The sequence below is a fragment of the Carcharodon carcharias genome, chromosome 29 (genome assembly GCF_017639515.1).
Source record: "Carcharodon carcharias isolate sCarCar2 chromosome 29, sCarCar2.pri, whole genome shotgun sequence".
In the NCBI taxonomy this organism is placed as follows: domain Eukaryota; kingdom Metazoa; phylum Chordata; class Chondrichthyes; order Lamniformes; family Lamnidae; genus Carcharodon; species Carcharodon carcharias.
The window spans coordinates 2,933,526-3,003,872 of record NC_054495.1 but is presented as its reverse complement, the minus strand read 5'-3'; the positions used below and the strand labels follow the sequence as shown (position 1 = coordinate 3,003,872).

At 49.8% G+C, this 70,347-nt stretch overlaps 3 protein-coding genes across 4 annotated transcripts; all 3 read left to right on the top strand.

The window, feature by feature from the left end:
- Positions 1-4,145: 4,145 nt before the first annotated feature.
- Positions 4,146-9,189, top strand: LOC121271034 (trypsin-like). The gene is made up of 5 exons (XM_041176727.1): positions 4,146-4,185; positions 4,513-4,669; positions 6,277-6,527; positions 7,933-8,069; positions 9,040-9,189. The coding sequence occupies exons 1-5, from the start codon at positions 4,146-4,148 to the stop codon at positions 9,187-9,189; spliced, it is 735 nt and encodes a 244-aa protein (XP_041032661.1).
- Positions 9,190-35,742: 26,553 nt separating this feature from the next.
- Positions 35,743-40,760, top strand: LOC121270964 (trypsin-like). The gene is made up of 5 exons (XM_041176639.1): positions 35,743-35,780; positions 36,101-36,253; positions 37,863-38,113; positions 39,504-39,640; positions 40,611-40,760. Exons 1-5 carry the CDS (start codon positions 35,743-35,745, stop codon positions 40,758-40,760), a joined length of 729 nt encoding a protein of 242 aa, XP_041032573.1.
- Positions 40,761-58,906: 18,146 nt separating this feature from the next.
- LOC121270966 (trypsin-like) lies at positions 58,907-63,296 on the top strand. 2 transcript variants are annotated; one of them, XM_041176643.1, is made up of 6 exons: positions 58,907-58,946; positions 59,155-59,311; positions 61,290-61,540; positions 61,951-61,960; positions 62,323-62,452; positions 63,147-63,296. In XM_041176643.1, exons 1-6 carry the CDS (start codon positions 58,907-58,909, stop codon positions 63,294-63,296), a joined length of 738 nt encoding a protein of 245 aa, XP_041032577.1. The 2 variants fall into 2 exon arrangements, with proteins under 2 accessions (XP_041032577.1, XP_041032576.1); XM_041176642.1 differs by lacking the exon at positions 61,951-61,960 and having other exon boundaries at positions 62,316-62,452.
- Positions 63,297-70,347: the final 7,051 nt, after the last annotated feature.

Genomic DNA, 70,347 nt, shown 5'->3' with positions numbered 1-70,347 from the left:
GGAGATTGTCTCCCATTAATAAACTGGAGAAATACGGAATCTGAAATAGTTGCTGATTGTATTCCTGATAACTGCCAAGAGGTATGATGCCACAATGGGTCCAAGTAGGGAAATCACAGCAATACAGTCCAACAAATCACAGACACCCACTGCAACCTGTCAAATCACACACACACACCGCAATCTGTCAAATCATACACACATCGCATTCTGTCAAATCACACTCACACTGCAATCTGTTAAATCACACTCACACGGCAATCTGTCAAATCACACAGACACAGCAATCTGTCAAGTCACACACACACACGCCACAATCTGTCAAATCACACACACTGAACTCTGTCAAATCACACACATGCAAACACACTACACTCTTTCAAATCGCACACACTTTGCAATCCGTCAAATCACACACACACTGCACTCTGTCGCATCACACACATTGCAGTCCAACAAATCACGCACACACACACTGCACTCTGTCAAATCACAGGCATGAAGCAGAGCTGGGTTTACTCCCAGTGTCCAAAGCTAAAATTGCTCTTCCAACTTGCACCAGCCAAAGGCGACATAAAATCTGTACTGAGTTATTTACTTCACTGTTGACTGCGGTATTTGCCCTGCATCGAATGGTTTACAATAATTGCAGCAGATATGTGAAGCAAGAGTTGGCATTTGTATAGCAACATCCACAACCTCCGGGCAACCCAAATGTGTTTCACAGACAGTGAACCATTTTTTAGTGTGTGGTCACTGTCGGGATGTGGACAATAAAAGTTGTTAGCTTGGCAGAGAGTACGATGCCTCAAACAGCCAGTGAGTTTACTGAGCAGACAAGCTGTCCTTTCTGTGAGTTTAGGTGGAATACTGACCAGGAGTCCTGTCCTCTCTGTGAGTTTAGGTGGGATACTGAACAGCAGTCCTGTCCTCTCTGTAAGTTTAGGTGGGATACTGACCAGGAGTCCTGTCCTCTCTGTGAGTTTAGGTGGGATGCTGACCAGGAGTCCTGTCCTCTCTGTGAGTTTAGAATTCTTGCCCTAGTTGTACAGGGTTTTGTTGAGACCACACCTGGAGTAGTGTGTGCAATTTTGGCAATCTGAAATGAAATCAGTAAGTGCTGGAAATATTCAGCAGATACAGAAGCATCTGTGCAGAGAAACACATTAACGTTTCGAGTCCATTGAAACTAGGAGCAAGAGAAGGCAGTTCGGCCCTTCGAGGCTGCTCTGTCATTCATTATGATCCACTTGAACCTCTCGCAAACCCTCATCCCAGAAACACATCCTTCAAGATCACGGAGGCTGGATTACAGCATGATGGATTAGTCGAGCTTGTGCTCCTTGAACAGTGGGATCTTGCCTCTTTCAACATCAATATTTCTACGTTTCAAGATATTCAACTTTTCTAAATTCACTTATCAAAGTGAAGAACCTCACACTTCCGCACATTATATTTCAGCTATTGTTGTTCTGTTGTGCAGTGTGTCTTTTCAAGAACGCTTTCATTGAATCAGAATGAGAGAGACAATCCAGGGCACTGAGTGCCTCGCACACTCATAACCACCAACAATCTTGTCGTCATCGCGAGGGGCAGCAGTTGTGGTACCAATAGAAGAGAGATCAGCGTTAAATACTGGAGTAAACTGAGAGACAAGTAGCAGAAACAGAGAGACAGAGACAGAGGGAGAGGGAGAGAAAGAGAGAGAGAGAGAGAGACAGCGAGTTAAAGAGAGTGAGGCGGTGAAACGGCAAGTGAGAGAGACACAGAGAGAAGAGTGAGAGAGACATAGAGAAAGGGAGAGACAGCGATTAGGAGAGACAGGCTGGGAAAGACTTCGAGAGGAGGAGCAGAAAGAGTGAGAGGAAACTCGAAAGAGCCATGGGAAGAAAGGAAGTGGGACACGTTTATCAGCAAAGCCCAGTGACACGGCGAGCAGAAGGATCTTCATCGTTGCTTCAGGTTTCACGATGGCTGACTGCAGACAGCAGGGCTGTTTTAGAGGCTGTAGGAGCTCTGCTATCAGAGAATAACATGAACACAAGATTCATTAATGATCACAAGTGGGGTATACGTCCTTGGGAACATGAGGGGCAGGTGTGTGTTTCTCAGTTCTGTTCCCTGGGTTGTTTCAGAGGTCAATCAGTACAGTTCATGAGTGTAAATCTTCGGGTGTGACTCAGTTTACAATTTAGGTAGATTTAGAACTACAGTTGGGTTAAAAAATTTTCGTATCCCGGACCGCGAAACGAGAGACTTTAACAATAAGAATGGGATCCTTCCATGCACTGTGTGACACTGATTCAGCAAAATTATACTGGGACACAAAGAGTTAAATTATAAGGATTGTTTACTGGTCTCCTTTTGAGTTATCATGATTAAGGGGGTGATCGGATTCAGGAATTTTTCACTGATATGAAAGAATTCTCAATAGAGAGAAGCTATTTCCTCAGGTTGGTGTTGGGGCAACTCTTTCGAGTACAAACACGTTTCCATCTGTTCCTATTCAGATGAAGTTACATTGTTTCATAGTTTGCCATTGTGAGATTTGAACTCTTGATAATCTTTTAAATCTTTTAAGTGATGTAACTCTTTTGAGTACAAACCCATTTCCATCTGTTTCAGATGAAGTTACATTGTTTCATAGTTTGCCATTGTGAGATTTGAACTCTTGATCTTGGGGTTACAAACCCAGTACCATAACCACTTGGCTATTTAGGCCAAGCCTGGTGTTGGGGCAAAGGGGAGTCCAGAACAAGGGGGCAGAATCTTAAAATTGGAGCCAGGCTGTTCAGGAGGTGATGTGGGGAAGCACATTCTTCACACAAAGGGGGTGGAAATCTGGAACTCTCCCCACACACCCCACTCCCACAAAAAAGCATTGAGGCTGGAAGTAGTCAATTGAAAGTTTCAAAACTGAGAGTAAGGGGGAGAGGGTCCAGGATACAAGGGAGAGCTCCCCTGCTCTGATTCAAAATACTCATTGGAATTTGTACGGCAACTTGAGAGGGAAAATGCTTTAATACCCAAGTGACTGCACCCCTGATAGGGCAGCATGTAGTACAAGGGTATCTGCTACAGCAAGGTTTAATGTGGGACTGGGAACAGTCCTGCTCACAGTGTGAAGTAAGGAGTTACATGATCAAAGTCTGGCAAGTGTCGTGTGCTGGACAGAGACTAGTGTAGAAGGCAGCATTGATTTAGCGCCTAGCTTGGACCATACCCTGTATAAATGTACATTGCTATGCGTTATCAGTAAACACAATGTGCAGTCCCACATTAACCCTTGCTGTAGCAGATACCCTTGTACTACATGCTGCCCGGTCAGGGGGGGAGTCACTTGGGTATTAAAGCATTTCCCTCTCAAGTGGACGTACAAATGCCAACGAGTATTTTGAATCAGAGCAGGGGAGCTCTCCCTTGTATCCTGGACCCTCTCCCCCTTACTCTCAGTTTTGAAACTTTCAATTGACCCCTTCCAGACTCAATGCTTTTCTGTGGGAGTGGGGTGGGTGGGGAGAGTTCCAGATTCCCACCCGCCTTTGTGTGAAGAATGTTCTTCCTGACATCACCCCCTGAACAGCCTGTCTCCAATTTTAAGATTCTGCCCCCTTGTTCTGGACTCCACCCTCCCCCAACACCAACCTGAGAAAATAACTCTATCGAGAATTCTTTCATATCAGTGAAAAAGTCCTGAATCCGATCACCCCCTTAACCATCGTAACTCAAAAGGAGACCAGAAAACAATCCTTGTAATTTAACTCTTTGTGTCCCAGTATAATTTTGCTGAATCAGCATAGTCACACAGTGCATGGAAGGATCCCATTCTTATTGTTAAAGTCTCTCGTTTCAGGGTCCGGGATACGAAAATTATTTAACCCAACTCCAGTTCTAAACCTACCTAAATTGTAAAACGTCTCGCACCCTAAGATTTACACTCATGAACTGTACTTATTGAACTCTGAAACAACCCAGGGAACAGAACTGAGAAACACACACCTGCCCCTCATGTTCCCAAGGACGTATCCCCCAGTTGTGATCATTAATGAATCTAGTTTTCGTGTTATTCTCTGATAGCAGAGCTCCTACAGCCTATAAAACAGCCCTGCTGTCTGCAGTCAGCCATCGTAAAACCTGAAGCAACAATGAAGATCCTTCTGCTCGCCGTGTCACTGGGCTTTGCTGGTAAACGTGTCCCACTTCCTTTCTTCCCATGGCTCTTTCGACTTTCCTCTCACTCTTTCTGCTCCTCCTCTCGAAGTCTTTCCCAGCCTGTCTCTCCTAATCTCTGTCTCTCCCTCTCTCACCCTTTGTCTCCGTGTCTCTCACTCGCTGTCTCTCTGCCTCTCTCTCTTTCACTCGCTGTCTCTCCCTCACACTCGCTATCTCCCTCTGCCTCTCCCTCTGCCTCTCCCTCTGTCTCTCTCTCTGTCTCTCCATCTGTCTCTCTGCTGTTTGTCTCTCAGCTTACTCCAGTGTTTAATGGTGATCTCTCTTCTATTGGTTACACAGCTGCTGCCCCTCGCGATGACGACAAGATTGTTGGTGGTTACGAGTGTGTGAAGCACTCAGTGCCCTGGATTGTCTCTCTCAACGTGGGAAGGCACATGTGTGGGGGATCTCTGATCCACCCCGAATGGGTGGTCTCCGCCGCTCACTGCTATCGGGGGCAAGTACCGAGGGCTCTGCGTGAAAAGAGGTTAAAAGGTCAAAGGGAGAGTTTACGCTTCGAACCGACAGCTTGGTTCTTGAATTTTGCAGGCTTCTCAATGAGGGTCCCAAGATTGTGTTTCCATCGTGTGGGGAAGGTTGGGACGACTGAAGCCATTGCCTTCGGTCCCCGTGACCAACTCCGTTCCCCAGTCATCGATTCCCCCCCTTCCCTTCCCTGGTCACTATCTGACCAGACCATTCTCACCCTCATTGTCCAGTTAACCCTGAGCTGAGCATCCATCCCCCTATCATCTCCATCACCAAGACAGCCCATTTCAACCTCCGTAACATCACCCCACTACGCCCTTGCCTCAGCTTATCGACTGCTGAAACCCTCATCCACCTCGAGCTCGACTACTCCAGCACGCTGTAGGCCAGCCTCCGTGATCTTGAAGGCTGTTAGAGGGATGAGGGTGTACGAGCGGCTCGAGTGGAGTGTAAAACAGTGGCACAGCGCAGTTGGTCCAAATGACCAGTTTCTGTGGTAAATTCTGATTCAATGAAAGCGTTCTCGAAAAGACACTGCACAACGGAATAACAATAGCTGAAATATAATGTGTGGAAGTGTGAGGTTCTTCACTTTGATAAGCGAATTTAGAAAAGTCGAATATCTTGAAACGTAGAAATGTTGATGTTGAAAGAGGCAAGATCCCACTGTTCAAGGAGCACAAAGAAAGCAAACAACATGTTGTCCTTTATTGCAAGGGGATTGAAGTACAGGAATAAACAGGACTTGCTGCAATTGTACAAGGCTTTGCGGAGACTGTATCCATAACACAGCGCCTACTTCTGGTCTCCGAAACCTCACTGCCCCATACCTAAGCTCATAGCAACTCCTGTTCCCTCATCAGCCTCTGTTGCTCGCTGATTACCGTTGGCTCCCAGTCTGCAACTCATTGACTCTAAAATTCTCATCCTTACTTTCAAACCATTATATGATCACTTGCCCGCTCCGTACGTACCCCTCTCCATACCCTATAACCCTCCCTACCTCTGTAACCTCCTCCAGTCCCTACAACCCTCCCTACCTCAGGAACATCCTCGAGCCTCTACAACCCTCCCTGCCTCTGTACCCTCCTCCATTTGTGGCCTCTCGAGCAGCCTCATATTTTGCTGGCTCCTGTGTGGGATTCAGGAATACAGGGGGAAAGAAAATAACTTTTTCTCTAAACAGTAGTGGAGTGGAATTATGAGACCCACACACAAATACCCCTCCACCCCGAAGACCTTCAGATGATAGACTGTTGGACGTATTGACACTGAATTGGGAGTTAAGGGACTGAGGGATATTCAGAAAGGGCTGTGAACTGGGACTTAACATTTACCATTGGCAACAAAAATGGAGGATGGGCCCAAGAGACCTCTCTTCCTGTCTTCCCAAGTGGTCACGAGCCCTTATCATTGCCCTGTGGAAAACAGACTAGCATTCCCTTTACTGTCATTCCAAGCCCAGGAAGCTGACAGGGAACAGCTGAGTTAGCGCTGCGCGCCAATGGGCTGAAGCAAGTTGGCCACCGATCAAGCACAGTCACGCTCTAAGCTGGTTCTCTATCTTATTCCTAGTGGTATCCAGGTGCGTCTGGGGGAGCACGACATCACGGCCAGAGAGGGCACCGAGCAATTCATTAGAGCCGCCAGAGTCATCAGACACCCCGGGTTTAACTACCGCACCCTGGACAACGACATCATGCTGATCAAACTGTCAAAACCTGCCGCACTCAACAGCAACGTGGGGACCATCGCCCTGCCGAGAAGCTGTGCCTCTACCGGGGAATATTGCCTGGTAGCCGGCTGGGGAGACACCGAGTCCAACGGTAAGGGGCAGAGAGGGAGCTGACTCGACCAGAGTCTCTGCGAGTGCTCGCTGGGGGAGGGTGGGATGGAGGTCAGGGTTTAGCAATGGGCCGGAAGATGAAGCTCTTACACTGAGCTGTACCGATAGCAATAATCCCACAGGGTCTTCAGTAAACAGGCCGACATTTATCAGCAAAGAACGTTCCTCACCTTGAATGCGGCCGGCGTCTCTTCCTGTTGATGTAGCGCAAACTCCCGTCTCTCTCTTGCGCCTCGTCCCTTCACCCGACCCATTACCCTGACACCCAGCGCATGTCGACCTCCAGCTAAATGCCGCAGCTGCTTGGCTGTGCACAGAATGATCCCACAAATAGCGCTGAGAGTCACGGCTGGTCGAACTGCTCTCAGTCGTGTTGGGGTGGTGTGGTGGGGTGGGTGTGGGGTGGGGTGGGGTGGTGGGGTGGGTGTGGGGTGAGGTGAGGTGGGGTGGGGGTGGTGGGTGCTAATGATGGTCCAGCGAGGGCACCCTGCTCTCCCTCAACCATCCCACAGGTCCTTCCACATCCAGCCGAGCTCATGGCTGAAGGTCTCGGTTTAGAGCCTCGTGGAAGGTGCTGACCAGTCATAGTACGGTGCCCCTCCACCCCCGCCTCCTGAACCCTCCCCCCACCCAGCCCCCCGCCTCCTGCACGCTCACCCCCACCCCCCCCCCAGACCCCCCCCCCCCCCCCCCCCGCATCACCTTGAAATGTGAGCAGAGATTACGATGCATTGAGGGTTGGAAGCTGTGATGCTCTGACCCTGAGATAAGACTATGAAGCTTTCCCCTATGGATCTCAGGCAGCCGCTAAGTGTTGTGTCATCCAGTGCGAAGGCCCCTCTGCTTGGAACCGGGGGAACTTGGATTTGAACCTTCACTCCAGAAACCTGAGCCCTCCTGGTGTCCGCACCAAGGGAGTGCTGCACACCCAGCGGTGCCGTCTTTTTCAGGTGAGACGCTTCCTCGCCCAGTCCCTCGCCTGGTCTTCTCAGGCTGGTGTGAAAGATGTCCCAGCCCCTTCGTTTTGGAGAAGAGAGGGAGGGAGCTGCGCCCTGTGACCTGGACCAATGGGCATCCCCCACCCCCCCAGCACCCAACCCCCACCCCCACCACCACCACCAACACCGAAACAGATCTTCAAGTAATTATGTCTTTGCGGTTCGCGGGATCTTGCTGTGCACAAACCAGCTGCTCTGTCTCCTGCAATCCAAGACTTTGAAAAGTGCGTCACTGGCTGTGAGGTGTTGTGAGAAGGGCTGAGGTTGTTTTGGAAATGCGCGGTCATTCGTTGGAAGTGAGAATGTGCAGCATCGAATGTTTTGACCCCCACGTAGGTGTGGATAAGATCGCGCACCCTCTAACCTCTGACCTTTGTTTTGATTTAGTGGTCAGCGGGGACCGGCTGCAGTGCCTGGATGCGCCGGTTCTCAGCAATGCCGCTTGTGAAGGTTCCTACCCTGGGTTGATCACCAACAACATGATGTGCGTCGGTTATCTGGGTGGCGGGATGGATTCTTGCCAGGTACAGGCCCTTGGACAATACGAGACAGCCCAGAGAGACCCCCCCTCCCTATCACGGGGGGGAGGGGAGCTGGGGTAAAGGCGGTAAGAGCGGGGCTCAACTGGATTGCTCCCTGCGAGAGCCAGCATGCACAGGATGGACCGAATGGCCCTCCCTCCTGAACCGTGTACTTAACGTCCTCCAGACCCTACAACCCTCTTTATCTCTGTAACCTCCACCAGCCTCTACAACCCTCCCTATATCTGTAACCTCTTCCAGTCCCTACAACACTGCCTATCTCTGTAAATTCCTCCAGCACCTACAGCCCTCCCTATCACTGTAAACTTCTCCAACCCCTACAACCCTCCCTATCTCTGTAACCTCCTTCAGCCCCTAAAGCCCTCCCTATCTCTGTAACCCCCTCTAGACCTTACAACCCTCACTATCTCTTTTACCCCACTCCAGTCCGTACAACACTCCCTATCCCTGTAACCTCCTCCAGCCCCTATAACCCTCCAAGATCTCTGTGCTCCTCCAATTCCGGCCTTGTAACCATTCCCCGATTCCCATCGCTCCACCATTGTGGCCGTGCCTTCAGTTGCCTGGGGCCTAAAGTTGTTGAATTCTGTCCCTAACCCTCTCCACCTCTCTCTGTCTCTCTCTTGTTCATGTGCTCTCTCTCTCTCCTCCTTTAAGACTCTCCAGCCTTTCTGACTGAGCTTTTGATCACCCATCCCTGATATTTCCTTTCGGGTCTCCATGTCAAATGTTGTCTGATTAACATAGCTGTGAAGATTCTTGGGGACGTTTTATTATGATACAGTCTCTATACAAAAGCAAGGTGAACCAGGGGGAAGATGTGCCACGTGAGGTTGGCCAATATTCGGCGTGGTTGACTGTTTGCGATGAGCACGCGGGTTTCAAACTCTCTTTAAGCACTGACCTCACCATGCGGAGCTGCTGATGGATTTGATGTGCTGTTCTTCCACAGGGAGACTCCGGTGGTCCCGTCGTGTGTAATGGAGTGCTCCAGGGCATCGTGTCCTGGGGGTATGGCTGTGCGGACAGAGGCTACCCCGGAGTCTACACCAAGGTCTGCAATTACATGTCCTGGATCCAGGACACCATCGCTGCAAACTGAGGTCATCACTTGGTAGGGAAGAACCCTCCAATCTAATATGGTGCTGAACAATTCTCTGCTCCGCGTCCTTGGCCTGACCTTTCCGTGCCAGCTCATGTAAAAAATCAATAAAATAAATTGCAAAAATACAACACACTTTGTCTTTTCCAGTCTGAGGAACGCTCACCCTCAATGTTCTCCCCTCCACTTGATCACATCAACTTGGCTCCTGTTCGCCTGAGTTTACTAACCGAGTGGTTGAAGATGATCAAAGGATTCGATAGGGTCGATAGAGAGAAGCTATTTCCTCTGGTGGTGGGGGGGTGGTGGGAGGGGGAAAGAGTCCAGAACAAGGGGGCAGAACCTTAAAATTTGAGCCAGACCGTTCAGGGGGTGATGTCACTTCTTTACACAAAAATCTGGAACTCTCTCTGCCAGCCCCTGTCCCCCAAAACCCCATTCCTCCCGCCCTGCTCAAAGGCTCTGTGGGTGCTGGGTGCCACCAATGATAATGCAATTGAATGGCAAGGAGCGATAGTTGGATTCTGTCTATTGGAGATGGTCATTGCCTGACACTTGTGTGGCATGAATGTTACTTGCCACTTGTCAGCTGAAGCCTGGATATTGTCCAGGTCTTGCAGCATTTGGACATGGGCTGCTTCAGTATCTGAGGAGTCGCGAATGGTGCTGAACATTGTGCAATCATCAGCGAACATCCCCACTTCTGACCTTTTGATGGAAGGAAGGTCATTGATGAAGCAGCTGAAGATGGTTGGGCCGAGGACACTACACTGGGGAACTCCTGCAGTGATGTCCTAGACCGCTGATGACCTACCTCCAACGACCACAACCATCTTCCTTTGTGCTCGGTATGATTCCAGCCAAGTGGTTATGGTACTGGGTTTATGACCTCAAGATCAAGAGTTCATTTTCTTAACGATCTCGTGGAGGTAATTGTGGATTCAGTTGGTTTCCTGATACTGAGGAGAGAAGGTGTGTGGTGTTGGTGTTGCTCCTCCTCAGTGTTTCAACTGTTTCTGCTGCTGCCTTTGGGGTTTTTGCTTCTGCTGTGTGCTGCTGCTGCTTCTGCTGCTGCTCCTCCAGTGCTGCTGCTGCTGCCTTGCCCCTGTGGTGCCAAAGGAGAGAGAGGGAGAGAAGAGAACAGTTGCTGCTGTTGTTACAGGACAGGAAGGCAAGGAGGCCAGGACTGAGTTGAAAAACAACATCCTAGGTGGGTGTCTGAACTGTGTATTTTTGTTTAAGGTGGGGGCAATTAAGGACTGTGTTTTGTAGGGGGAGGCAAGAAGACTGCCAGAGGAGTTGGGGAAGGAAGAGAGGGAGGGTGTGTGTGTGTGCTGAAACCATCTTTCTGCCACCCCTCCCCCCAACCCAGCCCTTTTCCCAGTAAGACCAGCAATAGCTGGTGAAGACATCGCCTCCCCCTGCCTGAAGAACATCAGGCCCCCACCCACCGTCCATCCACCATCGAGGACACCCACCTGGACATTTACCTCTTTCCCTCCTGTGCCTCCCTGTCTTTTACTCCTCTCCCTCCTCTCCTCTCCTGCCTAAAAGAGGGGAGGTTGTTTCTACCTCTCTCCCCCACCCCCTTTCCTCAAACAAAATGGCCAATCCTTCCCAGGGTGGGCGTGGCTCTGGCCCTAAGGCCAATTCACCATCGCCTGTGGCCGGGCCCTCGAGGGCTAATGTGGAGGCAGTTTTGTCACCGGTGGCAGGGCCTCAAAAAAAGAAAACCTATGCGGGGGTGGTTGCTTCTGCAGCTCCAGCTGCTCCCGCTGCCCTGTCACCATTCCGCCTCCTCACCAGGGCCCTTGGGGTAAAGAGCTATGCTCACCCTGAAATGACAATAGAGGCCTGCGTAAAGGCTATGGCTGGGGTCGTCGGCCCCTCAGCCATTGTCGCGGCCTCTAAAATGTATGGGAAGGCCATATTCTTCTTGAGGTCCGAGCGGGCGGTGCACCTCGCCCTGCAAAAAGGACTCACTGTGGGCGGGACTTTTCTGGCAGTGGACCCCCTTGAGGCCACCGCCCAGAGAATTATTATTTCGAACGTCCCGCCTATTCTATCCAGTGAGCTCCTCCTCCCCCACCTTAATAAATTGGGGGAGGTCAGGTCGGGGGTTGCACCAATCCCGCTCGGCCTCAAAGACTCGGCCCTCCGCCATGTGTACTCCTTCCGGCGCCTGGTATTTGTCCGCTTGGCCCAGGAGGAGTGCCTGGAGGGGGCCTTCATTATCAATTTTGAGGGGACCGCCTATCGGGTCTTCTGGACCGTGGAGGGCGTGCGGTGCCATGCTTGTAAGGAGGCGGGGCACGTGAGGAAGAACTGCCCCGCCTCCAAGGCCACGAGCCCCACCCAAGCGGCCACGGCTGGCACCGCCCCTCCTCCCCCCGCCACCACTCCATCTCCCTCCCCGCAAGGGGAAGCGACGCCGGCGGCCACTGCCATCTCGGCTGCCGGTGAGGCGGGGGGAGAGCCCCCGCGCTGTAAGAAGGCGCGGAGGAAGACCCGCAACCTGGATGCGGCCCCTGAAACGCCCCAAAACCCCCAAACACCTGCAAGCACCGGCTCGGGGGAAAAGACATCATCCGGCCTCGGCGTCGTGTCCGCGTGTGCTCCCGGGCCCGTGGGTGCTAAGGCGCCGAGTGCTGGGCCCGGTGTCGTCCCTGCACGTGGTCCCGGGGCCGGTGGGGAAAAGACGCGGGACCCCGAGCCGGGGAATCTAACACCCAAAACCCAGAGGGTGGAGTGTCCGGGAGGGCTGGACAAGGAGGAGGGGGCCTCGGAAATGGAGGTCTCCCTAGCCCCCAGCCTGACCCGGAAGAGACGTCACGCTTCGGAGGAGGAGGTGGGTGATGCCCAAACTGAAGAAGTTGGGTGTGTCCCTTCCCCCGATGAAGAGGTGGTGGCGTTTCCACCAAGTAAAATCTCACCCTGTCCTCTGGGGGAACTCAAAACCCCTGCACCGACTCCCACCACTGTTACCCCCGTCAACCTGCTGCAGTCCCCTGAACAGGGCCCCTCGGGGGTCACTGAAGGCACCTCCCTTGAGGTGGTGCCCGACTCAGGAACCCTCGATACCCCCGAGGTACCTTCTGGCTCGTCGGGGGACTGTAGCTTTCAAAATTTAAAAAATGTTAACGGGTCATTGGGTGGCGGCGAAAAGGAAGGCCTTCCCGCTCCCTCCCAAACCTTAGCACCGGGCGTCCTAGTTTTGGGTCAGGAGCTTGTCCTGAGCTCCCCGGACGACCCGGTGCCGGGAGGAGAGCGGGCATCAGAACTGCCACTGCCCTCTGACCCAAAACGTTTAGAGGAGACCAGAGAGGACCCCTCTGGCCTTGATCCTGGGGGTGGGATCGAGGTACAGGTGGGGCCAGCTGGCAGCTCTGAATCAGCCCCCGTACTCAATGCAGGGGAGGGGTCGGAAGCTGGAGGCGACGACCTGGAGGAGGACGGGGTGTCCGTGGTGAGCGCTGGAGATTACGCTGAGTCGCTCTCAAGCGAGGCGGTGGATCCCCTGGTGCCCTCCACTGACTCCCCCCTCATCCCCCCAAGGGAACTCCGGGACTTTTTGGCGAGTCATCGCGGTCGCCGAGACAGGGTTCAGTTGGCCTTGGACTGGTGGCATTCTTTTCCGCTGGTGTTCTGGTCCACTCGTGAGGCTCTCAAGTCTCCTGAGTTGGATAGGAACGCGCGGCGGAGGGTCCAAACGTTTCTCGCTGGGCTCCTGAAGGAGAGGAAGGACTAAAAAGTCCTCTTCTTCTTTTTAATGACTTAAGGTGAAGGTTTGATGTACCTTTGACAATGAAGACGACTATAGCCAGCCTCAACATCCGCGGCAGCAGGGACGCACGGCGTAGGTTCCAGAACTTCTCGGTCCTCAGGGACGGGAAGTATGCGTTGTGCTTCCTGCAAGAAACCCATACCGTTCCGGGAGACGAAGACACGTGTCTCCTGGAGTGGCGAGGGGGGGTCCACATGAGTCACCTAGACTCCAATTCTGGCGGGGTGGCTATCTTGTTGGCCCCGCATTTTCAGCCGGAGATCTTGGGGGTCAAGGAGCCGGTGCCAGGCCGGTTGCTGCACCTGACTGTGCGTCTGGGGGGGGGGCGGTGTTTCACTTTGTGAATGTGTACGCTCCCCTGGGCACGCAGCAGCAAGCGAGCTTCTTTGAAGAAGTGTCCACTCATCTCGGCTCCATCGACGCTGGCGAGTGCATCGTCCTCGGGGGGGATTTCAATTGCACCCTCGGGGTCCGGGACCGTCACGGTACCCCGCACTGCACACGAGGTGTGAGTAAGTTGCGGGACCTGGTCAGGTCCTTCGACTTAGTGGACATCTGGCGAAATCTCCATCCTGACTCCAGCGTGTTCACCTTTGTGTCACCTGGAGTCGGAGCGTCCAGACTCGACCGCCTTTACGTTTCGAAGGCGTACGTGTCCTGCGTTCCGGCTGCTTCTATACAGCAGGTTCCGTGCATGGACCACCGTCTGGTGTGGGCGGAGCTCACTTCGTTCTGCGCTCGGACGGGGTCCGCGTACTGGCATTTTAATAACCTGTTGTTGGAAGACCAGCGGTTCCTGGACTCGTTCCGTCGCTTCTGGGCCGGCTGGAGAAGGAAGCGGGGAGGCTTCCCCTCCTTGAGGCTATGGTGGGACGTGGGCAAGACTCACGTCCGAGTTTTCTGTCAAGAGTACGCGAAGGGGTCGACAAAGAGACGCAAATCCAGGGTCGAGGAGTTGGAGAAGGAGGTGCTCGACCTGGAGGCACGTCTCCGTCAGCCCGACGCGGACCCGGCCCTGCGGTCGGTGTACGATGAGAAGAAGGGCGCGCTGCGGGACCTGCAACTGGTCGGGTCTCGGGGCGCGTTCGTGAGGTCGCGGATCTGTTTCCTTAAGGAGATGGACCGTGGCTCTCCCTTCTTCTACTCACTGGAGAAAAGGCACGGGGTCCGTAAGCAGCTCTTTACGCTGCTGGCCGACGACGGATCCCTTGTCTCGGATCCGGAGGGCATCAGGGCCATTGCCCGAGATTACTACACTGCCCTGTTCTCTCCGGATCCGTCCAGTGAGGAAGCTTGCAGAGTTTTGTGGGAGGACCTGCCGCAGGTCGGCCCGGAGTGCGCCGGAAAGCTCGACTCCCCTATAAGTCTGGGGGAGCTGACCGGCGCACTCAACGGTCTTTCTAGGGGCAAAACCCCGGGACTGGATGGGCTGACCGTGGAGTTCTTCAGGGCGTTCTGGGACGTCTTGGGGAGCGACTTCACGGGGGTCCTGGGGGAGAGCATTGCTACCGGGGAGATGCCCCTTTCGTGGCGCAGGGCCGTGATTGCCCTGCTGCCGAAGAAGGGGGATCTCCGCCTTCTTAAAAACTGGCGCCCGGTCTCCCTCCTCAGCACGGACTACAAAATCTTCACCCGAGCCACGTCTTCTCGGCTCGGCACCATGCTGGACCACATGATCCACCCTGACCAGTCCTACACCGTCCCAGACCGAACCATTTATGATAACATCCATCTGGTCCGGGACATCATCCACCATTCCCAGAGGGCTGGTCTGTCGAGCGCCTTCCTGTCTCTCGATCAGGAGAAAGCGTTCGACAGGGTGGATCACGAATACTTACTCAGAACTCTGTGAGCTTTCGGGTTCAGGACGCATTTTGTCACCTGGATCCGACTTCTGTACACCGCCGCGGAGTGTCTAGTGAAGGTTAACGGGTCCCTGACGGCGCCCCTTCGCTTTGGGAGAGGGGTACGTCAGGGCTGCCCCCTGTCTGGCCCGTTGTATTCTATTTGCGTGGAGCCTTTCCTGCGCCTCTTGCGGAGGAGGTTGTCGGGATTGGTTCTGCGCGGGCCGGGCATCGGGGTGGTCCTTTCGGCTTACGCTGATGACGTGCTCCTTATGTTTAGTGACCCGGCTGACCTGCGGAGGATGCGCGAGTGCCAGGAGGTCTACTCTGCCGCTTCTTCTGCCAGGATCAACTGGGGTAAATGTTCTGGACTCCTGGTCGGTCAGTGGCAGATGGATCCCCTACCCGAGGAGCTCAGGCCTTTCATCTGGAGCAGGACCAGCCTCCTCTACCTGGGGGTCCATCTCTGCCCCGCTGAGGAATCCTGGCCGGCAAACTGGCAGGAACTGGAGACGAAAGTCACCGCTCGCCTGCGGCGCTGGACAGGACTGCTCCAAGTGCTATCTTACCGAGGTCGAGATCTGGTCATAAACCAGCTGATCGCTGCCATGTTGTGGTATTGGCTGGTCACTTTGACCCCTCCCCCGGACTTTGTCACAAGAATCCAGAGATTGTTAGTCGACTTCTTCTGGGACAAAAGATTGCACTGGGTCGCTGCCGAGGTTCTGAGTCTCCCGCTTAGGGAGGGTGGTCAGGCGCTAGTGTGCCTACGCACACAGGTGGCGACTTTCCGCCTTCAGACCCTGCAGCGATACCTCTACGTCGAGCCTCCTCCTAGATGGTGTGCCCTGATGACGTATTTCTTCCGTCAGGTGCACGGCCTGAATTATGACGTGCAGCTCCTGTTTATAGAACAGCTGGGCCTCGGTGGCTCCTTGCAGGTGTTGCCCGTCTTTTACCAGGACCTGATCAAAGTCTGGAAAGTGGTCGCCTCGCGACGCAGCTCTCCCCCGTCAGGAGTAGCGGCTATCGTCAGAGAGCCGCTGCTCAGGAATCCGCCCCTCCGTCCTTTTCAGTGGTTGGCGGAGAGGAGGGCTGTGGCCGCAGGGATGACCAGGATCGGGGACGTGCTGGGTGGCGGAGGACTGGGCTGGATGCTCCCGCAGGAGTTGGCGCGACGCGCGTCTGTGAGTGTCCAGGTCGCAGCCGATGCCATCCAAGACCTGAGAACGGTCGTGCTCGGACCCGACGTTATTTTGGGTCTTGAGGTGGCCCAGGTGCGCGGTGGTCTTCCGTCTGAGCGTTCCCCTGTTCGGACGGAATTCCAAATTGGCCCCAAGCCCCGAACCCTCCCTCGGGTGCTGGTGCCCCGCAATATGAGCCGCCTCGGGGACAAGCCCTCTGTGCCTTTTGGCACGGCAAAGAGGGGCTTTTTGTACGGCCTGCTGCTGCACACCTTCCATTTTCTCGCCCTTGTCCGTCGACCGGACACGCCCTGGCGTGCCTTGTTGCCGTCCGGCGGCGGAGGCCCCCGATGTGAGGCCCTCTATGGAGGTGTCCTCCCCCTTTCTATCGGGGACCTGGGTTGGAGGGTGTTGCATGCAGCAGTCCCTTATAATAAGAGGATGCATAGGTTCACGGACTCTCAGGACACATGCCCTTTTTGCGGTCTTGTGGAGTCCGTGGACCATGTATAAATAGGGTGTTGTAGGCTGCACTCCCTTTTTAGTTATTTGAAAAACATTTTATTGATGTTTTGTTTGCACTTCAGCCCCACGCTCCTGATCTATGGGCACCCGGTGCGGAAGGGGGTCGGGAAGGAGGAGGACCTCCTCGTGAACCTGCTCCTGGGCCTGGCCAAGTTGGCAATTAACAGGTCCAGGCAGCGGGCGATCGACGGGGGAGTCCCGCCCGATTGTTTGTCCCTCTTCCGTGGCTACGTTCGCTGCCGGATGTCCCTGGAGAAGGAGCACGCGGTGTCTGCTGGCACTCTCGAGGCCTTCCATGCTCGGTGGGCACCGCGGGGACTGGGGTGTTTTGTTGACCCCTTTAATCACATTTTGATTTAAAGTTTGTAAGTTTCCTTTAAACTTTGTTCTTGGTTTTACAGCTGACCTGAATTAGGAGCTGTGCCTGATTTATCCCAATTTTGTTGATTTGGTTTTCATTTAAAAGATTATCAAGAGTTCAAATCTCACAATGGTAAACTATCAAACAATGTAACTTCATCTGAAACAGATGGAAATGGGTTTATACTCGAAAGAGTTACATGGACTCATTGAGCTGATTGGCCTCCTTCTGTGCTGTAATTACTTGATTGACCCTATATCACCATCTATAGTATGATTCCAACCAGTGGTGAGTTTTCCCCTTTATTCCCAACTGACTCCAGTTTTGCTAGGGCTCCTTGATGCCACACTCAGTCAAATGCTGCCTTGATGTCAAGGGCAGTCACTCTCGCCTCTCCTCAGCAATTCAGCTCTTTTGTCCGTCTTTGCGCCAAGGCTATAATGAGGTCAGAGTTTGAGTAACACTGGACTGCAAAGGGACTTGGGAGCCCTAGTCATGGATTCTCTTAAGGTTAACTTGCAGCTTGAGTCGGTAATTAGGAAGGCAAATGTAATGTTGGCATTTATTTCGAAAGGACCAGAATATGAAAGCAGGGATGTGCTGCTGAGACTTTATAAGGCTCTGGTCAGACCACATTTAGAATATTGTGAGCAATTTTGGGTCCCGTATCGCAGGAAGGATGTGCTGGCCCTGGAGACGGTCCAGAGGAGGTTTACGAGAATGATCCCAGGAATGAAAGGCTTAACATATGAGGAACGTTTGAGGACTCTGAGTCTATACTCAATGGAGTTTAGAAGGATGAGGGGGGATCTGATTGACAATTACAGAATACTGAAAGGCCTGGATAGAGTGGACGTGGGGAAGATGTTTCCATTAGTAGGAGAGACTAGAACCCGAGGGCACAGCCTCAGAGTAAAGAGAAGACTTTTTAGACCAGAGATGTGGAGAAACTTCTTTAGCCTGAGAGTGGTGAATCTATGGAATTAATTGCCACAGAAGGCTGTGGAGGCCAGGTCATCGAGTATATTTAAGACCGAGATAGATAGGTTTTTGATTAGTAAGGGGAACATAGGTTACGGGGAGAAAGCGTGAGAATGGGGTTGAGAAACTTATCAGCATGACTGATTGGAGGAGCAGACTCGATGGGCTGAATGGCCTAATTTCTGCTCCTATGTCTTATGGTCTTAAGGGTTCATGCCAGTGTTGTATGGGCCTACACTGCCTTGGGTTTAGCAGAATGAGATCTGAGCTCATTGATGCACAGAAAATTTTCAGCGGGTGAGGCAGGGTCGATGCTGAGAGGCTGTTTGCCCTCCGCACACACCCCCACCCCAGATCCCTCAAACCACACCACCGGCCGGAGAATCTCAAATTCGGGAGCGGGCACAGTCTCAGGATAAGTGGACTGAAATGAGGAGAAATTTCTTCAATTGGAGGGTTTGTGAACTTTGGAATTCTCTCCTCCCCTGAGAGCTGTGGATGCTCCGTCGTTGAGTCTATTCAACACTTGAGGTCGAGAGATTTTTGGACACTAGTGGAGAGGGTGGGAAAGAGGAACAGAGGGAGAAGATCAGCCCTGATCTGACTGAATGGGGAAGCAGGCTTGAGGCACTTTGGGAGATGCTGAGGTCAAGAAAGGTGACATAAAAGTCCTTCAATCTTTCCTGCAGCCCCAATGCGTTTTGGTTAAAATGCTGGTTATAACTATTTACATGCAGTTAATATTCATATTCTATAGTCCACTGCTGTCCAGACCATTACCTTGGGCGCTCACAATCGGCTGATCCCTTCCTACTGAGGCGAAACCTGATGTCCAGACAGCAGGTTGAGATGGACAATCCGACAAACACATCTCCTTCAACCTCAAAACTCAAGTTGCAGATCTAACTATTCATAAGCGCCCCTGGACCAACCTCACAAATTTCATCCTCTCTCAATGCCCGGGGAAACAAAACTCTGTTGTATCCCGTGTCCTAACGGACACCAACTTCCCCTATAACCCTCCCTCTCTCTGTAACCTCCTCCAGCCTCTATAACCTTCCATATCTCTGTAAACTCCTCCAGCTCCTAGAAGCCTCCCTATTTCTGTAACATCCTCGGGCCCATACAAACCTCCCTATCTCTGTAACCACCACCGGCGCCTACAGCCCTCCCTATCTCTGTAACTGCTTCCAGACCCTAAAGCCTTCTGAGATCTCTGCGCTCCTCCAATTCCGGCCTCTCGACCAACCCCCGATTCCCATCGCTCCACCATTGGTGGCCGTGCCTTCAGCTGCCTGGGGCCCTAAGGTATTGAATTCACTCCTTAAATCTCTCCACTTCTCTCTGTCTCTCTCTTGTTCACGTGCTCCCTCTCTCTCTCCTCCTTTAAGACGCACCAGCCTTTTTGATCGAGCTTTTGATCACCCATCCCTAATATTTCCTTTCCGGTCTCCATGTCAAATGCCGTCTGATTAACGTTGCTGTGAAGCTTCTTGGGGACGTTTTACTACAATACAGGCACTATATAAATGCAAGGTGAACCGGGGGGAAGCTGTGCCATGTGAGGTTGGTCAATATTCGGTGTGGTTGAATGTTTGCGCTGAGCACGCGGGTTTCGAACTCTCTTTAAGCACTGACCTCACCATGCGGAGCTGCTGATGGATTTGATGTGCTGTTCTTCCACAGGGAGACTCCGGTGGTCCCGTCGTGTGTAATGGAGTGCTCCAGGGCATCGTGTCCTGGGGGTACCTCTGTGCAGACAGAGGCTACCCTGGAGTCTACACCAAGGTCTGCAATTACATGTCCTGGATCCAGGACACCATCGCCGCAAACTGAGGTCATCACTTGGTGGGGGTGGGCCCTCTGAGCTAATATGGTGCTGAATAATTCTCTGCTCCACGTCCTAGGCCTGACCTTTCTGTACCAGCTCATGGAAAGTATCAATAAAAAACATTGCAAAAATACACCACACTTTGTCTTTTCCAGTCTGAGGAGCTCCCACCCTCAATGTTCTCCCCTCCCCTTGATCGCATCAACTTGGCTCCTGTTCGCTTGAGTTTACTAACCGAGCGGTTGAAGATGATCAAAGGATCGATAGAGAGAAACTATTTCCTCTGGTGGGGGGTGCGGAGGGTGTTGGGGGCGGTGGTGGTGGGAGGGGGGAAAGAGTCCAGAACAAGGGGGCAGAACGTTAAAATTAGTTCCAGACCGTTCAGGGGGTGATATCACTTCTTCACACAAAAATCTGGAACTCTCTCTCCCCGACCCTGTCCCCCAAAATCCCATTCCTCCCGCCCTGCTCCAAGGGCCTGTGGGTACTGGGTGCCAGCAATGGTAAAGCCATTGAACGGCGAGGGGAAATAGTTGGATTCCATCTATTGGAGATGGTCATTGCCTGGAACTCGTGTGTTGTAAATGTTACTTCCCACTTGTCAGCCCAAGGCTGGATATTGTCTAGGTCTTGCTGCATTTGGACATGGACTGCATCAGTATCTGAGGAGTCGTGAATGGTGCTGAACATTGTGCAATCATCAGCGAACATCCCCACTTCTGACCTTATGAGGAAGGAAGATCATTGATGAAGCAGCAGAAGATGGTTGGGCCGAGGACACTACCCTTGGGAGCTCCTGCAGTGATGTTCTGCAACTGAGATGACTGACCTCCAACGACCACATCCATCTTCCTTTGTGCTCGTTATGACTCCAACCAGTGGAGAGTTTTCCCCTTTATTCCAAACTGACTCCAGTTTTGCTGGGGCTCCTTGATGCCACACTCATTCAAATGCTGCCTTGATGTTAAGGGCAGTCACTCTCGCTTCACTTCAGGAGTTCAGCTCTTTTGTCCATGTTTGGACCAAGGCTCTTATGAGGTCAGACGTTGAGTAACCCTGGCGGACCCAAGCTGAGCATCAGTGAGCAGGTAATAGCTGGTTGGTATTTGTCCTGCTTTTAGAGTATAGGACATACCAGGGCAATTTTTCACATAGCCAGGTAGATGCCAGTGTTGTATGGGCCTATACTGCCTTGGATTTAGGAGAATGAGATCTGAGCTCTTTGATACACACAAAATTCACAGGTGGTTAAGCAGGGTCGATGCTGAGAGGCTGTTTCTCCTCTGCACCTCCCCCAACCCGTCCACCACCCCAGTTCCCTCAAACCACACCACCAGCCGGAGAATCTCAAATTTGCGAGCAGGCACAGTCTCAGCATAAGTGGACTGAGATGAGGAGAAATTTCTTCAATTGGAGGGTTGTGAAGCTTTGAAATTCTCTCACTCCCCCCGCCCCCTCAGAGTGATGTGGGTGCTCAGTCGTTGAGTCTATTCAACACTTGAGGTCGATAGTATTTTGGAAACCAGGGTAGAGGGTGGGAAAGGGGAACTGAGGGAGAAGATCAGCCCTGATCTGACTGAATGGGGAAGCAGGCTTGAGGGGCTGAATGGCCTTTCCCTTTGCAAAGCACCTTGGGAGATGCTGAGGTCAAGAAAGGTTACATAAAAGTCCTTTCATCTTTCTTGCAGCCCCTATGCGTTTTGGTTAAAATGCTGGTTATAACTGTTTACATGCAGTTTATATTCATATTCAGTAGTCCACTGCTGTCCAGACCATTATCTGGGGCACTCACAATCGGCTGATCCCTTCCTACTGAGGCTAAACCTGATGCCCAGTCAAAAGGTTGAGATGGACAATCCTACAAACACATGTCCTTCAACCTCAAAACTCAAGTTGCAGATTTGACTATTTATAAGCCCCCATGGACCGGCCTCCCTAATTCCATCCTCCCTCAATGTACGGGGAAACAAAACTCTGTTGGATCGCGTGTCCTAAGGGACACCAAGTTCCCCTATAACCCTACATCACTGTGCAAACTCCTCCAGCCCCTATAACCCTCCCTATCTCTGCAACTGCCTCCAGCCTCTGAAACCATCACTAACTATGTAACACCCTCCAGCCCCTACAATCCTCCCTAAATCTGTAACCTCTTCCAGCTCCTAAAACCCTCCCTGTCTCTGTATGCCCCCTCCAATCCCTACAACCCGCCCTCTCTCTGTAACCTCCTACATCCTTTTCACCCCTCCCTATCTCTGTAACCTCCTCCATCCCCTATAACCCTCCAAGGAATCTGCTCTCCTCCAATTCCAGCCTCTTGAACATCCCCTGATTCCCATCACTCCAACATTGACAGCTGTGCCTTCACCTGCCTTGGACGTCAACTCTGGAACTCCCTCCCTGAACCTCTCCTCCTCTCACTCTCTCTTTTTCTCTCCCCTGCTCTAGAGAGCCTCCTTAAAAACAGAACTCTTTGACCAAGCTTTTGATCACCTGTCCCTAAAGTCTTTTATGTGGCTCCAGGGCGAAAGACAGACATATTGAGTTAGGATACAGGTTGGACACGATCTCTTTGAATGGCGGAACCAGCTTGAGGGGCTGATTGGCCTCCTGCTGTTCCTGTATTCCTGATGATTTATTATGTGCGAATCTCAGTCCAAGGTTATAATATTCCACCAATATCTCACTGGATAGATTATGGGATTTGGAAAGCCAGTTAAGCATTTGGAGTAGGGAGGAAGATTAATAATCAAATTCTATTATCTGTGACCTTTTGTAAGCTCTATCTCAGCTTCCGAAAGCAGAGCCATAAAACAGCATTGGGAGAGAAAGGGATAAATGGATTCAGGTGATGGGCCAATGTTGTATCAATTGGACGTGAGTGGGGAAGCTGAATATGCATCCAGGAAAAATTATGTTGAGGAAAATGAAGTAGGATAACTCTGTCCTGGATAATGGGACTCAAACTACCTGAATATGCATCCTCGGGGTCACACTCCTGTATCTGCAGGTCCTGACCTGTGTGCTTTACTTTTCTACCTCTTTGACAACACTTTAAAACTATCTCCAGCCACTTTGAAGAGGAAGACGATTGTCACACCTCTGGGTCCCTCCACGTGCTGCCTCAGACCTTTAGGTGGCTGCATCCCTTTAAATTTCCTCTAAAGGGATCAAAGAACCTGTCTTAATGCATTGGTCCCACATTCCTTAATCACCCCCAAACCCGCAACCTTTACCATCTGGAAGGACAAGGGCAGCAGATGCATGGGAATGACATCACCTGCAAGTCCCTTTCCAAGCCACTCACCATCCTGACTTGGAACTTTATCGGCTGCCCCTTCCCTGTCGCTGGGTCAAAATCCTGGAACTCTCTCCCTAAGAGCACTGTGGGTGTACCTACACCACAAGGACCGCAGCGGCTCAAGAAGGCGGCTCACCACCACCCTCTTATCACCGCTTTTTATTCATAACCTTGAAAGTTCCTCAAATACCTGTCAGACTCCCTCTTGAAAATACTTACGAGGGTATATCTTATGGAGAACATATTACTCGCCACTTCCCCACTGGTCAAAAAGTCACTCGGCACCTTGGCATCTTTAAATCAAGCTACCCTGTGCAGCAAGACGACATAACTAGTTCTCCCAGCTAGGGGGTGTTATATGACATGACTCACACCTCTCCGATTTGGCTTTGACCAAGGGTGTATACTTCTTTCTCTAAGTTCCAAGCATTAAGAATTTGAAAACTAGGTTACAGGTCTATTTGTCCTAGCAGACTGCGGAGGGAGGGGCCTGGCTTATGAAATGTTGATGGTCTTTATATAATTCCCTTTTAAGTTGGTCTCTGCAGCCCACAGGAGTCATTAGTGTCTCTTCAGAGATAAAGAGATGCAAAGTGCTGCCAGACAGCTTCTATTGGTCAAGGGTCACAGCCCAACATAGCTTCAGTCATTTGAAAAGGTCATTGTCCAGTTTTAAAAGTTTAGGAAGTAATTACACGTAAAATATATATGTGTTATAAAATTATGGAGTGTGTGGTCTTAGGCCTATTACAAGACCGAAACCAGTTACAGGAAGACTTTCCTGCTTTTATATTCCACCTGACGGGACAGGAAGTCCTAGATTTTCGATAGCCCAGGGTCCACCTTCGACCACACTAGTAGCCACCTGATCCTATAATAATGAAGTTATTGACTAATCAGAGTGATCAGTCTCTATTGATGACACCACAGCAAATCCACACGTGAGGTGGGGGAGAAACTCCTCCAGTGATGAAGAGCTTTGTGAAACATTAGAGCTAAACTTCCCTATTTCACCCGCTTTATGGAATTCCTGGTTCAATACTCCTTCTCTCATCTCCTGGCGTCGGCGGTGATGATGGGAACCCGTTGTCGTGCTGGACAGCGTTTAAATTCTTCCTTAACCAGGGGTGTAGAGCTGCAGGAGCGCACCTCCTATACCACCTCATGTCACAGTAGGAGCAAGTCTGACTTCAGACTCGCATTAAAGAGGTCGGCAACCAGGCGCGTTAAGAGGTCGAGGCCTGAGGCTTGATTTGACAGGATTGTGAGTTGAGATTGGTTGATACGGATGGATATTGCCTTAATTCGAGCCGCGTGTCTGAGTTGAAGTACAGCGGCGGTTGATTCTTTGGCAGTGAATTGTATTTGTTGACTAAGGCTTTATCGTATGTCAGCCACATAGCCAAAAGACAGCATTTTGTCAATACACACGAATACAATTACACAATAAGGATGAACAGGACTAATACATGGACCTTGAAGTGAGAAAGAAGGCTTATTTTTTATTGCGGGGAATTAGTGAGATTTTTTAACCAGAATACGTTTCCGGGAGAAGGAAGGATTAATAACATTCGAGGCACTTTGTGTGCTGCGCAGAGACATCTCCGATTTCCACTTTCCCTCTTGTAATAATGATGTACAGATCCAATAGACAGTCGAGGACTCAGAGTAGTAAATCGTGGCTGGGATTGACAGCTCAGTCCTACACAATCCAACGTTTACTCATCAGCACACGCTGTGTCCGGGTTTTGCCAATGGTCATTGCTGTCTGACCAACTATTTCTTATAAGAAGCAGCTCAACCCCTAAATTTCTAAGCTGCTCCTGGATTTCTGCACATTCGCGGACCAGCGTGCATGGACAGATAGGCATTGGCGGCCATCTGGCGTGGTCCTGTTGCGTGGGCAGGAGGAGGCACAGTGAAACTTAAAAAAAAAGAGGAAAATAAACTCATCAGGCAAGAAGGAGGCCGAAGTGCTGGGTATTTCCGGCATTTTCTGTTTTTATTTCAGGTTTCCAGCATCTGCAAGTGTTTTGCTTTTGTGTTGAAATAAAAAAGACGATTGTTTGTTGGGAGGAATCTATGTCACTAAGTGGCTCACCCGCATAGCTACATGCAAGGGGAGGTGGCAGAAAGCGTCAATGTGAGTCTCATTTTTGTATTTTGCAAGATTTTCAGCGCCAAACAAATTTCCTCTTCCGTGCAACACCTGCAGCATCACTGACTGAAAATTTGTGGATTTTAGTGGAGGCTTCCACAAAAAAAGACACTTTAGAAAGAAGCAGGTGCTCCAGCAGTAAAAAGACATTCACTCAATGCCACTGGTTTTAAACCTAGACACTGTACGTCATTATCTTATATGGATATAGTACGCGAGTTACTGTGCTGGTTGACTAGAGAGACCTGGAGGTGTTTGGGCTGGAGAGAACTGGAGGTGTTTGGTCTAGAGAGAACTGGAGGTGTTTGGACTAGAGAGTACTGGAGGTGTCTGGATTAGAGAGAACGGGATGTGTTTGGACTAGAGAGAACGGGCGGTGTTTGGGCTAGAGAGATTTGGAGGTGTTTAGACAAGACAGTCCTGGAGTGACCTGTAGTGGTTTGGACTAGAGAGACCTGTAGTGGTTTGGACTAGAGAGACCTGGAGGGGTTTGGACTAGGGAGACATGGAGGGGTTTGGACTAGGGAGACATGGAGGTGTTTGGACGAGGGAGACATGGAGGGGTTTGGACTAGGGAGACATGGAGGGGTTTGGACTGGAGAGACTGGAGGGGTTTGGACTGGAGAGACATGGAGGGGTTTGGACTAGGGAGACATGGAGGGGTTTGGACTAGAGAGACATGGAGGGATTTGGACTGGAGACAACTGGAGGTGTTTGGGCAGGAGAGACATGGAGGTGTTTGGACTAGAAGAACTGGAGGTGCTTGGACTAGATAGGACTGGAGGTGTTTGGGATAGAGAGAACTGGAGGTGTTTGGACGAGGTAGGACTGGAGGTGTTTGGACTAGAGAGAACTGGAGGTGTTTGGACTAGATAGGACTGGAGGTGTTTGGACTAGAGAGAACTGGAGGTGTTTGGCATAGAGGGAACTGGAGGTGTTTGGGCTAGAGAGAACTGGAGGTGTTTGCACTAGAGAGTACTGGATGGGTATGGACAAGAGAGAACTGGATGTGTTTGGAGTAGAGAGACCGGGCGGTGTTTGGGCTAGAGATAATTGGAGGTGTTTAGACAAGACAGAACTGGAGGAGCTTCGACCAGAGAGACCTGGAGTGGTTTGGACTAGAGAGACGTGGCGTGGTTTGGACTAGAGACACCTGGAGGTGTTTGGACTAGGGAGACATGAAGAGATTTGGACTAGGGAGACATGGAGTGGTTTGGACTAGGGAGACATGGAGGGGTTTGGACTAGGGAGACATGGAGGGGTTTGGACTAGGGAGACATGGAGGGGTTTGGACTAGAGAGACCTGGAGAGATTTGGACTAGAGACAACTGGAGGTGTTTGGGCAGGAGAGACATGGGGGTGTTTGGACTAGAGAGACCTGGATGTGTTTGGACTAGAGAGAACTGGAGGTGTTTGGACTAGATAGGACTGGAGGTGTTTGGGCTAGAGAGAACTGGAGGTGTTTGGACTAGATAGGACTGCAGGTGTTTGGACTAGAGAGAACTGGAGGTGTTTGGAATAGATTGGACTGGAGGTGTTTGGACTAGAGAGAACTGGAGGTGTTCGGCAGACAGGGAACTGGAGGTGCTTGGGCTAGAGGGAACTGGAGGTGCTTTGGCTGGAGGGAAGTGGAGGTGCTTTGGCTAGAGAGAACTGGAGGTGCTTTGTCTACAGAGAACTGGAGGTGCTTTGGCTAGAAGGAATTGGAGGTGCTTTGGCTAGAGGGAAGTGGAGGTCCTTTGGCTAGAGAGAACTGGAGGTGCTTTGGCTAGAGGGAACTGGAGGTGCTTTGGTTAGAGGGAACTGGAGGTGCTTTGGCTAGAGGGAACTGCAGCTGCTTGGCTAGAGGGAACTGGAGGTGCTTTGGCTGGAGGCACCTGAAGGTGCTTTGGCTAGAGGCACCTGGAGCTGCTTGGGCTAGAGGCACCTGGAGGTGCTTGGGCTAGAGGCACCTGGAGGTGGTGGGCTACAGGCACCTGGAGGTAGTTAGGCTAGTGAGATCTGGATGTGTTTGTACTGGAGAGTCATTTCATGGATTTTGTCATCGTTGGCTAGGCCAGCATTTGTTACCCATTCCCAATTGCCCTTGAGAAAATGATGGTGTTTTGCCATAGGAACAGGAGAGTAGAAGGAGGCCATTCAGCCCTTTGAGTCTGCTTCACTCTTCAATAGGATCATGGCTGATCAGCTTGTGGACTCTACACTACTTTCCTATCTACCACCCCCCACCCAACGACCCACCCGAACCAAACACCCCCCTCCGACTCCCCCTTTTGCCCTCTGCCATAAAAGTTGACTCCCTTGTCTATGGAAGACCTATCTAACTCTGCCTGGAATATGAATCTTCTAAACCGCTGCAGGCCACAAGTGGTGTATGTACACCATAAGCCGACGCCAGGTGGACCACCTTTTTGGTGTAGCAGTGTGCAGCTTTGCTCAGCCATTTCAGGAGGTAGTTAAGAGTCAACCCCATTACTGTGGGCCTGGAGTCACGTTTGGCCAGACCAGGTAAGGAGGGCAGATTTCCCTCCCTAAGGGGTGTTTGTGAAGCAGTTGGAGTTTTATGATCATTGATGATCTGTTTATTGTCCCCATTGCTTGGACTGGCTTTATAACTACTGGCTCATTTAACTTCTACCAATTGATTTAGTGTCATTAGAACTTGTGTCCCCAGGGGACTAGCTTCGGCCTCTTAGTGGTTTAGTAACCCTACCTCTAGGCCACCACCTCTCCAGAGGAGAAAGAAGGCTAACATGTGACGCTAACTGTGTTTTGCCGAGATGTTCAGAGGTGTTGATAGAGTGTTGTTCACCCTCTGGAGACTGGTTCAACAGGGAGCGTGGAGTTGAAAAAGTGGTGCAAGCTTATTTGATAAATAATTTGGAAAGGGAGTTGGACAGACACTTCAGGGTACGGAAGTTACAGGACTGCGGACAATAAGCAGAATTTAAGACACAATGGATCTACCCATTCAAAGAGAGAATCGTGCACGATGGACTGAATGGCCTCTTTCTGTGCTGTCACTTTCTTTGGTTATTTTTCATTCATTTACAGGATGTGGGCAACACTGGTTAGACCAGCATTTATTGCCCATCATTAATTGCCCCTGGAGAAGGTGGTTTGAGCTGCTTTCTTGAACCACTGCAGTCCCTGTTATGTACATATACCCACAGTGCTGTTAAGGAGGGAGTTCAGGGATTTGACCTGCGACAGTGATGGAACGGCCGATATATTTTCAAGTTAGGATGGTGAGTGGCTTGGAGGGGAACTTCCACGTGGAGATGGTCCCATGTGTCTGCTACCCTTGTCCTTCCAGATGGTGGTGGTCATGGGTTTGGGTTTGGAAGGTGCTATTGAAAGAGCCTTGGTGAGTTCCTGCAGTGCATTTTGTAGATGGTACACACGGCGGCCACTGTGCAGTGGTGGAGTGAGTGAATGTTTGTGGATGTGGTGCCAATCAAGGAGGGCTGCTTTGTCCTGGATGGTGTCGAGCTTCTTTAGTGTTGTGGGAGCTGCACTCACCCAGGCAAGTGGGGAGTATTCTATATCCTGCCTTGGAGATGGTGGACTGGCTTTGGGGAGTCAGGAGGTAAGTTACTCACCGCAGGATTCTCAGCCTCTGACCTGCTCTTATAGTGACAGTATTAGAGAGATCGGGAAGGTTGTAGTGATTGAATTGAAGAGGAGTTTTTCATGCTTTCAGATGCACCTGGGAGATGTAGTATAATGAGATGAATGCAGATTATCAAAATATTGCGAACAGGAAAATAGGAATTGCTTCATCGGTGTTTATTTAATCATTTTATTTAATTGACCATTGGGTTCACACAGTTAGGAACCAATGCGGTGTGCAGGTATCTAGTTGTTCTCCATTGTTTCCCTAATCCAGGAGATATAGTTGTAGACTTTTATGTAGACTCCAGGGTAATTTCTCTCTGCACAGACTATTCCCCACGAGACAATTACTTCCAACTTACCATTGCAAACCAGGGGACCCCCTGAATCCCCCTTTATGTGAGGAGAACAGCATCAGGTCAGAACACAATAATAGCAACTTATATTTATATAGCTCCATTAACATCATAGAACAGCCCAAGCTACTGCACAGCAGCAGTTATCAAATAATTTGTGACCCCGAGTCACATAAAGGAGATATTAGGGACTGGTGACCAAAAGCTTGGTTATGGAGGGAGGTTTTAAGGAGCGTCTTAAAACAGGAAACAGATGGAGAGACAGAGAGGTGGAGAGGTATAGGGAGGGAATTCAACAGCTTAGGGCCCCAGGCAGCTGAAGGCACGGCAGTCAATGGTGGAGCGATGGGACTCCGGGGATGGTCAAGAGGTTGGAATTGTTGGAGTGCAGAGATCTCGGAGGGTTTTAGGGGATGCAGGAGGATACAGAGATGGGGATGGTTGTTGGTGTTGGAGGAGATTATAGAAATAGGGAGGGTTGTAGGGGCTGAAGTAGGTTACACAGAGAGGGAGGTTTGTAGGGGTTGGAGCAGGTTACAGAGATAGGGAGGGTTGTAAATGCTGGAGGAGGTTACAGAGATAGGGAGGAGTGTAGGGGCTGGGGGAGGTTAAAGAGATACGGAGGAGTGTAGGGGCTGGGGGAGGTTACAGAGATAGGGAGGAGTGTAGGGGCTGGGGGAGGTTAGAGAGATAGGGAGGGTTGTAGGGGCTGGGGGAGGTTACAGAGATAGGGAGGGTTGTAGGGGCTGGAGCAGATTACAGACATAGGGAGATTTGTTGGGGCTGGAGGAGGATATAGAACTAGGGAGAAGTGTAGGGGCTGGAGGATGTTACAGAGATAGGGAGGGATGTAGGGGCTGGACGACATTATAGACATTGTGTTGTAGGGGCTGGAGGAGGTTACGGGCATGGGGAGGGTTGTAGGGGCTGGAGGAGGTTACGGAGATAGGGAGGGTTGTAAGGGCTGGAGGACCTTACAGAGATACGGAGGATTGCAGGGACAGAAGGAGGTTACAGAGATAGGGAGTGTTGTAGGGGCTGGCGGAGGTTACAGATATCGGGAGGGTTGTAGGGACTGGAGGTGGTTACAGAGATAGGGATTGTTGTAGGGGCTGGAGGAGGTTACAGAGATAGGGAGGATTGTAGGGGCTGGAGGAGATTACAGAGATAGGGAGGATTATAGGGGCTGGAGGAGGTTGGACCTATACCCATTGATGTTTAGAGGAATGAGTGGTGACCTTATTGAAACATAAATGAGTCTGAGGGTTGTGGATGGGGCGGACACTGAGATGATGTTTCCTCTTGGACAAATCTAAGGGGCACAGCCTCAATCGAATGGATCTTCTGCTTACTGTGCAGATCCATTGTTTCTCTCTGAGGGTCATTATTGTTTGGAATTCTCAGAGGAATTCCCAGAGAACAGAGGAAGCTGGGTCTTTGAATATTTTCAATGCTGAGATCGATTCTGATTAAAGAGAGGGATTCAAGTATTACGGACAATTGGCAAGAACCTGGAATCAAGGCCACAGTCAGGTCATTCAACCTCACTGAATGGTTGAGCAGGTTTGAGGGACTGAATGGTCACCTCTTGCTCCTATTTCTTAAGTTCTCCTCTAGGAGAGGGGGTACCCCTCCCCAATACGACACCCTGGAGCTCAGAGAATAAGGCCCCATTTATTAATGCATTTTTTATTCATTCATGGGATGCGGGCATCGCTGGCTGTGCCAGCATTTATTGCCCATCTCTAATTGCCCCTCAGATAGTGGTGGTGAGCTGCCTCCTTGAACTGCTGCAGCCAATGACGTGTAGGTACACCCACAGTGCTGTTAGGGAGGGAGTTCCATCACCATGGTAACAGTGTTGGGGGAAATACATACACAGGTGTCTCACGCTTGGGGTGTTCAATTTGGACCATGAGTCAGGGGGAATCCAGTTACTGCTCTGGAAGAATTAGGATTATGTTTCCATCTGAATCTTTCTGCATTCAGTGAAACTGGGGAGGTGACAGATTTGGGGAGATTCAACAGAATGCAGAGTAGAATCTCTCGCTGTCCTGTGTTTACCAGCATGTTGCATCCTTACCTGACAGCTATCCTTCCCAGCCTCCATGAATCCAGCACAGAACATGCTACTCGTGATGCTACCAGGATAAGCCTTCTGGCAGGTGCTCGGAGGCAGCACAGGGACATCGAGGCACTGGAGATCAGCAGGGTACAGAACTGGGAAAGGAACACATTTCACAAAGTTTACTCAATCTGGGATTGGCCACAAAGCCAGGGATATGCAGTCACACAAGTGGTCGCTGCAAAAGTCACAACTGACTGTGGGAAGGTACAGAGTGGGGGATCAGGGAGAATGTCTCCCATTAATAAACTGGAGAAATACGGAATCTGGAATAGTTGCCGATTGTATTCCTGATAACTGCCAAGAGGTATGATGCCACAATGGGTCCAAGTAGGGAAATCACAGCAATACAATCCAACAAATCACAGACACCCACTGCAACCTGTCAAATCACACACACACACCGCAATCTGTCTAATCATACACACATCGCATTCTGTCAAATCACACTCACACTGAAATCTGTTAAATCACACTCAGACGGCAATCTGTCAAATCACACAAACACAGCAATCTGTCAAGTCACACACACAGAAGCCACAATCTGTCAAATCACACACACTGCACTCTGTCAAATCACACACATGCACACACACTACACTCTTTCAAATCGCACACACTTTGCAATCCGTCAAATCACACACACACTGCACTCTGTCGCATCACACACATTGCAATCCAACAAATCACGCGCACACACACTGCACTCTGTCAAATCACAGGCATGAAGCAGAGCTGGGTTTACTCCCAGTGTCCAAAGCTAACATTGCTCTTCCAACTTGCACCAGCCAAAGGCGACATAAAATCTTTACTGAGTTATTTACTTCACTGTTGACTGCGGTATTTGCCCTGCATCGAATGGTTTACAATAATTGCAGCAGATATGTGAAGCAAGAGTTTGCATTTGTATAGCAACATCCACATCCTCCGGGCAACCCAAATGTGTTTCACAGACAGTGAACAATTTTTTAGTGTGTGGTCACTGTCGGGATGTGGACAATAAAAGCTTGGCAGAGAGAACGATGCGTCAAACAGCCAGTGAGTTTACTGAGCAGACAAGCTATCCTTTCATTGAGTATAGGTGGGATACTGACCAGGAGTCCTGTTCCTCTCTGTGAGTTTAGGTGGGATACTGACCAGGAGTCCTGTCCTCTCTGTGATTCTGGGTGGGTTACTGACCAGGAGTCCTGTCCTCTGAGAATTTAGGTGGGATACTGACCAGGAGTCCTGTCCTCTCTGTGAGTTTAGGTGGGAGACTGACCAGGAGTCCTGTCCTCTGAGAATTTAGGTGGGATACTGACCAGGAGTCCTGTCCTCTCTGTGAGTTTAGGTAGGATACTGACCAGGAGTCCTGTCCTCTCTATGAGTTTAGGTGGGATACTGACCAGGAGTCCTGTCCTCTGTGAGTTTAGTTGCGGGTGGGATAATAACCAGGCGTCCTGTCCACTCTGTAAGTTTAGGTGGGATACTGACCAGGAGTCCTGTCCTCTCTGTGAGTTTAGAATTCTTGCTCTAGTTGTACAGGGCTTTGTTGAGACCACACCTGGAGTAGTGTGTGCAATTTTGGCAATCTGAAATGAAATCAGTAAGTGCTGGAAATATTCAGCAGATCCAGCAGCATCTGTGCAGAGAAACACATTAACGTTTTGAGTCCATTGAATCTAGGAGCAAGAGAAGGCAGTTCGGCCCTTCGAGCCTGCTCTGCCATTCATTATGATCCACTTGAACCTCTCGCACACCCTCATCCCAGAAACACATCCTTCAAGATCACGGAGGCTGGATTACAGCATGATGGATTAGTCGAGCTTGTGCTCCTTGAACAGTGGGATCTTGCCTCTTTCAACATCAATATTTCTACCTTTCAAGATATTCGACTTTTCTAAATTCACTTATCAAAGTGAGGAACCTCACACTTCCGCACATTATATTTCAGCTATTGTTATTCCGTTGTGCAGTGTGTCTTTTCAAGAACGCTTTCATTGAATCAGAATGAGAGAGACAATCCAGGGCACTGAGTGCCTCGCACACTCGTAACCACCAACAATCTTGTCGTCATCGCGAGGGGCAGCAGCTGTGGTACCAATAGAAGAGAGATCAGTGTTAAACACTGGAGTAAACTGAGAGACAAGTAGCAGAAACAGAGAGACAGAGACAGAGGGAGAGGGAGAGAAAGAGAGAGGGAGACAGTGAGTTAAAGAGACAGTGGCAGTGAAACAGCAAGTGAGAGAGACACAGAGAGAAGAGTGAGAGAGACATAGAGAAAGGGAGAGACAGCGATTAGGAGAGACAGGCTGGGAAAGACTTCGAGTGGAGGAGCAGAAAGAGTGAGAGGAAACTCGAAAGAGCCATGGGAAAGAAAGGAAGTGGGACACGTTTATCAGCAAAGCCCAGTGACACGGCGAGCAGAAGGATGTTCATCGTTGCTTCAGGTTTCACGATGGCTGACTGCAGACAGCAGGGCTGTTTTAGAGGCTGTAGGAGCTCTGCTATCAGAGAATAACATGAACACAAGATTCATTAATGATCACAAGTCGGGGATACGTCCTTGGGAACATGAGGGGCAGGTGTGTGTTTCTCAGTTCTGTTCCCTGGGTTGTTTCAGAGGTCATTCAGTACAGTTCATGAGTGTAAATCTTCGGGTGTGACTCAGTTTACAATTTAGGTAGATTTAGAACTACAGTTGGGTTAAATAATTTTCGTATCCCGGACCGCGAAACGAGAGGCTTTAACAATAAGAATGGGATCCTTCCATGCACTGTGTGACACTGATTCAGCAAAATTATACTGGGACACAAAGAGTTAAATTATAAGGATTGTTTACTGGTCTCCTTTTGAGTTATCATGATTAAGGGGGTGATCGGATTCAGGAATTTTTCACTGATATGAAAGAATTCTCAATAGAGAGAAGCTATTTCCTCAGGTTGGTGTTGGGGCAACTCTTTCGAGTACAAACACATTTCCATCTGTTCCTATTCAGATGAAGTTACATTGTTTCATAGTTTGCCATTGTGAGATTTGAACTCTTGGGGTTACAAGCCCAGTACCATAACCATGTGGCTATTTAGGCCAAGCCTGGTGTTGGGGCAAAGGGGAGTCCAGAACAAGGGGGCAGAATCTTAAAATTGGAGCCAGGCTGTTCAGGGGGTGATGTGGGGAAGCACATTCTTCACACAAAGGGAGTGGAAATCTGGAACTCTCCCCACCCACCCCACTCCCACAAAAAAGCATTGAGGCTGGAAGTGGTCAATTGAAAGTTTCAAAACTGAGAGTAAGGGGGAGAGGGTCCAGGATATAAGGGAGAGCTCCCCTGCTCTGATTCAAAATACTCATTGGAATTTGTACGGCAAATTGAGAGGGAAAATGCTTTAATACCCAAGTGACTGCACCCCTGATAGGGCAGCATGTAGTACAAGGGTATCTGCTACAGCAAGGGTTAATGTGGGACTGGGAACAGTCCTGCTCACAGTGTGAAGTAAGGAGTTACATGATCAGAGTCTGGCAAGTGTTGTGTGCTGGACAGAGACTAGTGTAGAAGCCAGCATTGATTTAGCGCCTAGCTTGGACCATACCCTGTATAAATGTACATTGCTATGCGTTATCAGTAAACACAATGTGCAGTCCCACATTAACCCTTGCTGTAGCAGATTCCCTTGTAGTACATGCTGCCCTGTCAGGGGGGGGAGTCACTTGGGTATTAAAGCATTTCCCTCTCAAGTGGACGTACAAATGCCAACGAGTATTTTGAATGAGAGCAGGGGAGCTCTCCCTTGTATCCTGGACCCTCTCCCCCTTACTCTCAGTTTTGAAACTTTCAATTGACCCCTTCCAGACTCAATACTTTTCTGTGGGAGTGGGTGGGAAGAGTTCCAGATTCCCACCCGCCTTTGTGTGAAGAATGTTCTTCCTGACATCACCCCCTGAACAGCCTGGCTCCAATTTTAAGATTCTGCCCCCTTGTTCTGGACTCCACCCTCCCCCAACACCAACCTGAGAAAATAAACTCTCTCTATCGAGAATTCTTTCATATCAGTGAAAAAGTCTTGAATCCGATCACCCCCTTAACCATCATAACTCAAAAGGAGACCAGAAAACAATCCTTGTAATTTAACTCTTTGTGTCCCAGTATAATTTTGCTGAATCAGCATAGTCACACAGTGCATGGAAGGATCCCATTCTTATTGTTAAAGTCTCTCGTTTCGCAGTCCAGAAAAGGAATAGTTTTTACCCAACTGTAGTTCTAAACCTACCTAAATTGTAAAACGTCTCGCACCCTAAGATTTACACTCATGAACTGTACTTATTGAACTGTGAAACAACCCAGGGAACAGAACTGAGAAACACACACCTGCCCCTCATGTTCCCAAGGACGTATCCCCCAATTGTGATCATTAATGAATCTAGTGTTCGTGTTATTCTCTGATAGCAGAGCTCCTACAGCCTATAAAACAGCCCTGCTGTCTGCAGTCAGCCATCGTGAAACCTGAAGCAACGATGAAGATCCTTCTGCTCGCAGTGTCACTGGGCTTTGCTGATAAACGTGTCCCACTTCCTTTCTTCCCATGGCTCTTTCGAGTTTCCTCTCATTCTTTCTGCTCCTCCTCTCGAAGTCTTTCCCAGCCTGTCTCTCCTAATCTCTGTCTCTCCCTCTCTCACCCTTTGTCTCCGTGTCTCTCACTCGCTGTCTCTCTGCCTCTCTCTCTTTCACTCGCTGTCTCTCCCTCACACTCGCTATCTCCCTCTGTCTCTCCCTCTGTCTCTTTCTCTGTCTCTCCATCTGTATCTCTGCTGTTTGTCTCTCAGCTTACTCCAGTGTTTAATGGTGATCTCTCTTCTATTGGTTACACAGCTGCTGCCCCTGCGATGACGACAAGATTGTTGGTGGTTACGAGTGTGTGAAGCACTCAGTGCCCTGGATTGTCTCTCTCAACGTGGGAAGGCACATGTGTGGGGGATCTCTGATCCACCCCGAATGGGTGGTCTCCGCCGCTCACTGCTATCGGGGGCAAGTACCGAGGGCTCTGCGTGAAAAGAGGTTAAAAGGTCAAAGGGAGAGTTTACGCTTCGAACCGACAGCTTGGTTCTTGAATTTTGGAGGCTTCTCAATGAGGGTCCCAAAGTTGTGTTTCCATCGTGTGGGGAAGGTTGGGACGACTGAATCCATTGCCTTCGGTCCCCGTGACCAACTCCGTTTCCCAGTCATCGATTCCCCCCCTTCCCTTCCCTGGTCACTATCTGACCAGACCATTCTCACCCTCATTGTCCAGTTAACCCTGAGCTGAGCATCCATCCCCCTATCATCTCCATCACCAAGACAGCCCATTTCAACCTCCGTAACATCACCCCACTACGCCCTTGCCTCAGCTTATCGACTGCTGAAACCCTCATCCACCTCAAGCTCGACTACTCCAGCATGCTGTAGACCAGCCTCCGTGATCTTGAAGGCTGTTAGAGGGATGAGGGTGTACGAGCGGCTCGAGTGGAGTGTAAAACAGTGGCACAGCGCAGTTGGTCCAAATGACCAGTTTCTGTGGTAAATTCTGATTCAATGAAAGCGTTCTCGAAAAGACACACTGCACAACGGAATAACAATAGCTGAAATATAATGTGTGGAAGTGTGAGGTTCTTCACTTTGATAAGCGAATTTAGAAAAGTCGAATATCTTGAAACGTAGAAATGTTGATGTTGAAAGAGGCAAGATCCCACTGTTCAAGGAGCAGAAAGAAAGCAAACAACATGTTGTCCTATATTGCAAGGGGATTGAAGTACAGGAATAAACAGGACTTGCTGCAATTGTACAAGGCTTTGCGGAGACTGTATCCATAACACAGCGCCTAGTTCTGGTCTCCGAAACCTCACCGCCCCATACCTAAGCTCATAGCAACTCCTGTTCCCTCATCAGCCTCTGTTGCTCGCTGATTACCGTTGGCTCCCAGTCTGCAACTCATTGACTCTAAAATTCTCATCCTTGCTTTCAAACCATTACATGATCACTTGCCCGCTCCGTACGTACCCCTCTCCATACCCTATAACCCTCCCTACCTCTGTAACCTCCTCCAGTCCCTACAACCCTCCCTACCTCAGGAACATCCTCGAGCCTCTACAACCCTCCCTGCCTCTGTACCCTCCTCCATTTGTGGCCTCTCGAGCAACCTCAGATTTTGCTGGCTCCTGTTTGGGATTCAGGAATACAGGGGGAAAGAAAATAACTTTTTCTCTAAACAGTAGTGGAGTGGAATTATGAGACCCACACACAAATACCCCTCCACCCCAAAGACCTTCAGATGATAAACTGTTGGACGTATTGACACTGAATTGGGAGTTAAGGGACTGAGGGATATACAGAAAGGGCTGTGAACTGGGACTTAACATTTACCATTGGCAACAAAAATGGAGGATGGGCCCAAGAGGCCTCTCTTCCTGTCTTCCCAAGTGGTCACGAGCCCTTATCATTGCCCTGTGGAAAACAGACTAGCATTCCCTTTACTGTCATTCCAAGCCCAGGAAGCTGATAGGAAACAGCCGAGTTAGCGCTGCGCGCCAATGGGCTGAAGCAAGTTGGCCACCGGTCAAGCACAGTCACGCTCTAAGCTGGTTCTCTATCTTATTCCTAGTGGTATCCAGGTGCGTCTGGGGGAGCACGACATCACGGCCAGAGAGGGCACCGAGCAATTCATTAGAGCCGCCAGAGTCATCAGACACCCCGGGTTTAACTACCGCACCCTGGACAACGACATCATGCTGATCAAACTGTCAAAACCTGCCGCACTCAACAGCAACGTGGGGACCATCGCCCTGCCGAGAAGCTGTGCCTCTACCGGGGAATATTGCCTGGTATCCGGCTGGGGAGACACCGAGTCCAACGGTAAGGGGCAGAGAGGGAGCTGACTCGTCCAGAGTCTCTGCGAGAGCTCGCTGGGGGTGTGTGGGAGGGAGGTCAGGGTTTAGCAATGGGCCGGAAGATGAAGCTCTTACACTGAGCTGTACCGATAGCAATAATCCCACAGGGTCTTCAGTAAACAGGCCGACATTTATCAGCAAAGAACGTTCCTCACCTTGAATGCGGCCGGCGTCTCTTCCTGTTGATGTAGCGCAAACTCCCGTCTCTCTCGAGCGCCTCGTCCCTTCACCCGACCCATTACCCTGACACCCAGCGCATGTCGACCTCCAGCTAAATGCCGCAGCTGCTTGGCTGTGCACAGAATGATCCCACAAATAGCGCTGAGAGTCACGGCTGGTCGACCTGCTCTCAGTCGGGGTGGTGTGGTGAGGTGGGTGTGGGGTGAGGTGGGGTGGGGTGGTGGGGTGGGGTGAGGTGAGGTGGGGTGGGGGTGGTGGGTGCTAATGATGGTCCAGCGAGGGCACCCTGCTCTCCCTCAACCATCCCACAGGTCCTTCCACATCCAGCCGAGCTCATGGCAGAAGGTCTCGGTTTAGAGCCTTGTGGAAGGTGCTGACCAGTCATAGTACGGTGCCCCTCCACCCCCGCCTCCTGAACCCTCCCCCCACCCAGCCCCCCGCCTCCTGCACGCTCACCCCCATCCACACCCAGCAACCCCCCCCCACATCACCCTGAAATGTGAGCAGAGATTACGATGCATTGAGGGTTGGAAGCTGTGATGCTCTGACCCTGAGATAAGACTATGAAGCTTTCCCCTATGGATCTCAGGCAGCCGCTAAGTGTTGTGTCATCCAGTGCGAAGGCCTCTCTGCTTGGAACCGGGGGAACTTGGGTTTGAACCTTCACTCCAGAAACCTGAGCCCTCCTGGTGTCCGCACCAAGGGAGTGCTGCACACCCAGCGGTGCCGTCTTTTTCAGGTGAGACGCTTCCTCGCCCAGTCCCTCGCCTGGTCTTCTCAGGCCGGTGCGAAAGATGTCCCAGCCCCTACATTTTGGAGAAGAGAGGGAGTGAGCTGCGCCCTGTGACCTGGACCAATAGGCATCCCCCACCTCCCCAACCCCCAACCCCCACCCCCCACCACCACCACCAACACCGAAACAGATCTTCAAGTAATTATCTCTTTGCGGTTCGCGGGATCTTGCTGTGCACAAATCAGCTGCTCTGTCTCCTGCAATCCAAGACTTTGAAAAGTGCATCACTGGCTGTGAGGTGTTGTGAGAAGGGCTGAGGTTGTTTTGGAAATGCGCGGTCATTCGTTGGAAGTGAGAATGTGCACCATCGAATGTTTTGACCCCCGCATAGGTGTGGATAAGATCGCGCGCCCTCTAAACTCTAACCTTTGTTTTGATTTAGTGGTCAGCGGGGACTGGCTGCAGTGCCTGGATGCGCCGGTTCTCAGCAATGCCGCTTGTGAAGGTTCCTACCCTGGGTTGATCACCAACAACATGATGTGCGTCGGTTATCTGGGTGGCGGGATGGATTCTTGCCAGGTACGGGCCCTTGGACAATACGAGACAGCCCAGAGAGACCCCCCCCCTCCCTATCATGGGGGGAGGGGAGCTGGGGTAAAGGCGGTAAGGGCGGGGCTCAACTGGATTGCTCCCTGCGAGAGCCAGCATGCACAGGATGGACCGAATGACCCTCCCTCCTGAACCGTGTACTTAACGTCCTCCAGAACCTACAACCCTCTTTATCTCTGTAACCTCCACCAGCCTCTACAACCCTCCCTATATCTGTAACCTCCTCCAGTCCCTACAACACTGCCTATCTCTGTAAATTCCTCCAGCACCTACAGCCCTACCTATCACTGTAAACTTCTCCAACCCCTACAACCCTCCCTATCTCTGTAACCTCCTTCAGCCCCTAAAGCCCTCCCTATCTCTGTAAACCCCTCTAGACCTTACAACCCTCACTATCTCTTTTACCCCCTCCAGTCCGTACAACACTCCCTATCCCTGTAACCTCCTCCAGCCCCTATAACCCTCCAAGATCTCTGTGCTCCTCCAATTCCAGCCTTGTAACCATTCCCCGATTCCCATCGCTCCACCATTGTGGCCGTGCCTTCAGTTGCCTGGGGCCTAAAGTTGTTGAATTCTGTCCCTAACCCTCTCCACCTCTCTCTGTCTCTCTCTTGTTCACGTGCTCTCTCTCTCTCCTCCTTTAAGACTCTCCAGCCTTTTTGACTGAGCTTTTGATCACCCATCCCTGATACTTCCTTTCGGGTCTCCATGTCAAATGTTGTCTGATTAACATAGCTGTGAAGATTCTTGGGGACGTTTTATTATGATACAGTCTCTATACAAAAGCAAGGTGAACCAGGGGGAAGATGTGCCACGTGAGGTTGGCCAATATTCGGTGTGGTTGAATGTTTGCGATGAGCACGAGGGTTTCGAACTCTCTTTAAGCGCTGACCTCACCATGCGGAGCTGCTGATGGATTTGATGTGCTGTTCTTCCACAGGGAGACTCCGGTGGTCCCGTCGTGTGTAATGGAGTGCTCCAGGGCATCGTGTCCTGGGGGTACGGCTGTGCGGACAGAGGCTACCCCGGAGTCTACACCAAGGTCTGCAATTACATGTCCTGGATCCAGGACACCATCGCCGCAAACTGAGGTCATCACTTGGTAGGGAAGAAACCTCCAATCTAATATGGTGCTGAACAATTCTCTGCTCCACGTCCTAGGCCTGACCTTTCTGTGCCAGCTCATGTAAAAAATCAATAAAATAAATTGCAAAAATACAACACACTTTGTCTTTTCCAGTCTGAGGAACGCTCACCCTCAATGTTCTCCCCTCCACTTGATCGCATCAACTTGGCTCTTGTTCGCTTGAGTTTACTAACCGAGTGGTTGAAGATGATCAAAGGATTCGATAGGGTCGATAGAGAGAAGCTATTTCCTCTGGTGGTGGGGGGGTGGTGGGAGGGGGAAAGAGTCCAGAACAAGGGGGCAGAACCTTAAAATTTGAGCCAGACCGTTCAGGGGGTGATGTCACTTCTTTACACAAAAATCTGGAACTCTCTCTCCCTGCCCCCGTCCCCCAAAACCCCATTCCTCCCGCCCTGCTCAAAGGCTCTGTGGGTGCTGGGTGCCACCAATGATAATGCGATTGAATGGCAAGGTGCGATAGTTGGATTCTGTCTATTGGAGATGGTCATTGCCTGACACTTGTGTGGCGTGAATGTTACTTGCCACTTGTCAGCTGAAGCCTAGATATTGTCCAGGTCTTGCAGCATTTGGACATGGGCTGCTTCAGTATCTGAGGAGTCGCGAATGGTGCTGAACATTGTGCAATCATCAGCGAACATCCCCACTTCTGACCTTTTGATGGAAGGAAGGTCATTGATGAAGCAGCTGAAGATGGTTGGGCCGAGGACACTACACTGGGGAACTGCTGCAGTGATGTCCTAGACCGCTGATGACCTACCTCCAACTACCACAACCATCTTCCTTTGTGCTCGGTATGATTCCAGCCAAGTGGTTATGGTACTGGGTTTGTAACCCCAAGATCAAGAGTTCAGGTCTCACAATGGTAAACTATGAAACAATGTAACTTCATCTGAAACAGATGGAAATGGGTTTGTACTCGAAAGAGTTACATGGACTCATTGAGCTGATTGGCCTCCTTCTGTGCTGTAATTACTTGATTGACCCTATATCACCATCTATAGTATGATTCCAACCAGTGGTGAGTTTTCCCCTTTATTCCCAACTGACTCCAGTTTTGCTAGGACTCCTTGATGCTACACTCGGTCAAATGCTGCCTTGATGTCAAGGGCAGTCACTCTCACCTCACCTCAGCAATTCAGCTCTTTTGTCTGTCTTTTTGCCAAGGCTATAATGAGGTCAGAGTTTGAGTAACACTGGACTGCAAAGGGACTTGGGAGTCCTAGTCATGGATTCTCTTAAGATTAACTTGCAGCTTGAGTCGGTAATTAGAAAGGCAAATGTAATGTTGGCATTTATTTCGAGAGGACGAGAATATAAAAGCAGGGATGTGCTGCTGAGACTTTATAAGGCTCTGGTCAGACCACATTTAGAATATTGTGAGCAATTTTGGGCCCCATATCGCAGGAAGGATGTGCTGGCCCTGGAGACGGTCCAGAGGAGGTTTACGAGAACGATCCCAGGCATGAAAGGCTTAACATATGAGGAACGTTTGAGGACTCTGAGTCTATACTCAATGGAGTTTAGAAGGATGAGGGGGGATCTGATTGACAATTACAGAATACTGAAAGGCCTGGATAGAGTGGACGTGGGGAAGATGTTTCCATTAGTAGGAGAGACTAGAACCCGAGGGCACAGCCTCAGAGTAAAGAGAAGACCTTTTAGACCAGAGATGTGGAGAAAATTATTTAGCCTGAGAGGGGTGAATCTATGGAATTAATTGCCACAGAAGGCTGTGGAGGCCAGGTCATCGAGTGCATTTAAGACTGAGATAGATAGGTTCTTGATTAGTAAGGGGTACATAGGTTACGGGGAGAAAGCGTGAGAATGGGGTTGAGAATCTTATCAGTCATGACTGATTGGAGGAGCAGACTCGATGGGCTGAATGGCCTAATATCAGCTCCTATGTCTTATGGTCTTAAGGGTTCATGCCAGTGTTGTATGGGCCTATACTGCCTTGGGTTTAGCAGAATGAGATCTGAGCTCATTGATGCACAGAAAATTTTCAGGGGGTGAGGCAGGGTCGATGCTGAGAGGCTGTTTGCCCTCCGCACACACACCCACCCCAGATCCCTGAAACCACACCACCGGCCGGAGAATCTCAAATTCGGGAGCGGGCACAGTCTCAGGATAAGTGGAATGAAATGAGTAGAAATTTCTTCAATTGGAGGGTTTGTCAACTTTGGAATTCTCTCCTCCCCTGAGAGCTGTGGATGCTCCGTCGTTGAGTCTATTCAACACTTGAGGTCGAGAGACTTTTGGACACTAGTGGAGAGGGTGGGAAAGAGGAACAGAGGGAGAAGATCAGCCATGATCTGACTGAATGGGGATGCAGGCTTGAGGCACTTTGGGAGATGCTGAGGTCAAGAAAGGTGACATAAAAGTCCTTCAATCTTTCCTGCAGCCCCAATGCGTTTTGGTTAAAATGCTGGTTATAATTATTTACATGCAGTTAATATTCATATTCTATAGTCCACTGCTGTCCAGACCATAATCCTGGGCACTCACAATCGGCTGATCCCTTCCTACTGAGGCGAAACCTGATGTCCAGACAGCAGGTTGAGATGGACAATCCGACAAACACATCTCCTTCAACCTCAAAACTCAAGTTGCAGATCTGACTATTCATAAGCGCCCTTGGACCAGCCTCACAAATTTCATCCTCCCTCAATGTCCGGGGAAACAAAACTCTGTTGTATCCCGTGTCCTAACGAACACCAACTTCCCCTGTAACCCGCCCTCTCTCTGTAACCTCCTCCAGCCTCTATAACCTTCCATATCTCTGTAAACTCCTCCAGCCCCTAGAAGCCTCCCTATTTCTGTAACATCCTCGGGCCCGTACAACCCTCCCTATCGCTGTTACCACCACCGGCGCCTACAGCCCTCCCTATCTCTTTAACTGCTTCCAGACCCTAAAACCCTCTGAGATCTCTGCGCACCTCCAATTCCGGCCTCTTGACCAACCCCCGATTCCCATCGCTCCACCATTGGTGGCCATGCCTTCAGCTGCCTGGGGCCCTAAGGTATTGAATTCACTCCCTAAATCTCTCCACTTCTCTCTGTCTCTCTCTTGTTCACATGCGCCCTCTCTCTCTCCTCCTGTAAGATGCTCCAGCCTTTTTGATTGAGCCTTTGATCACCCATCCCTAATATTTCCTTTCCGGTCTCCATGTCAAATGCCGTCTGATTAACGTTGCTGTGAAGCTTCTTGGGGACGTTTTACAACGACACAGGCACTATATAAATGCAAGGTGAACCGGGGTGAAGCTGTGCCATGTGAGGTTGGTCAATATTCGGTGTGGTTGAATGTTTGTGGTGAGCACGCGGGTTTCGAACTCTCTTTAAGCGCTGACCTCACCATGCGGAGCTGCTGATGGATTTGATGTGCTGTTCTTCCACAGGGAGACTCCGGTGGTCCCGTCGTGTGTAATGGAGTTCTCCAGGGCATCGTGTCCTGGGGGTACCTCTGTGCAGACAGAGGCTACCCTGGAGTCTACACCAAGGTCTGCAATTACATGTCCTGGATCCAGGACACCATCGCTGCAAACTGAGGTCATCACTTGGCGGGGGTGGGCCCTCCGATCTAATATGGTGCTGAATAATTCTCTGCTCCGCGTCCTAGGCCTGACCTTTCTGTACCAGCTCATGGAAAGAATCAATAAAAAACATTGCAAAAATACACCACACTTTGTCTTTTCCAGTCTGAGGAGCTCCCACCCTCAATGTTCTCCCCTCCCCTTGATCGCATCAACTTGGCTCCTGTTCGCTTGAGTTTACTAACCGAGCGGTTGAAGATGATCAAAGGATCGATAGAGAGAAACTATTTCCTCTGGTGGGGGGTGCGGAGGGTGTTGGGGGCGGTGGTGGTGGGAGGGGGGAAAGAGTCCAGAACAAGGGGGCAGAACGTTAAAATTAGTTCCAGACTGTTCAGGGGGTGATATCACTTCTTCACACAAAAATCTGGAACTCTCTCTCCCCGACCCTGTCCCCCAAAATCCCATTCGTCCCGCCCTGCTCCAAGGGCCTTTGGGTACTGGGTGCCAGCAATGGTAAAGCCATTGAACGGCGAGGGGAAATAGTTGGATTCCATCTATTGGAGATGGTCATTGCCTGGAACTCGTGTGTTGTAAATGTTACTTCCCACTTGTCAGCCCAAGGCTGGATATTGTCTAGGTCTTGCTGCATTTGGACATGGACTGCATCAGTATCTGAGGAGTCGTGAATGGTGCTGAACATTGTGCAATCATCAGCGAACAGCCCCACTTCAGACCATATGAGGAAGGAAGATCATTGATGAAGCAGCAGAAGAGTGTTGGGCCGAGGACACTACCCTTGGGAGCTCCTGCAGTGATGTTCTGCAACTGAGATGACTGACCTCCAACGACCACATCCATCTTCCTTTGTGCTCGTTATGACTCCAACCAGTGGAGAGTTTTCCCCTTTATTCCCAACTGACTCCAGTTTTGCTGGGGCTCCTTGATGCCACACTCATTCAAATGCTGCCTTGATGTTAAGGGCAGTCACTCTCGCTTCAGTTCAGGAGTTCAGCTCTTTTGTCCGTGTTTGGACCAAGGCTCTTATGAGGTCAGAGGTTGAGTAACCCTGGCGGACCCAAGCTGAGCATCAGTGAGCAGGTAATAGCTCGTTGGGATTTGTCCTGCTTTTAGAGTATAGGACATACCAGGGCAATTTTTCACATAGCCAGGTAGATGCCAGTGTTGTATGGGCCTATACTGCCTTGGATTTAGGAGAATGAGATCTGAGCTCTTTGATACACACAAAATTCACAAGTGGTTAAGCAGGGTCGATGCTGAGAGGCTGTTTCTCCTCTGCACCTCCCCCAACCCGTCCACCACCCCAGTTCCCTCAAACCACACCACCAGCCGGAGAATCTCAAATTTGCGAGCAGGCACAGTCTCATCATAAGTGGACTGAGATGAGGAGAAATTTCTTCAATTGGAGGGTTGTGAAGCTTTGAAATTCTCTCACTCCCCCCGCCCCCTCAGGAGCTGTGGATGCTCAGTTGTTGACTCTATTCAACACTTGAGGTCGATAGTATTTTGGAAACCAGTGGAGAGGGTGGGAAATGGGAACTGAGGGAAAAGATCAGCCCTGATCTGACTGAATGGGGAAGCAGGCTTGAGGGGCTGAATGGCCTTTCCCTTTGCAAAGCACTTTGGGAGATGCTGAGGTCAAGAAAGGTGACATAAAAGTCCTTTCATCTTTCTTGCAGCCCCAATGCGTTTTGGTTAAAATGCTGGTTATAACTGTTTACATGCAGTTTATATTCATATTCAGTAGTCCACTGCTGTCCAGACCATTATCTGGGGCACTAACAATCGGCTAATCCCTTCCTACTGAGGCTAAACCTGATGCCCAGACAAAAGGTTGAGATGGACAATCCTACAAACACATGTCCTTCAACCTCAAAACTCAAGTTGCAGATTTGACTATTTATAAGCCCCCATGGACTGGCCTCCCTAATTCCATCCTCCCTCAATGTACAGGGAAACAAAACTCTGTTGGATCGCGTGTCCTAAGGGACACCAAGTTCCCCTATAACCCGACATCACTGTGCAAACTCCTCCAGCCCCTATAACCCTCCTTATCTCTGCAACTGCTTCCAGCCTCTAAAATCATCACTAACTATGTAACCTCCACCAGCCCCTACAACCCGCCCTATCTCTGTAACTTCCTCCAGCCCCTACAACCCTCCCTGTCTCTGTAACCCCCTCCAGCCCCTACAATCCTCCCTAAATCGGTAACCTCTTCCAGCTCCTAAAACCCTCCCTGTCTCTGTAACCCCTTCCAATCCCTACATCCCGCCCTCTCTCTGTAACCTCCTACATCCTTTTCACCCCTCCCTATCTCTGTAACCTCCTCCATCCCCTATAACCCTCCAAGGAATCTGCTCTCCTCCAATTCCATCCTATTGAACATCCCCTGATTCCCATCACTCCAACATTGACAGCTGTGCCTTCACCTGCCTTGGACGTCAACTCTGGAACTCCCTCCCTGAACCTCTCCTCCTCTCACTCTCTCTTTTTCTCTCCCCTGCTCTAGAGAGCCTCCTTAAAAACAGAACTCTTTGACCAAGCTTTTGATCACCTGTCCCTAAAGTCTTTTATGTGGCTCCAGGGGGAAAGACAGACATATTGAGTTAGGATACAGGTTGGACACGATCTCTTTGAATGGCGGAACCAGCTTGAGGCGCTGATTGGCCTCCTGCTGTTCCTGTATTCCTGATGATTTATTATGTGCTAATCTCAGTCCAAGGTTATAATATTCCACCAATATCTCACTGGATAGATTATGGGATTTGGAAAGCCAGTTAAGCATTTCGATTAGGGAGGAAGATTAATAATCAAATTCTATTATCTGTGACCTTTTATAAGCTCTATCTCAGCTTCCAAAAGCAGAGCCATAAAACAGCATTGGGAGAGAAAGGGATAAAGGGATTCAGGTGATGGGCCTATGTTGTATCAATTGAACGTGAGTGGGGAAGCTGAATATGCATCCAGGAAAAATTATGTTGAGGAAAATTAAGTAGGATAACTCTGTCCTGGATAATGGGACTCAAATTCCCTGAATATGCATCCTCGGGGTCACACTCCTGTATCTGCAGGTCCTGGCCTGTGTGCTTTCTACCTCTTTGACAACACTTTAAAACTATCTCCAGCCACTTTGAAGAGGAAGACGATTGTCACACCTCTGGTTCCCTCCACGTGCTGCCTCAGACCTTTAGGTGGCTGCATCCCTTTAAATTTCCTCTAAAGGGATCAAAAAACCTGTCTTAATGCATTGGTCCCACTTTCCTTAATCACCCCCCAAACCCGCAACCTCTACCATCTAGAAGGACAAGGGCAGCAGATGCATGGGAATGACACCACCTGCAAGTCCCTTTCCAAGCCACTCACCATCCTGACTTGGAACTTTATCGGCTGCCCCTTCCCTGTCGCTGGGTCAAAATCCTGGAACTCTCTCCCTAAGAGCACTGTGGGTGTACCTACACCACAAGGACCGCAGCGGCTCAAGAAGGCGGCTCACCACCACCCTCTTATCACCGCTTTTTATTCATAACCTTGACAGTTCCTCAAATACCTGTCAGACTCCCTCTTGAAATTATTTACGAGGGTATATCTTATGGAGAACATATTACTCGCCACTTCCCCACTGGTCAAAAAGTCACTCGGCACCTTGGCATCTTTAAATCAAGCTACCCTGTGCAGCAAGACGACATAACTAGTTCTCCCAGCTAGGGGGTGTTATATGACATGACTCACACCTCTCCAATTTGGCTTTGACCAAGGGTGTATACTTCTTTCTCTAAGTTCCAAGCATTAAGAATTTGAAAACTAGGTTACAGGTCTCTGTGTCCTAGCAGACTGCGGAGGGAGGGGCCTGGCTTATGAAATGTTGATGGTCTTTATATAATTCCCTTTTAAGTTGGTCTCTGCAGCCCACAGGAGTCATTAGTGTCTCTTCAGAGATAAAGAGATGCAAAGTGCTGCCAGACAGCTTCTATTGGTCAAGGGTCACAGCCCAACATAGCTTCAGTCATTTGAAAAGGTCATTGTCCAGTTTTAAAAGTTTAGGAAGTAATTACACGTAAAATATATATGTGTTATAAAATTATAGAGTGTGCGGTCTTAGCCCTATTACAAGACCGAAACCAGTTACAGGAAGACTTTCCTGCTTTTATATTCCACCTGTCGAGCCTTGAATTCCTGGATGTTCGATAACCCAGGGTCCACCTTCGCCGACACTAGTAGCCACCTGATCCTATAATAATGAAGTTATTGACTAATCAGAGTGATCAGTCTCTATTGATTAGACCACAGCAAATCCACAAGCGAGGTGGGGGAGAAACTCCTCCAGTGATGAAGAGCTTTGTGAAACATTAGAGCTAAACTTCCCTTTTCCTCCCAGTTTCTGGAATTCCTGGTTCAATATTCCTTCCCTCATCTCCTGGCGTCGGCGGTGCTGATGGGAACCCGTTGTTGCGCTGGACAGCGTTTAAATTCTTCCTTAACCAGTGGTGTAGAGCTGCAGGAGCGCACCTCCTACACCACCTCATGTCACAGTAGGAGCAAGTCTGACTTCAGACTCGCATTAAAGAGGTCGGACACCAGGCGCGTTAAGAGGGCGAGGCCTGAGGCTTGATTTGACAGGATTGTGAGTTGAGATTGGTTGATACGGATGGATATTACCTTAATTCGAACCGCGTGTCTGAGTTGAAGTACAGCGGCGGTTGATTCTTTGGCAGTGGAGTGTGTTTGTTTACCTAAGGCTTTACCGTATGGCAGCCACATAGCCAAAAGACAGCATTTTTCCAATACACAGGAATACAATTACACAATAAGGATGAACAGGAGTAACACGTGGGCCTTGAAGCAAGACAGAAGGCATATTTTTTATTGTGGGAACTTAGTGAGATTTTTTAACCAGAGTACGTTTCCGGGAGAAGGAAGGATTAAAAACATTCGAGGCACTTTGTGTGCTGCACAGAGACATCTCCGATTTCCACTTTCCCTCTTGTAATAATGATGTACAGATCCAATAGGCCATCGGTGACTCAGAGTAGTAAATCGTGGCTGGAATTGGCAGCTCAGTCCTACACAATCCAACGGTTACTCATCAGCAAACGCAGTGACCAGGTTTTGCCAATGGTCATCGCTGTCTGAGACAGCTATTTCTTATCAGAAGCTGCTCAACCCCTAATTTTCTAAGCTGCTCCTGGATTTCTGCACATTCGCGGACCAGCGTGCATGGACAGATAGGCATTGGCGGCCATCTGGCGTGGTCCTGTTGCGTGGGCAGGAGGAGGCACAGTGAAACTTAAAAAAAGAGGAAAATAAACTCATCAGGCAAGAAGGAGGCAGAAGTGCTGAGTATTTCCGGCATTTTCTGTTTTTATTTCAGGTTTCCAGCAACTGCAAGTGTTTTGCTTTTGTGTTGAAATAAAAAAGACGATTGTTTGTTGGGAGGAATCTATGTCACTAAGTGGCTCACCCCCATAGCTACATGCAAGGGGAGGTGGCAGAAAGCGTCAATGTGAGTCTCAGCTTTGTATTTTGCAAGATTTTCAGCGTCAAACAAACTTCCTCTTCCGTGCAACACCTGCAGCAACACTGACTGAAAATTTGTGAATTTTGGTGGATGCTTCCACAAAAAAAGACACTTTAGAAAGAAGCAGGTGCTCCAGCAGTAAAAAGACATTTACTCAATGCCACTGGTTTTAAACGTAGACACTGAACGTCATTATCTTACATGGATATAGGGCGCGAGTTGCTGTGCAGGTTGACTAGAGAGACCTGGAGGTATTTGGGCTGGAGAGACCTGGAGGTGTTTGTGCTAGAGAGAACTGGAGGTGTTTGGGCTAGAGAGAACTGGAGGTGTTTGGGCTAGAGAGAACTGGAGGTGCTTTGGCTAGAGAGAACTGGAGGTGCTTTGGCTAGAGAGAACTGGAGGTGCTTTGGCTAGAGGGAACTGGAGGTGCTTTGGCTAGAGGGAACTGGAGGTGCTTTGGCTAGAGGGAACTGGAGGTGCTTTGGCTAGAGAGAACTGGAGGTGCTTTGGCTAGAGAGAACTGGAGGTGCTTTGGCTAGAGAGAACTGGAGGTGCTTTGGCTAGAGAGAACTGGAGGTGCTTTGGCTAGAGAGAACTGGAGGCGCTTGGGCTAGAGGCACTTGGAGGTGCTTTGGCTGGAGGCACCTGGAGGTGCTTGGGCTAGAGGTACCTGGAAGTGCTTGAGCTAGAGAGAATTGGAGCTGTTTGTGCTAGAGAGTTATTTCACTGATGTTGTTGTCGCTGGCTAGGCCAGCATTTGTTACCCATTCCTAATTGCCCTTGAGAAAATGATGGTGAGTTGCCATCGGAACAGGAGAGTAGAAGGAGGCCAATCAGCCCTTTGAGTCTGCTTCAATAGGATCATGGCTGATCAGCTTGTGGATTCTACACCACTTTCATGTCTACCATGCCAACCAACACCCCTCCCCACCAAACACCACCCTCCCCCTCCCCCTTTTGCCCTGTACCATAACCGTTGACTCCCTTGTCTTTGGAAAAGCTATCTAACTCTGCCAGGAATATGAATCTTCTGAACCGCTGCAGGCCAAATGTTGTGTAGGTACATCCTAAGCTGACGCCAGGTGGTCCACCTTTTTGGTGTAGCCGTGTGCAGCTTTGCTCAGCCAGTTCAGGGGGTAGTTAAGAGTCAACCCCATTGCTGTGGGCCTGGAGTCACATTTGGCCACACTGGGCAAGGAGGGTGTATTTCCCCCCATAAGGGGTGTTTGTGAAGCATTTAGACTTTGATGACCATTGATGATCGTTTCATGGTCCCCATTGCTTAGACTGGCTTTATAACTACTGGCTCATTAATAGGACTTACATTCTACCAATTGATTTAGGGTCATTAGAACTTGTGTCCCCAGGGGACTAGCTTGGGCCTCTTATTGGTCTAGTAACCCTACCTCTAGGCCACCACCTCTCCAGAGGAGAAAGAAGGCTAACATGTGACCCTAACTGTGCTTTGCCGAGATGTTCAGAGGTGTTGATAGAGTGTTGTTCACCCTCTGGAGACTGGTTCAACAGGGAGCGTGGAGTTGAAAAAGTGGCGCAAGCTGATTTGATACATAATTTGGAATGGGAGTTGGACAGACACTTGAGGATATGGAAGTTACAGGACTGCGGACAATAAGCAGAATTTAGGACTCAATGGAACTGCTTCTTCAAAGAGAGAATTTTGCACGATGGACTGAATGGCCTTTTTCTGTACTGTCACTTTGTTTGGTTATTTTTCATTCATTTACAGGATGTGGGTGTCACTGGTTAGACCGGCATTTATTGTCCATCCTAATTGCCCCTGGAGAAGGTGGTGGTGAGCTGCCTTCTTGAACCACTGCAGTCCCTGTTATGTAGGTACACCCACAGTGCTGTTAATGAGGGATGCCCAGGATTTTCATCCAGCAACAGTGATGGATATATTTCCAAGTCAGGATTGTGAGTAGCTTGGAGGGGAACTTCCAGCGGTGATGTTCCCATGTGTCTGCTACACTTGTCCTTCCAGATGGTGGTGGTCGTGTCTTTGGAAGGTGCTGTTGAAGGAGCCTTGGTGAGTTCCTGCAGTGCATCTTGTAGATGGTAAACACACTGCTGCTACTGTGCACTGGTGGTGGAGGGAGTGAATATTTGTGGATGTGGTGCCAATCAAGCAGGGCTGCTTTGTCCTGGATGGTGTCGAGCTTCTTGAGTGTTGTGGGAGATGCACTCATCCAGGCAAGTGGGGAGTATTCCATTACACTCCTGACTTGTGCCTTGTAGATGGTGGACAGGCTTTGGGGAGTCAGGAGGTGAGTTACTCACCGCAGGATTCTCAGCCTCTGACCTGCTCTTGTAGCCACAGTATTAGAGAAATCAGGAGGGTTGTAGTGATTGAATTGAAGAGGAGTTTGTCGTGCTTTCAGATGCACCTGGGAGATGTAGTATAATGAGATGAGTGCAGATTATCAAAATATTGCAAAACAGGAAAATAGTAATTGCTTCATCAGTGTTTATTTAATCATTTTATTTAATGGACCATTGGGTTCACACAGTTAGGAACCAATGCGGTGTGCAAGTATCTAGTTGTTCTCCATTGTGTCCCTGATCCAGGAGATATAGTTGCAGACTTTTGTTTAGACTCCAGGGTAATTTCTCTCTGCACAGCCTATTCCCTACGAGACAATTCCTTCCAACTTCCTATTGCAAACCAGGGGACCACCTGTATCGCCCTTTATGTGAGGAGTACAGCATCAGGTCAGAACACAATAATAGCAACTTGCATTAACATAGGACCAGAAACATCATAGAACATCCCAAGCTACTGCACAGCAGCAGTTATCAAAGAATTTGTGACCCCGAGTCAAATAAATGAGATATTAGGGACTGGTGACCAAAAGCTTGGTTATAGATGGAGGTTTTAAGGAGCGTCTTAAAACAGGAAACAGAGGGAGATAGAGGTGGAGAGATTCAGGGAGGGAATTCAACAGCTTAGGGCCCCAGGCAGCTGAAGGCACGGCCGTAAATGGTGGAGCAATGGGAATCGGGGGATGCTCAAGAGGCTGGAATTGGTGGAGTGCAGAGATCTCAGAGGGTTTAGGGGCTGGAGGAGGATACAGAGATGGGGAGGGTTGTTGTCGCTGGAGGAGATTATAGAAATAGGGAGGGTTGTAGGGGCAGGAGGAGGTTACAGAGAGAGGGAGGTTTGTAGGGGTTGGAGGAGGTTACAGAGATAGGGAGGGTAGTAGATGCTGGAGGAGGTTACAGAGATAGGGAGAATTGTCGGGGCTGGAGGAGATTATAGAGATAGGGAGGAGTGTTGGGGCTGGAGGACGTTACAGATTTAGGGAGGGATGTAGGGGCTGGAGGAAGTTATAGACGTTGTGTTGTAGGGCTTGGAGGAGGTTACAGAAATAGGGAGGGATGTAGAGCTGGAGGAGGTTACAGAGATAGGGAAAGTTATCGGGGCTGGAGGAGGATACAGAGATAGGGAGAATTGTCGGGGCTGGAGGAGAATATTGAGATAGGGAGGAGTGTTGGGGCTGGAGGACGTTACAGAGTTAGGGAGGGATGTAGGGGCTGGAGGAAGTTATAGACATTGTGTTGTAGGGCTTGGAGGAGGTTACAGAAATAGGGAGGGATGTAGAGGCTGGAGGATTTTACAGAGATAGGGAAAGTTATCGGGGCTGGAGGAGGATACAGAGATAGTGAGGAGTGTAGGGGCTGGAGGACGATACAGAGATAGGGAGAGATTTAGGGGCTGGAGCAGGTTACAAAGAAGGGGTTATAGGAGCTGGAGGAAGTTGCAGAGATAGGGAGGGTTTAGGGGATGGGGGAGGTTACAGAAATAGTGAGGGTTTAAGGGTCTGGAGGAGGTTACAGAGATAGGGAAGGTTGTAGGGGCTGGAGGATGTTACAGAGATAGGGAGAGTTGTAGGGCTGGAGTAGGTTACAGTGATAGGGAGGGTTGTAGGGGCTGGAGGAGTGTACAGAGATAGGGAGGTTTGTAGGGGCTGGAGGAGTTTACGGAGATAGGGAGGGTTGTCGGGGCTGGAGGAGGTTGGACCTATACCCATTGATGTTTAGAGGAATGAGTGGTGATCTTATTGAAACATAAATGAGTCTGAGAGTTTTGGAAAGGGCGGACACTGAGATGATGTTTCCTCTTGGAAAAATCTAAGGGGCACAGCCTCAATCGAATGGATCTTCTGCTTACGGTGCAGATCCATTGTTTCTCTCCGAGGGTCATTGTTGTTTGGAATTCTCTACCCCAGAGAACAGAGGAAGCTGGGTCTTTGAATATTTTCAATGCTGAGATCGATTCTGATTGATGAGAGGGATTCAAGTATTACGGACAATTGGCAAGAACCTGGAATCAAGGCCACAGTCAGGTCATTCAACCTCACTGAATGGTTGAGCAGGTATGAGGGACCGAGTGGTCACCTCTTGCTCCTATTTCTTAAGTTCTCCTCTAGGAGAGGGGGTACCCCTCCCCAATCCGACACCCTGGAGCTCAGAGTATAAGGCCCCATTTATTAATGCATTTTTTATTCATTCACGGGATGCGGGTATCGCTGGCTGGGCCAGCATTTATTGCCCATCTCTAATTGCCCCTCAGATAGTGGTGGTGAGCTGCCTCCTTGAACCGCTGCAGCGCATGAGGTGTAGGTACAGCCACAGTGCTGTTAGGGAGGGAGTTCCATTACCATGGTAACAGTGTTGGGGGAAATACATACACAGGGGGTCTCACCCTTGGGGTGTTCAATTTGGACCGTGAGTCAGGGTGAATCCAGTTACTGCTCTGGAAGAATTAGGATGATGTCTCCATCTGAATCTTTCTGCATTCAGTGAAACTGGGGAGGTGACAGATTTGGGGAGAATGAACAGAATGGAGAGCAAAATCTCTCGCTGTCCTGTGTTTACCAGCATGTTGCATCCTTACCTGACAGCTATCCTTCCCACCCTCCATGAATCCAGCACAGAACATGCTACTCGTGATGCTACCAGGATAAGCCTTCTGGCAGGTGCTCGGAGGCAGCACTGGGACATCGAGGCACTGGAGATCAGCAGGGTACAGAACTGGGAAAGGAACACATTTCACAAAGTTTACTCAATCTGGGATTGGCTACTAAGCCAGGGATATGCAGTCACATGTGGGGTCACTGTAAAAGACACAACTGACTGTGGGAATGTACAGAGTGGGGGATCAGGGAGATTGACTCCCATTAATAAATTGGAGAAATACGGAATCTGGAATAGTTGCCGATTGTATTCCTAAAAACTACCAAGAGGGATGATGACACAATGGGTCCAAATAGAGAAATTACAGCAATACAATCCAACAAATCACAGGCACACACACTGCACTCTGTCAAATCACAAACACGCACACACACTGCACTCTGTCAAATCACACACACTTTGCAATCCGTCAAATCACACACACACTGCACTCTGTCACATCACACACATTGCAATCCGCCAAATCACGCGCACACACACTGCACTCTGTCAAATTACAGGCATGAAGCAGAGTTGGGGTTTACTCCCAGTGTCCCGAGCTAACATTGCTCTTCCAACTTGCACCAGCCTAAGGCGACATAAAATCTTTACTGAGTCATTTACCTCACTGTTGACTGCGGTACTTGCCCTGCATCGAATGGTGTACGATGTTTGCAGCAGATATGTGAAGCAAGAGTTTGCATTTGTATAGCAACATCCACATCCACCGGACAACCCAAATGTGCATCACAGATAGTGAACCATTTTTTAATGTGTGGTCTCTGTCGGGATGTGGACAATCAAAGTTGTCAGTTTGGCAGAGAGTACAATGCCTCAAACAGCCAGTGACTTTATTGAGCAGACAAGCTGTCCTCTCTGTGAGTTTAGGTGGGATACTGACCAGGAGTCCTGTCCTCTCTGTGAGTTTAGGTGAGATACTGACCTGGAGTCCTGTCCTCTCTGTGAGTTTAGGTGGGATACTGACCAGGAGTCCTGTCCTCTCTGTGAGTTTAGGTGGGATACTGACCAGGAGTCCTGTCTTCTCTGTGAGTTTAGGTGGGATACTGACCAGGAGTCCTGTCCTCTCTGTGAGTTTAGAATTCTTGCTCTAGTTGTACAGGGTTTTGGTGAGACCACACCTGGAGTACTGTGTGCAGTTTTGGCAATCTGAAATGAAAACAGTAAGTCCGGGAAATACTCAGCAGATCCAGCAGCATCTGTGGAGAGAAACACATTAACATTTCGAGTCCATAGAAACCAGGAGCAGGAGAAGGCCATTCAGCCCTTCCAGCCTGCTCTGCCATTCATTATGATCCACTCGAGCCTCTCGCACACCCTCATCCCACAAACACATCCTTTAAGATTACAGAGGCTGGACTACAGCGTGCTGGAGTAGTCGAGCTTGAGGTGGATGAGAGTTTCAGCAGTCGATAAGCTGATGCAGGGTCAGAGTGGGGTTATGTTACGGAGGTGGAAATGGGCAGTCTTGGTGATGGAGACGATAGGGGGATGGATGCTCAGCTCAGGGTTAACTGGACAATGAGGGTGAGGATGGTCTGGTCAGATAGTGACCAGGGAGGGTAAGGGGGGGTATCAATGACTGGGGAACGGAGTTGGTCTCGGGGACCAAAGGCAATGGCTTCAGTCGTCCCAAGCTTCCCCACGCGATGCAAACACAATCTTGGGACGCTCATCGAGAAGCCTGCAAATCTCGAGAACCAAGCTCTCTGTTCGAAACTAAACTCTCCTTTTGACCTTTTAACCTCTTTTCACGCAGAGCCCTCGGTACTTGCTCCTGATAGCAGTGAGCGGCGGAGACCACCCATTCGGGGTGGATCAGAGATCCCGCACACATGTGCTTTCCCACGTTGAGAGAGACAATCCAGGGCACTGAGTGCTTCACACACTCGTAACCACCAACAATCTTGTCATCATTGCGAGGGGCAGCAGCTGTGGTACCAAGAGAAGAGATATCAGTGTTAAACACTGGATTAAACGGAGGGACAAGCAGCAGAAACAGAGAGACATGACAGAGAGAGAGACAGAGGGCGAGAGAGAGAGAGAGACAGAGACAGAGAGAGAGAGAGAGACAGCAAGTTAAAGAGACAGAGGCAGGGAACCAGCGAGTGAGAGAGGCACAGACACAAGAGTGAGAGAGACAAAAAAAGAGAGAGACTGCGAGTAGAAGAGAAAGGCTGCGAAAGACTTCGAAAGGAGGAGCAGAAAGAGTGAGAGGAAACTCGAGAGATGCATGGGAAAGAAAGGAAGTGGGACACGTTTACCAGCAAAGCCCAGTGACACGGCGAGCAGATGGATCTTCATTGTTGCTTCAGGTTTCACGATGGCTGACTGCAGACAGCAGGGCTGTTTTAGAGGCTGTAGGAGCTCTGCTCTCAGAGAATAACACGAACACAAGATTCATTAATGATCACAAGTGGGGGATACGTCCTTGGGAACATGAGGGGCAGGTGTGTGTTTCTCAGTTCTGTTCCCTGGGTTGTTTCAGAGTTCAATCAGGACAGTTCATGAGTGTAAATCTTTGGGTGCGAGACGGTTTACAATTTAGGTAGGTTTAGAACTACAGTTGGGTTAAATAATTTTCCTTTCCCAGAGCGTGAAACGAGAGACTTTAACAATAAGAATGGGATCCTTCCATGCACTGTGTGACACTGATTCAGCAAAATTATACTGGGACACAAAGAGTTAAATTATAAGAATTGATTTCTGGTCTCCTTTTGAGTTATGCTGGTTAACGGGGTGATCGGATTCAGGAAATTTTCACTGATATGAAAGAATTCTCGATAGAGAGAAGCTATTTCCACAGGTTGGTATTGGGGAAGGAAGGTGTCCAGAACAAGGGGACAGAATCGTAAAATTGGAGACAGGCTGTTCAGGGGGTGATGTCAGGAAGCACATTCTTCACACAAAGGGGGTGGAAATCTGGAACTCACCCCACCCACCCCACTCCCACAAAAAAGCATTGAGACGCTGATGCGTTTACTGATAATGCATAGCTATGTACATTTATACAGGGTATAGTCCAAGCTAGGTGCTAAATCAATGCTGGCTTCTACACTAGGCTCTGTCCAGCACACAACACTCACCAGACTTGGACCTGTGACTCCTTTCCTTACACTGTGGGCAGGACTATTCCCAGTCCCACATTAACCCTTGCTGTAGCAGATACCCTTGCACTACATGCTGCCCTATCAGAGGTGCAGTCACTTGGGTATTAAAGCATTTTCCCTCTCAAGTGGACGTACAAATTCCAATGAGTATTTTGAAGCAGAGCAGGGGAGCTCTCCCTTGTATCCTGGACCCTCTCCCCCTTACTCTCAGTTTTGAAACTTTCAATTGACCCCTCCCAGCCTCAGTGCTTTTTTGATGGAGTAGGTTGGGAGGGGAGAGTTACAGATTTCCACCCCAAATTGTGTGAAGAATGTGCTTCCCGACATCACCCCCTGAACAGCCTGGCTCCAATTTGAAGATTCTGCCCCCTTGTTCTGGAATCCCCCCTTCCTAACATCACCTCCCCAAATACCATCCTGAGGAAATAGCTTCTCTCCATCGAGAATTCTTTCATATCAGTGAAAAAGTCCTGAATCCGATCACCCCCTTAACCATCATAACTCAAAAGGAGACCAGAAAACAATGCTTATAATTAAAACCTTTGTGTCCCAGTATAATTTTGCTGAATTAGCAGTGTCACACAGTGCATGGAAGGATCCCATTCTTATTGTTAAAGTCTCTCGTTTCGCAGTCCAGAAAAGGAATAGTTTTTACCCAACTGTAGTTCTAAATCTACCTAAATTGTAAACCGTCTCATGCCCTAAGATTTACACTCATGAATTGTACTTATTGAACTCTGAAACAACCCAGGGAACAGAACTGAGAAACACACACCTGCCCCTCATGTTCCCAAGGACGTATCCCCCACTTGTGATCATTAATGAATCTTGTGTTCGTGTTATTCTCTGAGAGCAGAGCTCCTACAGCCTATAAAACAGCCCTGCTGTCTGCAGTCAGCCATCGTGAAACCTGAAGCAACGATGGAGATCCTTCTGCTCACCGTGTCACTGGGCTTTGCTGGTAAGCGTGTCCCACTTCCTTCCTTTCCCATGCATCTCTCGAGTTTCCTCTCACTCTTTCTGCTCCTCCTCTTGAAGTCTTTCCCAGCCTGTCTCTCCTACTCGCCATCTCTCTTTCTGTCTCTCGCTCTCTCTCTGTCTGTCTCTGCAGCTTGTCCCTCCGTTTACTCCAGTGTTTAACAGTGATCTCTCTTCTCTTGGTACCACAGCTGCTGCCCCTCGCAATGATGACAAGATTGTTGGTGGTTACGAGTGTGTGAAACACTCAGTGCCCTGGATTGTCTCTCTCAATGTGGGATGGCACAATTGTGGGGGATCTCTGATCCACCCCGAATGGGTGGTCTCCGCCGCTCACTGCTATTTGAGGCAAGTACCGAGGGCTCTGCGTGAAAAGAGGTTAAAAGGTCAAAGGGAGAGTTTATGCTTAGAACCAAGAGCTTGCTTCTCGAGTTTTGCAGGCTTCTCGATGAGGGTCCCAAGATTATGTTTGCATCGTGTGGGGAAGCTTGGGACCACAGAAGCCATTGCCTTCAGTCCCCGTGACCAACTCCGTTCCCCAGTCATTGATACCGCCCCCTTCCCCTCCCTGGTCACTATCTGACCAGACCATTCTCACCCTCATTGTCCAGTTAACCCTGAGCTGAGCATCCATCCCCCTATCATCTCCATCACCAAGACAGCCCATTTCCACCTCCGTAACATCACCCCACTCCGTCCCTGCCTCAGCTTATCTACTGTTGAAACCCTCATCCACCTCAAGCTCGACTACTCCAGCATGCTGTAGTCCAGCCTCCGTGATCTTGAAGGCTGTTAGTGGGATGAGTGTACGAGAGGCTTGAGTGGAGTGGAAAACAGTGGCACAAAACAGTTGGGCCAAATGACCATTTTCTGTGGTAAATTCTGATTCAATGAAAGCATTCTCGAAAAGACACACTGCACAACGGAATAACAATAGCTGAAATATAATGTGAGGAAGTGTGAGGTTCTTCACTTTGATAAGCAAATTTAGAAAAGTCGAATATCTTGAAATGTAGAAATGTTGATGTTGAAAGAGGTAAGATCCCACTGTTCAAGGAGCACAAAGAAAGCAAACAACATGTTGTCCTTTATTGCAAGGGGATTGGAGTATAGGAATAAACAGGACTTGCTGCAATTGTACAAGGCTTTGCGGAAACTGTATCCATAACACAGCGCCTAGTTCTGGTCCCCAAAACCTCACTGCCCCATATCCAAACTCACAGCAACTCCTGTTTCCTCATGAGCCTCTTTCGCTCTCTGACTAACGTTGGCTCCCAGTCTGCAACTCATTAACTCTAAAATTCTCATCCTTGCTTTCAAACCAATGCATGATCACTTGCCCGCTCCCTACATACCCCTCTCCATAACCTATAACCATCCCTACCTCTGTAACCTCCTCCAGCCCCTACAACCCTCCCTATCTCTGTAACCTCCTCCAGCCCCTACAACCTTCCCTATCTCTGTAACCTCCTCCAATCCATACACCCCTCCCTCTCTCAGTAACCTCCTCCAGTGCCTTCAACCCTCCCTCTATCTGTAAACTGATCCAGTGCCTATAAATCTCCCTATCTCTGTAACCTCCTCCAGCCTCTACATCCCTCCCTATCTATGTAACCTCCAACAGCCTCTACAACCTTCCCTATCTCTGTGATACCCTCCAGCCCCTACATCCCTCCCTGTCTCTACAACCTCCTCGAGCCCCTACACCCTTTCCTATCTCTGTAAGCACCTCCAGCCTCTACAACCCTCCTTATTTCTGTAACCTCCTGCAGCCCCTATAACCCTCAATATCCCTGTAACCTCCTCCAGCCCCTACAACCCTCCCTGCCTCTGTACACTCCTCCATTTGTGGCCTCTCGAGCAACCTCAGATTTTGCTGGCTCCTGTGTGGGATTCAGGAATACAGGGGGAAAGAAAATAACTTTTCCTCCAAAGAGTAGTGGGGAGGAATTATGAGACCCACACACACATACCCCTCCACCCCGAAGACCTTCAGATGATAAACTGTTTGATGTATTGACACTTAATTGGGAGTTAAGTGACTGAGGGATATTCAGAAAGGGCTGTGAACTGGGACTTAACATTTGCCATTGGCAACAAAAATGGAGGATGGGCCCAAGAGGCCTCTCTTCCTGTCTTCCCAAGTGGTCACGAGCCCTTCTCATTGCCCTGTGGAAAACAGACTAGCATTCCCTTTACTGTCATTCCAAGCCCAGGAAGCTGACAGGGAACAGCCGAGCTAGCGCTGCACACCAATGGGCTGAAGCAAGATGGCCACCGGTCAACCACAGTCACGCGCTAAGCTGGTTCTCTATCTTATTCCTAGTCATATGCAGGTGCGTCTGGGGGAGCACGACATCACGGCCAAAGAGGGCACTGAGCAATTCATTCAATCTGCCAGAGTCATCAGACACCCCGGGTTTAACCCCAACACTGTGGACAACGACATCATGCTGATCAAACTGTCCAAACCTGCCACACTCAACGATAACGTGGGGACCATCGACCTGCCAAGCAGCTGTGCCTCTGCCGGGGAATATTGCCTGGTATCCGGCTGGGGAGACACCGAGTCCAACGGTAAGGGGCAGAGAGGGAGATGACTCGACCCGAGTCTCTGCGAGAGCTCGCTGGGGGTGTGTGGGAGGGAGGTCAGGGTTTAGCAATGGGCCGGAAGATGGTGGCAGTGCGTGTTGACCTCCAGCCAAATGCCGCAAGCTGCATCGCTGTGCACAGAAAGATCCCACAATTAGCTCTGAGGTTCACGGCTGGTCGACATGCTCTCAGTCGGGTTGGGGTGGTGGGGTGGGGTGGGTGTGGGGTGGGGTGTGGTTGGGGTGGTGGAGTGGGTGTGGGGTGAGGTGGGGTGGGGGAAGGGGTGCTAATGATGGTCCAGCGAGGGAACCCTGCTCTCCCCCAACCATCCCACAGGTCCTTCCACATCCAGCCGAGATCATGGCCACGGGTCTCGGTTTACCGCCTTGTGGAAGGTACCAACCAGTCATAGTACGGTGCCCCCTCGGCCCACCCCCCTGCCCCCTGCACGCTCCCCCCACACACCCAGCCCCCCAAGCCTCCTGCACCCTCCCCCCACACACAAGCCCCCTCATCACCCTGAAATGTGAGCAGAGATTACGATGCATTGAGGGTTGGAACCTGTGACATTCTGACCCTGAGATAAGAATTTGAAAAGTGCGTCACTGGCTGTGAGGTGTTGTGAGATGGGCTGAGGTTGTTATGGAAATGCGCGATCGTATATTGGAAGTGAGAATGTGCAGCATCAAATATTTGGACCCCCACGTAGGTGTGGATAAGCTAGTGCGCCCTCTAACCTCTGACCTTTGTTTTGATTTAGTGGTCAGCGGGGACCGGCTGCAGTGCCTGGATGACCCGGTTCTCAGCAATGCCGCTTGTGAAAGTTCATACCCGGGGATGATCACCAACAACATGATGTGCATCGGTTATCTGGATTTCGGGAAGGGTTCTTGCTGGGTACGGGCCCTTGGACAATATGGGACAGCCCAGAGGGATCCCCACTCCCTTTCACGGCGGAGAAGGGGGGTGCGGGGTGGCGGGGGGGTGTGGGGTGGGTAAAGGTGGTAAGAGCAGGGCTCAACTGGATTGCTCCCTGGTAGAGACAGCATTCACAGGATGGAACAAATGGCCCTCGCTCCTCAACCACGTACTGTAACCTCCTCCAGCCCCTACAACACTCCCTATCTCTGTAACCTCCTCCAGCCCCTACAACCCACCCTATCTCTGTTACTTCCTCCAGCCCCTACACCCTCCCAATCTCTGTAACCTCCTCCAGCCCCTACAACGATCCCTATCTCTGTAACATCCTCCAGCCCCTACAAGCCTCCCTATCTCTGTAAACTCCTCCAGCCCCTACAACCTTGCCTAACTCTGTAACCTCCTCCAGCCCCTACAACCCTCCCTATCTCTGTAACCTCTTCTAGCCCCGACAACTCTCCCTATCTCTGTAACCTCCTCCAGCTCCTACAACCCAGCCTATACAGGCACTGTATAAATGCAAGGTGAACCGGGGGAAGCTGTGCCATTTCAGCTTGGCCAATATTCGGTGTGGTTGAATGTTTGCGGTGAGCACGCGGGTTTCGAACACTCCTTTAGCGCTGACCTCACCGTGCGGAGCTGCTGATGGATTTGATGTGTTGTTCTTTCACAGGGAGACTCCGGTGGTCCCGCCGTGTGTAATGGAGTGCTCCAGGGCATCGTGTCCTGGGGGTACGGCTGTGCGGTCAGAGGCTACCCCGCAGTCTACACCAAGGTCTGCAATTACGTGTCCTGGATCCAGGACACCATCGCCGCAAACTGAGGTCATCACTTGGCGGGGGAGAGCCCTCCGAGTTAATATGGTGCTGAATAATTCTCTCTCCGCATCCTAGGCCTGACATTTCTGTACCAGCACATGGAAAGAATCAATAAAAAAAATTGCAAAAATACACCACACTTTGTCTTTTCTAGTCTGAGGTACTCCCACCCTCAATGTTCTCCACTACCTTTATCGCATCAACTTGGCTCTGTTCACTTGAGTTTACCAACCGATCAGTTGAAGATGATCAAAGGATTCGATAGGGTCGATAGAGAGGAACTATTTCCTCTGGTGGGGGGGAAAGAGTCCAGAACAAGGGGGCAGAATGTTAAAATTCAAGCCAGATGGTTCAGGGGGTGATGTCACTTCTTTACACAAAAATCTGGAATTCTCTCTTCCCACCCCCATCCCCCAAAACCCCATTTCTCCTGCCCTGCTCAAAGGGCTTCTGGGTGCTGGGTGCCAGCAATGGTAAAGCCATTGAACAGCTAGGGGAAATAGTTGGATTCTGTCTATTGGAGATGGGCATTGCCTGACACTTGTGTGGCGGGTATGTTACTTGCCACTTGTCAGCTCAAGCCTGGATATTGTCCAGGTCTTGCTGCATTTGGACATGGACTGCTTCAGTATCTGAGGGGTCACGAATGCTGCTGAACATTGTGCACTCATCAGTGAACATCCCCACTTCTGAACTTATGATGGAAGGAAGGTCATTGATGAAGCAGCTGAAGATGGTAGGGCCATGGACACTACCCTGAGGAGCTCCTGCAGTGATGTCCTGGATCCGAGAGACTGACCTCCAACAACCACATCCATCTTCCTTTGTGCTCGGTATGATTCCAACCAGTGGAGAGTTTTCCCCTGTATTCCCAACTGACTCCAGTTTTGCGAGGGCTCCTTGATACCACACTCAGTCAAATGCTGCCTTGATGTCAAGGATAGTCACTCTCGCCTCACATCAGGATATCAGTTCTTTAGTCCGTGTTTGAACCAAGGCTATTATGAGTTCAGAGGTTGAGTAACCCTGGCGGAACCCAAACTGAGCATCAGTGAGCAGGTAAGAGCTGTTTGGGATTTGTCCTGATTTTAGAGTATAGAACATACCAGGGCATTTTTTCACATAGCCAGGTCGATGCCAGTGTTGTATGGGCCTATACTGCCAAGGGCTTAGGAGAATGTGATTTGAGCTCATTGATACACAAAAAATTCTCAGGGGGTTAAGCAGGGTCGCTGCTGAGAGGTTGTTTCTTCACTGCACCTCCCCCACCGCAGTTCCCTCAAACCAAACCACCGGCCGGAGAATCTCAAATTCGGGAGCGGGCACAGTCTCAGGAATCGTGGACTGAGATGAGGAGAAATTTCTTCAATTGGAGGGTTGTGAATTTTTGGAATTCTCTCCCCTCCACCACCACCACCAACCCCCCCCCACCCCAACCCACCCCACCCCCCCCAACACCCCAACCGCCCCAGAGAGCTGTGGGTGCTCAGTTGTTGAGTCTATTCAACACTTGAGGTCGATAGTATTTTGGACATTAGGGGAGAGGGTGGGAAAGGGGAACTGAGGGAGAAGATCAGCCCTGATCTGACTGAATGGGGAAGGAGGCTTGAGGGGCTGAATGGCCTCTCCTGTTGCAAAGCACTTTGCGAGATGCTGAAGTCAAGAAAGGTGACATAAAAGTCCTTCCCTCTTTCTTGCAGCCCCTATGAGTTTTGGTTAAAATGCTGGTTATAACTGTTAATACAGTTAATATTTATATTCTGTAGTCCACTGCTGTCCAGACCATTATCTTGGGCACTCACAATTTGCTGGTCCCTTCCTACTGAGGCTAAACCTGATGCCCAGACAGAAGGTTGAGAGGGACAATCCTACAAACACACATCCTTCAACCTGAAAACTCAAGTTGCAGATTTGACTATTTGTAAGCGCCATTGGACCGGCCTCCCAAATTCCATCCTCCATCAATGTCCGGGGAAACAAAACTCTGTTGGATCCCGTGTCCTAAGGGACACCAAGTTCCACTGTAAACCTACCTCACGGTGCAAACTCCTAGAGCCCCTACAACCCTTCTTATCTCTGTAACCTCCCCCAGCCCCTACAACTCTGCCTATCTCTGTACCCTCCTCCAGCACCTACAATCCTCCCTTTCTCTAATCTCTCCAGCCCCTAAAACCCTGCCTATATCTGTAACTTCCTCCAGCCTCTAAAACCCTCAATATCAATGTAAGCTCCACCAGCCCCTAAAACCCTCCCTATCTCTCTAACCTCCTACAACCCTCTCCATCTCTGTAACCACCTCCAACCCCTACAACTCTCCTCATCTCTGTTACCGCTTCCAGCTCCTACAACCCTCCCTATCTCTGTAACCTCCTTCAGCCCCTACAACCCTCCCTACTTTTGTAGCCTCCTCAAGCATCTACAACCCTCCCTGTCTCTGAAACCCCCGTCCAGCCCCTACAACCCTCTCTAAATCTGTAACCTCTTCCAGCCCCAACAACACTCCCTATCTCGGTAACCCCCTCCAGCCCCTACAACAGTTCCCTATCTCTGTAACCTCCTCCAGACCCTACATCCCTCCCTATCTCTTTAACCCCCTCCACCCCCTACAACCCTCCCTATCTCTGTAACCTCTTCCAGCCACTACAATACTCCCTATCTCTGTAACCCTCTCCAGCCCCTGCAACCCTCACTTTCTCTGTAAACTCCTCCAGCCCATACAACCCTCCCTAAATCTGTAAACTCTTCCAGTCCCCACAACCCTCCCTGTCTCTGTAACACCCTCCAGCCCCTACAAACCTCCCTAAATCTGTAACCTCTTCCAGCCCCTACAACTCTCCCTGTCTCTGTAACCTCCTCCATTCCCACAATCCTCCTGCTCTCTGTAACCTCCTCCATCCTTTTCAACCTCCCTATCTCTGAAACCTCATCCAGCCCCTATAACCCTCCAAGGACTCTGCTCTCCTCCAATTCCGTCCTCTTGAACATCCCCCAATTCCCATCACTCCACCATTGGCAGCCATGCCTTCGTCTGCCTGGGAACTAAACTCTGGATCTCCCTCCCTAAACCTCTCCTCCTCTCACTCTCTCTGTCTCTCCCCTCCTTTAAGACGCTCCTCAAAAAATGAACACTTTTACCAAGCTTTTGATCACCTGTCCCTAACGTCTCATTATGTGGCTCAAGGTGGAAAAGATGGACATATTGAGTTAGGATACAGGTTGGCCATGATCACTTTGAATGGCAGAACCAGCTTGAGGGGCTGAATGGTCTCCTGCTGTTTCTGTATTCCTGATGATTCATTATGTGGTAATCTCAGTCCAAGGTTATAATATTCCACCAATATCTACCTGGATAGATTAAGGGATTTTTAAAGCCAGTTAAGCATTTGGAGTAGGGAGGAAGATTAATAATCAAATTCTATTATCAGTGACCTTTTATAAGCTCTATCTCAGCTTCCAAAAGCAGAGCCATAAAACAGCATTGGGAGAGAAAGGGATAAAGTGATTCAGGTGATGGGCCAATGTTGTATCAGTTGGACGTGAGTGGGGAAGCTGAATATGCATCCAGGAAAAGTTATGTTGAGGAAAATGAAGTAGGGTAACTCTGTCCTGGATAATGGGATTCAAACTCCCTGAATATGCATCCTCGGGGTCACACTCCAGTAACTGCGGGTCCTGACCTGTGTGCTTTGCTTTTCTACCTCTTTGAAAACACGTGCAGCCTCAGACCTTTAGGTCGCTACATCCCTTTAAATTTCCTCTAAAGGGGTCAAAAAACCTGCCTTGCTGCATTGGTCCCACGTTCCTTAATCACCCCCCAAACCCACAACCTCTACCATCTGGAAGGACAAGGGCAGCAGATGCATGGGAATGCCACCACCTGCAAGTCCCTTTCCAAGCCACTCACCATCCTGAATTGGAACTTTATCAGCTGCCCCTTCACTGTCGCTGGGTCAAAATCCTGGAACTCTCTCCCTAACAGCACTGTGGGTGTACCTACACCACAAGGACCGCAGCAGTTCAAGAAGGCGGCACACCACCACCCTCTTATCACTGCTTTTTATGCATAACCTTGAAAGTTCCACAAATGCCTGTCAGACTCACTCTTGAAATTATTTACGAGGGTATATCTTATGGAGAACACATTACTCACCACTTCCCCACTGGTCGAAAAGTCGCTCGGCACCTTGAAATCTTTAAATCAAGCTACCCTGTGCAGCAAGACGGTAAAACCAGTTCTCCCAGCTAGGGGGCGTTATATGACATGACTCCCACCTCTCCAATTTGGCTTTGACTAAGGGTGTATATTTCTTTGTCAAAGTTTCAACCATTAAGAATTTGAAAAGAAGGTTAGAGGTCTCTTTGTCCTAGCAGACTCTGGTCTTTATATAATTCCCTTTTAATTTGGTCTCTACAGGCCACAGGGGTCATTAGTGTCTCTTCCGAGATAACGAGATGCAAAGTGCTGCCAGACAGCTTCTATTGGTCAAGGGTCACAGCCCGACATAGCTTCAGTCGTTTGTAAAGGTCATTGTCCAGTTTTAAAAGTTTAGGAAGTAATTACACATAACATATATATGTTTTATAAAATTATAGAGTGTGCGGTCTTAGCCCTATTACAAGACCGAAACCAGTTACAGGAAGACTTTCCTGCATTTATATGACGAGACAGGAATTCCTGGATGTTCGATAACCCAGGGTCCACCTTCGACCACACTAGTAGCCACCTGATCCTATAATAATGAAGTTATTGACTAATCAGAGTGATCAGTCTCTATTGATGACACCACAGCAAATCCACTCGCGAGTATGGGGAGAAACTCCTCCAGTGATGAAGAGCTTTGTGAAACATTAGAGCTAAACTTCCCTATTTCTCCCGCTTTATGGAATTCCTGGTTCAATACTCCTTCTCTCATCTCCTGGCGTCGGCGGTGATGATGGGAACACGTTGTTGCGCTGGACAGCGTTTAAATTCTTCCTTAACCAGGGGTGTAGAGCTGCAGGAGCGCACCTCCTATACCACCTCATGTCACAGTAGGAGCAAGTCTGACTTCAGACTCGCATTAAAGATGTCGGACACCAGGCGCGATAAGAGAGCGAGGCCTGAGGCTTGATTTGATATGATTGTGAGTTGAGATTGGTTGATACGGATGGATATTGCCTTAATTCGAGCCGCGTGTCTGAGTTGAAGTACAGCGGCGGTTGATTCTTTGGCAGTGGAGTGTGTTTGTTGACCTCGGGCTTTACCGTATGGCAGCCACATAGCCAAAAGACAGCGTTTTGCCAATACACAGGAATACAATTACACAATCAGCATCAACATGGACCTTGAAGTGAGACAGAAGGCATATTTTTTACTGTGGGAACTTACTGAGATTTTTTAACCAGAATACGTTTCCGGGAGAAGGAAGGATTAATAACATTCGAGGCACTTTGTGTGCTGCGCAGAGACATCTCCGATTTCCACTTTCCCTCTTGTAATAATGATGTACAGATCCAATAGACAGTCGAGGACTCAGAGTAGTAAATCGTGGCTGGGATTGACAGCTCAGTCCTACACAATCCAACGTTTACTCATCAGCACACGCTGTGTCCGGGTTTTGCCAATGGTCATTGCTGTCTGACCAACTATTTCTTATAAGAAGCAGCTCAACCCCTAAATTTCTAAAAACAAAAAAACTGCGGATGCTGGAAATCCAAAACAAAAACAGAATTACCTGGAAAAACTCAGCAGGTCTGGCAGCATCGGCGGAGAAGAAAAGAGTTGACGTTTCGAGTCCTCATGACCCTTCGACAGAACTTGAGTTCGAGTCCAGGAAAGAGCTGAAATATAAGCTGGTTTAAGGTGTGTGTGTGGGGGGCGGAGAGATAGAGAGACAGAGAGGTGGAGGGGGTTGGTGTGGTTGTAGCGACAAACCAGCAGTGATAGAAGCAGAATATCAAAAGATGTCAACAACAATCGTACAATAGAACACATAGGTGTTAAAGATAAAGTTGGTGATATTATCTAAACGAATGTGCTAATTAAGAATGGATGGTAGGGCACTCAAGGTATAGCTCTAGTGGGTTTTTTTTTTTTTTTTTTTTTTTTTTTATTTTATATAATGGAAATAGGTGGGAAAAGGAAAATCTTTATAATTTATTGGGAAAAAAAAGAGAAGGGGGAAACAGAAAGGGGGTGGGGATGGGGGAGGGGACTCACGACCTAAAGTTGTTGAATTCAATATTCAGTCCGGAAGGCTGTAAAGTCCCTAGTCGGAAGATGAGGTGTTGTTCCTCCAGTTTGCGTTGGGCTTCACTGGAACAATGCAGCAAGCCAAGGACAGACATGTGGGCAAGAGAGCAGGGTGGAGTGTTAAAATGGCAAGCGACAGGGAGGTTTGGGTCATTCTTGCGGACAGACCGCAGGTGTTCTGCAAAGCGGTCGCCCAGTTTACGTTTGGTCTCTCCAATGTAGAGGAGACCACATTGGGAGCAACGAATGCAGTAGACTAAGTTGGGGGAAATGCAAGTGAAATGCTGCTTCACTTGAAAGGAGTGTTTGGGTCCTTGGACGGTGAGGAGAGAGGAAGTGAAGGGGCAGGTGTTGCATCTTTTGCGTGGGCAAGGGGTTGTGCCATAGGAGGGGGTTGAGGAGTAGGGGGTGATGGAGGAGTGGACCAGGGTGTCCCGGAGGGAGCGATCCCTACGGAATGCCGATAAGGGGGGTGAAGGGAAGATGTGTTTGGTAGTGGCATCATGCTGGAGTTGGCGGAAATGGCGGAGGATGATCCTTTGAATGCGGAGGCTGGTGGGGTGATAAGTGAGGACAAGGGGGACCCTATCATGTTTCTGGGAGGGAGGAGAAGGAGTGAGGGCGGATGCGCGGGAGATGGGCCGGACACGGTTGAGGGCCCTGTCAACGACCGTGGGTGGAAAACCTCGGTTAAGGAAGAAGGAGGACATGTCAGAGGAACTGTTTTTGAATGTAGCATCATCGGAACAGATGCGACGGAGGCGAAGGAACTGAGAGAATGGGATGGAGTCCTTACAGGAAGTGGGGTGTGAGGAGCTGTAGTC

What these genes read in the sequence shown, in the direction of transcription:
- LOC121271034 (XM_041176727.1), top strand. Translation starts at nt 4,146, where the DNA reads ATGAAGATCCTTCTGCTCGCCGTGTCACTGGGCTTTGCTG. An exon ending in CGTGTCACTGGGCTTTGCTG is followed by an intron (nt 4,186 to 4,512) that starts GTAAACGTGTCC and finishes TTGGTTACACAG; the next exon opens with CTGCTGCCCCTCGCGATGAC. An exon ending in GCGGGATGGATTCTTGCCAG is followed by an intron (nt 8,070 to 9,039) that starts GTACAGGCCCTT and finishes GTTCTTCCACAG; the next exon opens with GGAGACTCCGGTGGTCCCGT.
- LOC121270964 (XM_041176639.1), top strand. Translation starts at nt 35,743, where the DNA reads ATGAAGATCCTTCTGCTCGCAGTGTCACTGGGCTTTGC. An exon ending in GCCGCTCACTGCTATCGGGG is followed by an intron (nt 36,254 to 37,862) that starts GCAAGTACCGAG and finishes TCTTATTCCTAG; the next exon opens with TGGTATCCAGGTGCGTCTGG. An exon ending in GGGAGACACCGAGTCCAACG is followed by an intron (nt 38,114 to 39,503) that starts GTAAGGGGCAGA and finishes GTTTTGATTTAG; the next exon opens with TGGTCAGCGGGGACTGGCTG.
- LOC121270966 (XM_041176643.1), top strand. Translation starts at nt 58,907, where the DNA reads ATGGAGATCCTTCTGCTCACCGTGTCACTGGGCTTTGCTG. An exon ending in CGTGTCACTGGGCTTTGCTG is followed by an intron (nt 58,947 to 59,154) that starts GTAAGCGTGTCC and finishes TTGGTACCACAG; the next exon opens with CTGCTGCCCCTCGCAATGAT. An exon ending in TCGGGAAGGGTTCTTGCTGG is followed by an intron (nt 62,453 to 63,146) that starts GTACGGGCCCTT and finishes GTTCTTTCACAG; the next exon opens with GGAGACTCCGGTGGTCCCGC.